We start from the raw sequence: 72,089 nt of genomic DNA on the forward strand, positions 1-72,089 counted from the left end.
TTATGACAAGAGCAGCCCCAAACTGCTGATCAGCTGAAAAACTATCACGCAAGAAGAGCAAAGCGTTTCACTTTGGAAAGTATAATGCTGCAGAGATTTGTCTCCTGCTAGGACTGTAAATCTATATACATGCATGTCAAATGATTAGATCTGATTCTTGAGGTCACGACTCAAGTCCAAGTACAAAGAAGGTGGAAGTAAACTTGAAAGCAGAGTAGTGTGTATATATAGTTCATCTTACGTACTTACGTTATATTTAAAAGGGCTGATGAAAAGGTGTATAAAAGAGGTCAAAATTTTGAATATATTACAATACATAAATGGGTGAAAGTGGGTTTAAGTTATTCATGTGTAGTTCTCCAATAAGAAAACATGTACAATTCAGAGTAAAATTACAGTAAAAGTGTGTTAATTTGAATATAAGTATACCTCTACTGCTTTAAGAAATAGTGCTAATATATTTATATCCCTATTATGACATGCACCAAAATATTGAACGTACATTTAATAAAACTACATTACTATAAAAGGTAGCTGAAATGTAAAACCAGTGTGCACATGTAGTTCAATTCAGTTCCATCCAATAATACTTTATTTATCTCTGAAGGAAAGGAAACGATGTGTTGCAGTAACAACAATAATCTAAACATCTTGTATGAAACAGGTCGTAAGTTCATTCACAATCTGCTGGCAGTCTAGTAGAGTGACGAACGGTCATCAGGTTCACATCTGTGCTCTTCAAGTTCTTTCAAGTCTGGCTGGTGGCAGCTGATATGGATCTTGACTGTAATTTATCACACCATAATAACCTCATATTAAATGATCATATATTCTTATTTGTTGAAACATAATTTATTCAAAAGTATGTCCAAATACTGTGTTTTACTGTTTGCCACCTTCAAGATCTCATATTGATTAGTGACTCTGACGTAAACACGATCTTATAAAGACGTTTTGACAAACACGTTTTTGAAGTGGTTTGGAGCTAACTTTAGTTGGAAGTAGCTTGCATAACAGTACTTCCTCAACAACATCCTCATCCAGCAAGTCAAATTTGGAAAATGATAAAAGCTTTTTAAACAAGCATTTTTTTTTTCAAACTTCCTTCTCCATCCTGAATCTTAGAACTGAATCTCCGGACTGTCACCCCGATCCTCTCACTCCTCACCTGGCCTTCAACAAGATAAGGCACTTACATACAGTATCAGCTCGTAGATGCAGTAATAGGTGTCCTAACTTTATTGAACTGGTGCTGCGATGAAATGAATATAAGAAGAAGCTGGCATCAAATTAATCACGATTATGTGTCCTTACTGAAAATTGTTCAGTTTTGTCGAACAATTTTATACAACGTCTAAGCTTTTATAGAAGCAAGGTTGAGAGTTAATGTTCGGTGCTTTTACAGTAAACAGTAGAAAAACTGCATGTGTTTCCATATGCCAGAAAGAAAGATTGCAGTACATGCAAATATGTGCCAGTAATATGACCTTTCCAACCTCTCTGCCTCTTCCCTGGGGTTTCCAATCCGTTTCCAAAGAGGCATGTAGGGAGTACGCATCATGGGGCATCCTTCAGGGTTACGAGGCCTCTGGCGTGGATGCTGGGCAGGGCGGGCTGCCACTGCGGCAGCGCTGGCACAGAGCTCTGGCAGGAAAGAGGATGCCAGAAGCCTGCCACATTCCTGCTGAGATTCTCCCAGTCAATTAGGCCGCTGCGGCAGTGAGCAGCAGCCTGGATGGAAAAGCAGAGGAAAGGTGGAAAGGACCAGTGATTAGCAATGTTCACCAGCTCATATTGACACTGTGCTGCTGACACACACAAGCAGCTGAGTGTAAACACACAAATTGCTTCTGGTTAGAGTGTGCATACTGTTAACGTGCACACCCAGCTCTACTTGTAAGCATTTTGTTCTCAAAGTGCACACAACACGATAAGTCCTTGGAAGAAGAGCCTTGATGTGATTTGTGCAAAGGGTGAAAAAAGTTGCCCTCCTTCTATCCATGTCCCTGTCACCCCAGCGGAAAAAGGAGTGGATCACTCTCACTTTCTCTATTCCTTTCGCTCCTCTCCATCTCTCTGTCTGATGAAAGAGGAGCTATGATCGCTTTGACAACAAAGGGGCCAGCCGCTTCTGTTTGGATGAGGCACTCCTTTCTTCTCTCCTTCCTCCTCCTTCTCTATCTATTTCTTCTAACCCCCTCTGATCTCACTTATTCTCTCCTTCCTCTGTGCCACCCCCCCCCCCCAAACCCCTTCCCCCCTCATCTGTTCCCCCCTTCCTGCTCTATCTCTCGCTGCCTGATGCCACTCTCCGGCGTTGCTCCTCCGTTCTTCGTTAGGGCCTCGGCGATACAATCAGGGTACGGAATTAAAAATCAGAAAGTGTCCTTGTCGGAGAGACACCCCGGATGGCGGACTTTGATGTCAACTCATAAATTTGAAATTCATATGTTGTCACACTTGATTTTACCCCTCCCCACCTCCCCGTTCCCCCACTCACTCGTCCTTTTTTCAGCTTTTTCCTTCTCTTCATCTTCCCTCCTCCTCTTCTCCATCAAGTGCCGTCATGTACTATTCATTTAGAAGGAGAGAAATGGGAGGAACGGAGAAGTACGTAAAAAGCATTGTGAAAGTGTTTCTTAAAGCCCTTTCTTGTCTTTTATTTTTCATGTTTTTAGTTAGTGAAGAAGGCATGGACGACATAATGAATCATTCAATTTCCTTTTGATTGTAGGTGCCGGGGTGCGTGGGTTTAGGGGTTGAACACGGGGAGAGAGGGACCACAGTATGGGGTTGTAGATGTGGTGGTGGGCCACTTTGATGCAGATCAGAACTCTGTACCAAGTCAAAGCTATCTGATAGAGTGAGAAAGTCTAGTTATTGCACAGTGTGCCACACACATACTCAGATACACACAGATAAAACACGTATTAATGCACATCCTGAACAAGGTTTTCTTGGCCCGCGCGGTCCTCAAACCTTCAAAATGACAGAAATGATTTTGAACATAATTCTGATTACGTCAACAAAAGACATATCAAAACAGACCTTTTTTAGAAAAAAAAACATTATTTGAATAGCATGTCACTTACTTTGTGCATGCATTTTAACAGACCGCTGAGGCCACGTTTACACGTAGCCGGGTATTTACAAAAACGGATATTTCCCCCTCTACGTTTTCAAAAATATCCTCGTTTACACGAACCCACATGAAAACGCTGTTAAGGTGCTATGAGCAGCCAAACCTGCAGGGTGCAGTACGGTGTGCGTCGCCGCGTACCCTACGCCGTAGGCTCTGCGTTGGTGTAACGCGGAACCATAAATCAGCCTTGACTGCCAGTTACTTCCAAGACTGAACGAGAGTCTTTCGTTTGGAGTGACAGAGAAGTGGAGTTACTTTTTAAGTGTGACTTTAGAATATAAAATACAAGAAAATATTGACGGTGGCCAAACAAATTGTAAACACAGGTCGCACAAATGATGCTGGTGACGTTTCTGTGACGTTGCGAGCCTAAATGTCCGTTTTCCTCCTTTTTCCTCTGTTAAGACGCAAACGTGAAAACAGAGTTTTTGAAAATCTCCACTTTGGCCGGAGTTTTCAGAAATGATCGTTTTTGGTGACTTTGACCTCCGTTTTCGTGTAAACGAACGGCCAAAACGCATGAAAACGCCTCCGTTTTTGCTCCGTGTAAACAGGGCCTGAGACTGGAAGGATTTCCAATTGTAAGAAGAGTGGAAGAAGCTACTATAATTAAGCCAATAAACTGTAACCCATCAAAGCAAATCTAAAGCATTGGATTTGCATGTGACACCTTACTGGATGTGGGGTATTCTTTCTCTCCTTTAAGAAAATGAGGAGGAGAATCAGCAGGCCCTACATGCCACCTCCTGAGACAGTTACAAATCGGTGTGAAGGTGTGTTGGTGAAGTATGAGGGAAATGGGTAGGACAAGGGGGAATGTGGATGAGCGGGATGGGAATGTAGATAGGGATGCTGACTCCTATTGGTCCTTTCTATGAAAGATCGTTCATTAATCACTCTTGCTGAGCCCCTTGGACCCTCCCACTCCTTCATTGTGCTCTTATATCCCAACTACAGTGTAAGACATACTGACCAAGGGGATGACAACCCATAACATCCTCCCAAAAACTTCTCTATCCTCAAAACTAAAAACAGGCACCCTAAAATCACCCCTCTTTGTGTTTTTCCTTTCTCGGTTTATATCTCTCCTCCCCCCCCCGATTTTCATTTTCCCTCTCACTTTCCATCTTTGTCTTCTCCCAACTACTTTATTTTATCTCTCCTTCTTGTTTTCTCCCTCTCTCGTTGTGACAAATGGGTTTTAATAAATGCTGACAGAGTGATGAAATTAAAGGACTGCATCCCATGGCCAGCCTTAGTGTGGCACTGACGTGTTTAAAACAGGCCTTTAATTCAGTAGCCCAAGAGTGTCTTACATCACCGGGACTCCTCAGTGTTTTCACAATCATTATTACTAGCTGACACTGTATTGTTGTAAAAATAATAACAATAAAAAATCACAGTTATAACTGGCATCAGAGGAGATGAGCGTTTAGCACCCCCCTTCGTCCTTGTGCCAACAGTGACCCCTATAAAACAGTTTATTTCATTGACCCTATTAGCAGATATTAGGCCCCATCTCCCATGTTGCCTCATTATAACCCCGGATCATAAAGAGAGGGGGTTGGGGCCGAGGAGGCGGTCGGAGACAGAAAGGGAGTGCGCGTCTTTTCCAAGGGAATCCTTCCATAAGGGATAACTGACATGGAGTACTTACCCACGCCTGGAGAGCTCTCACTCAACATTAAAACGCATTGTTTTGTTGGATTACAGGGCGAGGAGGGGAACCTAATTCCCTAATTTTTAATCTCTCCTGATTCCAGCAGAATGCATAGGAGACAGGGGTGTGCTTCCCTGACACAGCTTGGTGGGTTACAGACAAGAGGAGGGGAGGAGGGGTGAAAGAAAAAAAAAGCTCTCTTAACAAAGGACATATGATATTATTGGTGGGCCGTGAGTCTTTGTTTTTGAAAAACTGTGAGGTAAACGTAAAGACATTTCAGTCGGAGGACACTTGAGTTAGTTTACAACAATCCACAAATGATATGGTGCAATGAAGTTAAAAAAAAGTTTGTGAAGTGATCATATCAAAAAGCAAAATCAATTGTAAGAAGATAGCAGCTTGTGACTTCCTGGTAACAGGAATATATCTAATCCTTTTTTGCAGGCTGTGTACTGTGCAACATTAAAAATCCTTCTGTGGTAGTGATAGCATATCCTTCTCCTGAACATTTCCGCTTTGTCATTTCATACCCTTTCCACCATGAGTCTGGGTCTGTGGATAATTTCTCAGACAGCTTACGGTGACAGGCTTTTGGGACGGAGGGATAAGTTGTCTGGGAGCTCATCCCTATAATCTGTGAAGGATATACAGGGCCTCCCCAGGCAGAATACAAGGACTGTTCACCTGCAGTATTAGCTAAATAAGATAAGAAGATGGACTGAAACCAAACACTAGCAAACCAGCAAATATGTAAATATTATATATATATATATATATATATATATATATATATATATATATATATATATATATATATATATATGTATGTTGGGAAGTTGGGCATATCAATTCAATTCAATTCAATTCATATTTTATTTCGAGCAATGAACATAACATAAATGACCTGCGTGCAACATAAAATTAAACAAATACCTTTTATCAGGTTTATCAGGTGCAGGTTCAAAATACAAATTAATTTGTCAACACTCGAAAGGGAGTGGGAAGAAGAAAACTTATTTAATCCCACCCCTGTTTCTCATTAACAACTTGACAGATTTTTTTAGGCTTCCTCCTGTCTCAACATTTGAACCAAAAAAAATGAAAAAAGACCTATATGAAATTATAAACGAAATGCAGATGCATTTCTAGGCCACAATGCGTGCAAATCCAGGAACAATGTATATAGTAATATTTATAGTTAACCGTTAACTTATATTTATAATAAACCGTTAACTTATATTTATAATAAATACCAGCAATGGTAAGAGTAACAATACCAGAAGGTAATGGACATGGACATATAGTACATACATACACGTCAGTATATAGTATATATATATATATATATATATATATATATATATATATATATATATATATATATATATATATATATATATATATATATATATATATATATATATGTGAGTGTGTGTGTGTGTGTGTGATTGCTTGCTATATTTGAAATATTTGAAATCTAGCAGGGAAGAAAGACATCAAATGGGTTTTACTGAAAGACTCTTTCAAATGTAAAGTTGTCTATAGAAGTGGCAGAGGGTGGAACAGGAAGGACGAAAACCTGGGGAAAGAAAGAAGGATGGTCACAACAAACAGGGACTTTGAAATGATTGTGTCCAATCTTGAAGTAACCTTGGGCAGCTTCCAGTATTTCTGAGAGAGTGAGTGAGCGACAGAGTTTTGGAGCCCGTCCAACTCAAGCCTTTTGTGCCAGCAGCCGCCACATTCCAATCAGCCACGGATATTTATACTCAGGGCCTAATTGAAAGCTTGGCTTGTGAACCATCTGCATGCACCCACACTCCAACTCTCTCTAACGCACAGACACACATGCACCCACACCCACACACAGACAGACACACACACTCCTTAGTGCTTTACTATCCCAGACACAGCCAGCTTTGACCCACAGAGGAGAGGCCAGACTTTGACAGTTAACAACACAAGGGGCCAAAAACTGAGGGTGACTTATGGCAGAACCATGGCAGGCAAAGGGTGAATTAAGAATGTGTTTCTGTGTTTTGATATTTGCCTCCTATACTGAGAGGCAAAAGGACGATGTTCAGGAAGTTAGACGTTGCCCTGAGCCACTGGCCTACATAATCACTTAGAAACCCGACACTTGTTGCCTTTAAAATACGCCCAGAGTCAAATGTGGGTCTTTTATGTTTCTGGAAACCACAGATTCATGAAGCTCAACATTTTGAACCCAAAAGAGCTGCGTCACTTCCGCATCGTCAGAGGGACATTATGTTAAAAGATTGCATTTTAAGTCAAGTCAGGAGTTATTTTTTTTCTCTCCCTCGTGCCAAGACTTTTTTTTTCTTTTTTTTTAAGTCCAATGTCTGTCTATTACAGGATTTTTTTTGGCAATTGGACTCCCGTGAGCAACACTTTCATATGAGCAAAGAAGTTATGGAAGACAGAAGGTAGGAATAATTCCACCCCCCCCCCCAAAAAAAAAAAAAAATCCTTAAAGCCCTCAGTCTAGACACTCGTGGGTGCGAAGTTTGATTCCCTGGAGAATCCAGATCAGGAGGAGATGGGGAGGAGGAGGGTGGCACACAAGACAGTTTGAGAGGCAGAAGGCCAGAATTACAACGACTTGATTCGTTCAGTGAAATTGGGCAGAAAGATTATTAGATGAGGGCAGCGATGTGGAAATTGCAGATGGAATTCTTAGGAAAGAGGAAGTGATGGAATAAGAAGCGTAAGTTTTGTGCAATAAAATGTCCCGTGTAATTATTTATTCCACTAAAACTAAGCTAAAATGCAGCAGCAATGTGAAATATGGCTTCCAAAGAAGGTAAAATGATATGTACTATCACCACCAGATGATGCAAACCACACCCACTTCATTAAGTGATCATTAAATATGATCATCTCTATTAACGAAGACGTTTTGACATTTTGCCTATCTGAAGCCCCCGGGTGTGTGTTAACATAATGCCAAGGAAAAACGAGATCAGTAATGATCTCAGAGAAGCAGCTGCTTCTGATTATCAATCTATGAAAGTTTAGAAAGACATTTCCAAACAAATTGGAACACACCATTTGATTGTGAGAAATATTATTCACAAGTGGAAAACATTTGCGACATTTCTCAGGAGAGGAATTCTAAGGATCTTCATGACAAGGTCAGACTGCACAGTGCTCAGAGAGGTAGAAGAAAAACACCAAAACTAATATCAGACTCTTCAGGCCTCAGTTTAAGGTATACATGCTGAAATTCATGACATTATAATTTGTTAAAAATAGCATTTTGCTTTGTCATGCACGGTGATGTAGAGGCGATGATCTGCTCTTGTTTTGGAAGCACAAGATAATAATTCTTTATTAACATAATCAAATGAAGAAAAGTTGTAAGGAAGAGGTTACAGTCCTCCACACTATTGCAAGGGACTGACAAATCATGCAGAAAACAAGAATTTCAAGTTATTCCCACTGAAGGTGATTCCACAAGCTATTGCATCATGGGGTGTACTTCATTTCCCCCTCACTGCTTCTGTATATTAGCCTAGTTTTTGTTCAATGAATTATGACAGCAATCAAAAGTCATTTGTTGCTGTTCGTCTTAAGTTGTTTTTATGTAATTTTAAAATGGATTACATGTGATTTTTATCCTGTCTCGATACATAAAACCTCAGAAATGAAAGGGAGTGAACTTGCTTCTTCACTTTACTGTAGAGCAGTAAAGCATGGGAACTTGTGGTAATTTTGACAAAGTGAGCCAACAGACCTGTACTCAGAAATACTGCGCAGCTGAAAGGCTCTGGCACTTGATAAAAGGAGCTCAGCACTGGTGTGAGATAAATGACTTGATGATTGATTACCGCCTCCAGGAGAAAAATGAGCAAAGCACAAAACCAGTTGGTAATATTTGTGTCATGAGCATTTTCTCACAGTATGCTCTTTATTCTACACACCTCTGACTGGAGTTTCAGGGTCACCGCTGTGTTTCAGTTTGGAAAGTTTTAAGAAGTGTACTTTAACTAAGACTAAATATGGAGTAATGGTTTAATTCTAAATTAGGCTAAATTGCATGAGAAAATATTGATGACAGGGGTAAAGTATTAACTCATTACTGAGCAGCAGGGACATTACGTCGAAAAATAAATGTTGTTAGATGTAAATTGACTGGGGATCATAAGCATGTGAGTAACGACAGGCCAAACAACAAGACAATATATGGAGGGTTTGGATAGTATAACATGAATCTGGCCTCAGTTTCACAACCAATGCACCATTCTGTGACCCTGTACAGGATTAAACAGGTATATAAAATGGATGGATGCATGGATGAAATGCACCACAGACTCATGGGATGTGGTAACTAAACCCACTGATTAATGCGCAATTAGTACTGTGTTTTGTGAGTTAACAGGGCAGGCTGATAGAGTTTGCAGCAGTACTGAGGAGTGTGTTAAAGCTCTCGGCGGATATCCAGCTGGCCCTTCGCTCATCTCTGGGACGTGTTAGGCTTTTTCTGCCAGCTGGCACCGAAATACACCACCATGTTCATTCATGACAGGCATTTCCAAATACTCGTGAACAATCTGGTGATTCTGTATGCTTCTTTCAAAGGAGGTTATGAATGAGGCATAAAGGGAGAAAACAATCAAAAAAAAGAGAGAGAGAGAGAAGAAAGTACACGTTTTCATGCATTCGAAGCCAAGGACATATGGGACGACTGGGAAAAGTTTACTCCAAACGCTGCCCAAAACGTTATATTTGGGAGACGGTTCATATTTACATTGCTTCAAACATTCAGTCAGAAAAAGACAAAAACGATCAGTTTTTTACTGTTCCTGTCAGTTTCTGGTGTAAAACGCTGGCTGTACTCTGTTTGAAGAACACTGTATGTTAAAAAATGAAAATGACAAAATAAAAGTAAAGTTTTAAAGTATTTTAAAACACACTCTCAAATAGCTCAACCTGAGTGGAATATATGCTTGGCAGAGCTGCATAATATGCGTGTGTGATTTCAAAATATGGTTTCGAAAGGTTTCGGAAAAAAAATAAATTAAGTTAGTAAAGTAAAAGTACATTTTCTTTCAGTAACTTTAAGTATAAAGTGACATCACGTCCAAAATTAAGAGGTCAAAAGAAATGTCTTTTCTCCTTCTTCCCGCTCTTGTTAGATAAAAGCAAAACTGTTTGAAGTGAGTAATATTTTAAAGGGGAAATAAAAAAAAGAAATCCCTTTTTCCATGCTTGAGTTTACATTTGGGTGTCTGAAGTGACTACTAATTTAAAGAACTTTGAAATAAAACGACCCTGACAATTTCCTCACACCCAGCAAGGTCTGAAAATGTGTCAGTGAGTTGAATTCTGTTACGTCACAGCTGCAGAAAACGGACTAAAAACTGTCTTCACTCCACATTTACGTGCAACCTGTAAGAAAAACAACTTTTCTTTCCCCCTTAAGGCTCTATTACAGTCATACAGTATGTGTATTGATTCATGAAGAAGATGTTTATCTTTAAAGTAACTACCAGTACAGTCACTAAATACATGTGTTGACATACAGCAGAATATGTCCACCTGAACTGCAGTAGACTAAAAGTAAGATAAGATAAGAAATCCTTTAATAGTCCCACAGAGGGGAAATTTCCAAATTTCTAAAAGTACAAAACTGAAATATTGCCCTCGGACAAAATTTTTTTTTAAAGGCCAAAATATTACATAGTCAGCATGAGTAAGTACAGTGCATGCACTTACACAGAGGCCACAGAGTATTTGTATATGGAAGTAAAAAGAAAAGATACGGCATGTGGACGGAGTCTACAGCTCTATACAGAATCAGTGAAGTTGGGCATTTTACCAGAAAACAGAACCATTAGCAAGCTGATGGGGAACGGGGGTAGTCGGCCAAATGCAAAATCATCCTCTCTCTTCCGTGGCTCGTGCTGGTGATAAATCAAAACACCGAACAACAATTAGCACTCTGTTGACACTCTATTCACACTCAACTGTTTATACAGGAAGTCAGCCAAGTGATGCAAACCCACCGTATTGTCTTGCCAAGTGCATCTGCTAATACTAGCGGTGGAAATCCATCCTGTTATATAAGCCCCTGAAAAAAGGTCCCATCGAACGCAAATGTAAACTGTGTTGTCTAATAAATGACAGGCGTTGGAAATTTACACTACATACATGCTGCGAGAAAGCGCAAGAGATGATTAATCCCCAAATGATTGTATCACTACGAGAATATGAACGCTCTGCAAATGCCTTACAGGTCAAACATACAGCAGCGACCCCCCTCCCTTCTTTACGTTCACATGAAAATTGTTTGCTCAAAGCAATCAGATACTTCAATAACAACAGAGATAAACAACACTCATCCGGTCTAGTCTCTCCACGGACCACCCAGCTCAATCAATTAATTACCTAGGCTCTGCATTTTACTTCAGGGCATTAGTAATCATCTTTAAATATTAATTTGGCTTTGTCCAGGGACTTATACAAGGGCCTTGTTGTTGTCTTCTGGCTTACTCAGGAGTCAGATAGCGGTATTCTACGGGAGGCAAGAGGAATGGCAGAAGGAATGCTTTCTGGTTCACTTGTGCAAAGGAAAAAAATGCCAAAAGGCGTTAAATTAATTAAAAAAAGGAGAAGTTTGGACTACAGGGGATGTAAAAGAAAGGTTTCTTTTTGGGCGGCTCATGTTCTGGTGAGTAAGAAAAAAGAGTCCAGAGGTCTGACTCAAACACCAAACTGAGTAAAACTGAATTCTAATATGTTCTTTGATTTATTTCATGAGGTGAGCCATGTTGTTGAGATGTTGCTTCCGTGTGTACACTGTCCCATCTGTTAAATTAGTACTTCATACAGAACATACTTCAGTTGTTGGGGAGCACAGGCACACGTCAGGCCACAACGTCAAGGTAAATATACTAACTTGTCCAAAATGACAGAATAAATTGGGCAAAAAAAATAAAAGCGAAACAAAAACAGCAGCAAGAGCCTCTGAAATAAGATCAGGCTTGTCTTCGTTTATGCTGCTTTCAATAATTAACCCGCTACATTTATTTATGTCTCTCTGCCACAGAGATACCCAGGTGAGTTGGCTTCCTCTGGGGATGAAGGCTCGGGGGAGCTTAGGGAGATTCCCCTCCTTTTTTCGCTTCTCTCATATTTTACATCAGTGTTTATAGCCTACAGGGGAGAAAGCCAAAAAATAAAAATGAAAAATAAGAAAAACTCAGATTTGGCCCCTGTCCATCTTACCTGCAGAATCTTCTGGATCAGCACATTTCCCAGAGTTCCACAGGGCCAAAAGCAAAGAACGGGAGAACTGAAAACACGCAGGCTGAAAAGCTAATTGGCTCATGTATTTCAAGTAGTATGCTTTCTTTTTTATTTCAAATAGAACACAGTCATGATATGTCCATTCGGTATACTTTAATGGACTGAAATGGTTAATTTCAGCAGGTAGACAGTTACTTTGAGTGATGGCATTGTATATGATGTATTTGCTTTTCTTTCAGTATTTGTCTCCCAGCTACACGCTGTGATCAAAGACTTATTTCAGTTTCCACCTGTATTCAAGCCAACAACATGTGCAAACACATGCATATATGGGCTAATAATGTTTATTGGAAACTAGATGTATAAACATAACGAACACTGATGTTATGCTTCATCCACACATGTAATGTGAAAAACCATTTTGGACCAAATCAAAGGAAAATATATGTCATTTTCTGTAATCTTTGTATATCTGATTCTCATCTTGTGATCTGACCACAACTTCACTGCATGCCAAGTTGGGGGTGAAACTAGCGCAAACAGGGAACAGCTTAACAAATTGCCACTCTGCTGCCAAGTCCTGGGAGGGAGGAAGCGGCAGAGCGGCTTAAAGAGAGTGCTAACACCCCTGCTACAGAGACTGAGAAACCCCAGAGGGTAAAGGGTGAGGAGGAAAACAGAAAGAAAAAGCGAAGGTGGGTAAATGCATATCGAGAGAGGAAGCACAGGGAAAAGAACATGCAAGATAAAGAGGCAGAGGGAGATGGAAAGAGTGAGAGGCAGAGCAGAGAGAGTACAAAAATGAGGGAACAGAAGAGGCTTGATATGATTTCAATGGAATGTTTGTTGACAGTGCTCCGTGGCCCGGGGCCTTGGGATAAATGATTGAACACTGCGCCTGTCAAAGCCAGAGGATTTCTGTGGGCTTGTGTTTCTCTCCCCGCTCTTTTGCTGGAGGGAAGGTAGCAGTCAACTAATTGACACAGAATTAAGCATGAAATGCACTAAGCACAGCCCTCTCCTGCCATGGCTAGCCTCTCCGCCAAAGTGGAGGCTTCCAGCCAGTTAAAGGCTGCGGATAAAACAAACATACGCCTATATCAAGATTAAATCGGACACATGCAAATATACAAGTGTAAATACTATGGAGGGAAAAAAAAGAGAAGAAGATAAACATCTGAGCAGATAGTCCACTATTCACTTACACCCAAGCAGTAATTCAACATTTTAACACCCACACAGGCAAATGCACACATGCACATCAGCCGAGGCAAACAGGCACGGGGTAGAGGATATGCACAGAGTACATCAGTAAACAGTATAGACTTTCTCTGTGACAAATTGCTCCATAAGAAAGTAATCCTTCAAGATTAACAGTGTCATTCTCCGCCACACCTTGTATATTATGCTCAGGGGGGCTGCGATCTAAGCTGCAAGCTTCTTGCAAAAGGCTTACCAGGCGTGCACTAACTGCTTTTGCCATGCTTTGAACAACCAAAGCACACGAGAAAGAAAAAGACACTAAAAAGAGGGCAGAGCAAACCACCTGGAAGGACAGTTGGAGAAAGGTAATGAAATAATGAAAGAAGAGGTAATGCACAGGAGAACAGACAATAACATCAAAACCAATGCGTGCACTAATCAGAGCTGCTGTTCAAAGGTATATAGATAGGCCTTTGTTTTCGATAGCTTAGCCTGTGATGAAGCAATATATGAGCTGATTTAGCTTTAGATGTGCAGACTTTTAGCCGAAAATAAACAGTTCTGCCTTTTGAAGCCCAGCCAGTGGAGCACCGGTGTAAAGGGAGTCTCACCTCATTAAAACTTCAAGGTGCAACAACAAAAACAACATGACTATGCACCTGGCATGTGAGATGGAGCACTTTCAAAAAGAAAAGAAAAGAGAAACACACATGACTCCGTGCACCTTGAGCAGGAATCACAGTACCCATGTCTCCATGTGCAACCACTGACCACGCTTTAAAATCCCATGATCTTCGTTGAAGGAGGCGGAGGGGGAGAAAAGCAAAGGTGCTAAAGAAGAGAAATAAGAAGCCATGGGTCAAAAAGCCAACTCCGTCTTGCTGACTACTAGCCAATCACAATGTGTCCTGTCCTGTCTCGGACACAACAGAGGGGGGAGAGAAGAGGAAGAGGATGAAAGCAGGGGAAGTAGAGGGGTGGGTGGACTGCAAGGCAGATCCCCAGGGTCAATTATCCCCAAGAAGGAGGTACTGCAGCCAGCATTCTGCATATCATTTGCAATGCAGCAGTAAAGGTGCACCTGAGCTCAGCTAGTGAGTGTCCTGCCGTAGCACAAAGGCAATTAATGTCTCCTTTCAATGACACGTGCTTTTTCAGAGTGACAGTGGCTGGACAGCTGTGGGTTTGGTCGATGAACTGAGAGAGAGGGCCTTCGTCTCTCCAAAGAGATTTATTTCAGAAAGACACTCACCTGTGTGTCACTAATAGTCTCAGTTTGTTGATGTTAGACTCGAGCCTGAACACATATACACGGTAAAATCTTGAATGAATGAGCATAGGTCTACTCACGTGCACTGCAAAAAAAATGATAGCCATGGTTTCTCACCCAGTAAATGCTAAAATCACAAACACTGAAAAATATTCAGAGTTAATACTCTGGATTGAACTTCTAATTTCCTTTTCGTATGGCTTTACATCTCAAAATATAGAATATGTGATAGTGTGGTTGTCTTTGGGGCAGGTTCAATGAGAGCAGACACATCTTGTCCATGACACAGATTCATTTCTTCTCTTCAGCTGGAAATAACTTAACATCCAGTCATACATGTGCAAGCATAAAAGCAAAAGGCAAAAAAAATGTAAGTGGAGGTTGCTATGTAACACAAGCTTTTCATCATACTATCAACTGGTCTGTCTGCTCTTCAAGATGTGACAGGGCTTTTGTAAGTATTGTGCAAGCAAGTCCATCCATCTTCATAAGGAACTATGACACAAGTAGCAACTGGTGAATCAACCTGTTTCACTTGGTTGTTAAAGAGAACTGGCAGTTTTTCTCCAAAACCTCCCCGGCATTAATCTGCTATGACATTGCTTGTCATTGGGTAGTAGAGGCATTAGGCTGTCTTTGATGTTGAGATACATTTTGCTGAGTTTCCTGGGTACAAGGAGAGACAACTGTCTTTGACATGCTCTCCGCAATGCTCAATATCTTTTTGTGTGTTGTATTCCTCTTCCGTTTTTCGTCCTTTTTTCCAGTCTTATTACTTCTAGCTCCTTGCATCCCTCACTCATCAAGGCCTCCCCCAGCTGGCAGGATTCTGCAAGCCTCACAAAGCACCCTCATGCACAGACTGAAGAACACTGATTGAAAATTGTGCATTATTTCAGTTGTACTTATACGTGAAAGGCCTCTCGGAAAGCAAGTTCACACACGCAGCCCACAACTACACTTAATCGGACTGAATTGGACAGTCTGAATGAGCTGGATTGTATTTGCCCTCTTGTGACATTTGCTTTGAGTTGTCATGATACACATAAATATAATTTAAACGGCAGTTTTTCTAACATGTTGGTACATTTAAATGTACTGTAGAGACAAAAAACATGTTGAAAAACCTGCTAAATTGGCAACAAGTTGTAAATGAGTAATTCAAGTAAGGAGTGAGGCAGAGCTGTGCGCGGACTGAGTGGGAACAAACTCACTAACACGGCCTTAGAGGTGAAACACATAGCAGGAGTTTATATCTGCATACATCTTACTGTGACTATTGAGGATTAAAAATAAAAAGTTGGTTAGCCACGCAGCAGTTTTTGATTCAGTATCGCTACAGGTAGGTAGCTTATGAATCTGTCCCCTACTGGATGTCCACCTGCCTGTCCATGTCAAGTAGAGGGCAAAAACATATTTACCGAACAAAAAGGAAAAAATCTCAGTCACAAATATATCTGAGTCTGTGCTGTTAAGGTTTACACAGAAAGTCAGCGGTTTGCCAGCAGCAGCTGTCTTTTCCAGTGGCTAGATTCCTCCATAACCCCCAGATTTGCAACAAATTCACAAACTAACACACTGCTCCCTTCGTTCACTCCGTTTCCTGGCCAGACTCTCCAGAGGGAAGGTCATTACTGTCTTTCTGCCCTGACTCTCTTGGAGCAGAGGCCACAATTTGTCCCTCTCCTTCACACCGCTTCCCACCAGGAGACAGGATGAAGCCTGCTCAACTGCCTTCCCTAAGCTCTAATAGTGGCCTGCGTCTGCAGCTGCTTCTCTGTGTCAGTAAGCTACACACACAGCTTACAGGGGACCTCATAAGCTGCCCACATTTACAGAGAGGAAATTGTAAGAGGAAACAAATATTGTGTTAATTTTCCATTCTGCACTCATCAACTTTTCTTATCAACTCCATCTCAGGGGAGCATTTTTTTTCGAATTTGAATTTTGTCGAAGCTCATTTTTACATCAGTTTTATTAAACTAAAATAGAATTTATGAACTTTTCTTGTATTTTCAAATTATTTTATATAATATATTTTTTATTAGACTGCACTGGTGAGGACAGAGACAGAAAACTGGACCCGGCAGTTCAGACCTTTAAAAAAAGAGAGTGGTCCAACAATCAGTTTATTTTCTTTTGAGACAAAAAAGTAGTCATAGTAGTTGTTTGATCTGTTTGAGTTCACAGAAATACATGCTAAGACTACATCTGACTAAAGGTGAAAAAAATAAATAATGAAGAGCAAAAATGTATGAGAAAAATCATTTAATATGGCTGGTCATCTTTGCTCTGTTACGAGTACTATATGTGCATGGTTATTGTTGAGGGCCTGTGACTCATGCACCGATGTCAGCAAGTGTGTTACTTTGTAAGAAAGTCACAACCTTGTATGTGATCTCATCGCTGCAGGGCATTGCAGCTAGCAAGGCTAAAATGAGGCTAATGAATGTCATTCATTGCATTTGAGTGCAAAGGAACATGCAAGCACGGGTACAGGCACACACATATTTCAACAGATCCATCCTTCCGATCACTGCGCCCTATAGCCCCGGAGCTCACAATGAAACCTAGTGTATCCCTCAGTGGGAAGCCTGTGCTCTCCTCCCTGACCATCCCCACTCATCCGAGACTGAAATAGACATTGCTTTGCTTCCCTGCTCATTCTCATAGTCAACTTGTGGTTGGCACACACTGGATGAGTGACTACTTCCTCCTGCTCGCCTCAGTCAACAACTGAACTGCGGTTCTGTGTTGTCGAGCTTGCCAATGAGAGAGAGAAAAAAAAGAAGGAACACGGGGAGTTGGATTTGGCTGGCAATGCAGAGGTGGGGAGCATGGGTATGAGTTCCAGCACATGCACCATGCACACACACGAATGCACACACCCACTTACAGCCAAGCTAGCTGGCTTTTGACAGTGGCAGAATTATTACAGCGAGGTGAATATTACCCCTGTGGGAGTTCATTTACCTCCAGCATATTCACTGAGTTTCTCTGTGTTTTACTGCTCCTCATAATCTAAGCCAACCACACACATTCACACACAAACACCTACACACACACACACACACACACACACGCACACACACTGGCACTTCGATCACCATATCACGCGCTATTTTTATGTCTATGAGGGTTGTCAGGGTTATTATTGCGATCATTATGGGATGTGGATAGCAGTCAGATCCCCCCTTGCAATCCCATTCTTTTTGTTTCAGTTGTGAATTTGGGAGACCGCCCATTAAAGGTTCCCAAAGCTTTCTTTGTCCCGCTTCCATTTATCTGTAAAGCATACAGTCAAAACATGGTCATTTACATACACATTCACAAATTCAAAGCAGTGGGTTTATAGTTTGCAGCTTGTTGTAATTCTCCTCTTGGTATTTAGCCAGTAAAAGGTCACTGATGGACTTCCTCTGTTGTGCTGTTTGAGGTCTCTTTTGCTCATTGTATTAACAAGTCATTAAAAATTGAGGAGAGTAAGGCAGGCCAGGAGACATTGCATATGTTTGGAAGCATTATTATTATTAAATAATCATGTTTGTCTCCTAAATTGAGAGTGACTCATGCCACAATATCAGTAATTAGATAAATTATTGATGGGCTAGAGGGTGGGCGAGAGAAGAGTTAGTGGTAGAAATGGAATTGCCAAACCCAATTACTGTCTTTTTCTGATAGTGGGCCCATTAGGTTTGTCACTTCTACTACCAAATGGCAGCACTAATAAAGATAAAACCAGCACTTAAGCGCTTAATTAATAGTAACTTGATTAATATTTTAATTGTTGTAGATTAAATACAGCTTGAGCTGAGAGTGGGGCTGACTTTTACACTGCGATTCTAGCGGCAATGCATGTTGAACACAAAGATGTAAAGGTTAATAATAGAATATTCATCCGTAGTTTTATTATTGCAAGACATGTTAAAAAGTTTATGATTTAAATTGTGTCCCGTTAAGCCCAGTTAGATCCGGGGAGCCGAGGTAGTTCTGTTGGAGAAAATAAGAATGAGAATAAATAAGCTTTGTCCGTAAGGGTGGTGGGAAAATGGATCGATCACTAATGCCCCCCCCCAAATCACCAAACCAAATATACACCAAACTGTGTTCAGTATTATGTTTTATTCAACCACGGTGGATTTAAACACTGAAATTTATACTTTTTTTTTATTGAATCAAAAATAATTTCGAATCAAGCTCTTAATTGAAAATTGATCGTTAATTGTGATTGCAAAGATCATAACTGAGTTGTGTGACAGCATGTCAAAGCAATGGTTTGAAAGTAGCTTTATGGATGTTATTAACTAGTTGTTATATGTTCTTTTGTGTGTCGCATGTTTGAATAAATTAGAGACTGATGCAGCAGTCTGTTGCTCATTGGACATCAGAGTCAGACTTCCCTCAAGTAAACCTCCAAGCCCGGTATAAAGGGACTGTCCTCCTTCAACTAATACCCATAAACCCCTCTCTCAAGGGGACTTGGTGTCTCCCATCCCTGGCATGAATAAAACAAGTTGTTATTCTTTTCTAGACAAACATCCTCCTAGTGCTCGCAAACAAAAGGGGAAAATGATGCCGAGCTTTGGTTTTCCTCCAGCAGTGGCTCTGGAGATGGGCTCCCCAGACACTTGCTGGGCTCTGTGAGAGTGTAATACGCTGTACAACATGTCTGCTTTGCCAGAGGCACAGGATGGAGATTCTAAGCATAAACAAAATCAACTAAATATCTAGCAAGGTTTGTTCGCAGTCTGAAGAAAGCGTATTATTCAGACATGTCATCAATTCCTTACGTGCAGGGTATTATTAATCAAACTCCCCTGTGACGTTTGAGCTGTTGTTTTTCTTCATTTGGGTTTACAGAACAACTGTGCTCGTAAGCAAATCATCAGAAGCCCTCAGTTCGTCCCATATTTCACAAAAGAGGCTGGGAAGGTGCACGTTAGCCAACGGAAAAGGTTAAGCATGGTAAAATGAGAGCAGAAATGTGGCAGACAAATTGAGAAATTAGCAATGTGCTGATGGGGAAAGTCTCGCAGGACCCGGTGTAGAGGCGTAGAGACCTATTATGGAGTCTGGCACCAGGTTGCTGGGCGGTAATTATCATCCTGTGTATAGCAAGACAGGGCAGCATATACGACTACTGCCTTAAACTGTTCAGCAGTTGTGACACTGAAACGATGGGAAGTTTCAGCGGTATGTGACTTTTCCCCGGTGGAAGTGCTGGCAGGTCAGCCATGGTTGGCACCTTGGACTGTGATGCAGGTGTGTGACCCGCGGTGCGCTGCCAGGGTGGCAAAGGTTCCCCCAGAGTGTAACTTACCGTCCTTTGGGAAGGTGAAAGAATGACCCCATGAAGATCCAGCTGGGAGCCTGCTGAGCAGAGGCCCCAGATGTGTGTGTGTGTGTGTGTGTGTGTGTGTGTGTGTGTGTGTGTGTGTGTGTACACATGTGAGTCTTTTAGTGTCTCCATGTGTGCCCACTGCCAGCTTTGCACAAAACAGCTGGTTGCCACCATCTGCTACTCCTCTTCATCAACACCACCAGCATGTCTACTGACTGTGTGTGTGTGTGTGTGTGTGTGTGTGTGTTCATGGTCTTTTCCCTCCTCTGCTTTATCCACAATTAAAATACATAATATATAAATGTACTATCAAACTCATTTTAGAGGTGATATTTTACCGCAAAGTATGCCATGCTAAACTTTATTTATTTTCAAACAGAAGTTCAACTCTTGTCATTTATTTTTGATTTTAAAAAATCATTAGGAGTGAATTTCTTTTAAAGTTACTGTATCTCATGTATGTTAGCTTTTCTGTTTGGTTGTTAATCATTCGCTTCAAGCAAGTCTACTCTATCAAACACATCCAAGGGAAAAAAAAGAGAAATACTGGGAGGTTTGGGGGGGTTAATATGCTAAAATCCACCCAAAACAAGGCACATGAGACATGTGGTTCTAGTGTTAATTAAGGAACTGATACTACAAGATAAATCAGAGATGGAGGGAAGGTTTGAGGTAGAGAGAGATGAAGGAGGACGGATAGAGGAGGAGGAAAGGGAAAAAGGGAAAAGAGAGACTGAGAATCAGAGAGGAGAGGGAGGGCAGAGTGTTGATTTGAAAAGGGCCCGGGGGCAGCCCACAGGGCAGAAAGGGGAATGATAGACTGGCTAACCAGGCGCTGATCAGGCATGTGCAGCTCTGTTCCTTTCATCAATACTCAAAAAACTAAAGTGGCAAGAGAAAATCTGTTGGCTGCACTCGTATTTGCCTCAATGTCACCATAAAACATCATCAAATGTCATCTGATGTTCGGATAATCCATTATGTCTTCTGATCTATTGATAGCCAAAAACTTAAATTTTAAGTGTTTGTGGCTCAAAAGTGACAGTGAAAACTCATTTAATCTGCAGCACCATCTAAGCACAGACTCACTGCCCAGCAAGTAAGCTGCACAGAGAAGACAGTAATGAAAAATGATGTCCCTTTACCCCCCTCCCAAATTTGAAGAGGAGCAGTGGTGGCAAAAAGCGAGTAATCTGTAATCGGGGAGATGTGGAGGAGTGCAGCGCCGCTAATGCGACTACAACCCGCTGTTCTCCGAGGAAGACAGTGCTGGAGGGGAGGAAGAAGATGAGGAGAAGGAGAGGCCCAGGGATGAGCAGGAGGAAGAACCCACATGGAGGCAGTCGGGAGATCGCTTACTCCAAACATAGCAGAAGGTACAGAGCAAGGCGCACTGTGTGGGCCCCATTATTTTTATTCCCCATTCTCTTTTACGCCATCTCTCCTTTTAAAGACGGCGGGATTTTTCTCCTCCTCCCTGACATAAAAGTAAACAACGTTGCCTGCAGGCACAATTTTCCCGGCAACACAATAAAATGTGCAGTGAATTTATGATGGTCATCCATTAGCTCTTACCAAGGAAACATCACCCGTATCTGTCGTCCATCATTATAATAGAGGGTTAATGCACTGAATTTACATAAAAAAGTCATATTGTCTGCATGAATTATTTACACCCTCAGCTGTTTTTTCCAATTTCTCTCCTTTTTTTTCCTCTCTTCATCCTCTTGTTCGTGGTGAGGGGTATTTTGGTCCAGAGTCTTGTGGAGAAAATCTGACAGTAAATTCAGCTGTGAGGTGGTCCTATTGTTGCCACCTCACAGTCTCAATGTTTTTCTCCCTCCCAACCTCAATCTCATCCTTTCTTTCATCTTCTTATCCTTTGTCTGTGATACAGAGTTGCACTGAGGAGATAAAGTTTTTTATGACCCCCTAATTGTCACGTAGTCAATTAGGTGACTACGTTACACAGGTTATGGAGGTTTTCATTAACAGTATTTTGATCTACATCTGATCGGAGCTGGTACAATACATTATAAATGACACACTTCTAAAACAATGACTCATTGGTCCAGTCTATTGTTCACAAAACTATGGCTGCACCACGTAAATCAATATCATCAATCACATGGTGCGGCTAAAATGATTTCATAATTTGTGGCTCAAATCAGTAACACAAACAAAATGATCACAGTGCCAGTTGTCTTACAGTAAGTGAATTATCCTGATATCACAACCCTGTAATGAAGGCTTGTACAGTGCTAACAGTTGCCTCTCAGACCCCAGGGAAAGGCTCAGTGATTGAGCAATTATGACAAGCTCAATTACTGTCACCATATTATCATAGCTAATCCAAATCCACCATGCTGCGCCTTCCACCGCACTGATCACAGCACCTTTTTCACTGTCACTGAGGTGAGAAAGTGCTGCTACTGAAACCCCTTGAACACACTAAGGTGAATATGTGGCAGATGTCAGTGTGCTGCTTTCTGGGCCTATCTTTCTAGTGGGTGTCTTCGGGATGGATGTCTTAATTTTTTTCTAATTCTGCCTGACAGTGCCACAGGCACTCTTGCGTGCCGAGCTAAATTTGTGACACGCCTTGACAGACTGCAGGTTACATGACTTATCTGCTTCTCTGAAACTATCACAGTCGCAGGCGGGGTTTCGCTGCCGCTACGGCTCATCCAGCTGTGCAGTGAAGCAAGCAGAAGCTCAGTGGGTGCTGGGAGAAGTCGCGGAAGATAAAGGCCCTCCTATACCGTCTTACCAATAAGAATCAATGACCTCACAGCCATACCCATAGTTTTCATAAAGTATTGACAGTAGGAGTGATTAATGTCAGTCAAATATATGAAACTCGGACAGAGATGGGGGTAGACGCATTAAACTGTAAGTGGTTTCATGTGTAAAACAATTTACAAAGATGGAAATGTGCACATGCATTATTTTTACCCACATGCATGTGGCTCCAGATGTATAACTCTGAATAGATGTGTATCTCTTTTTATATAAGTCAGTTATTATAACATTTCACACATGCATGGGCATGATTTCCACTCCCTTCTTCAACTATGAATGCATGCGAGCAATCCCCTAATGAGTAATTTGCATATCAAGTCATTGTTTACAGCAAAACTAAATAAACTGTGATGATCAGGCAGAGTTGACTTTATTTTTTTTCCCTTTTCCCCTAAATACAAGACCTCAGAAGTCTAAATCAGCTGGCACATACCCCAGCTGTCCGGTGAGAAGTGCAATTCACACGGGACGGGTGGCTGGTCCATGACAACTCATCACTACGGTCAATTATGAATTATCAATTAATCTAGTGTGCACTTTTTTTTTAGACGGTTGGAGGAAACCAGTATCTACAGAAGAAAATAATTCATATATATCATGAAAATATATTGTAAAAATATAGTAAAGAAAGTGCTCCCAGGATACCTGTACTAATGGTCTGACGAGCACACGAGACTTGCACATTCTTCCTCTGTTTAAATCTTATGTGTAGGAAATGGGGCACATATGGTTCTATGCATAATTTATGCACATGGCCCCAGGTGTTTTGGGGAAACATAAAGAGTTATTCCACAGGTGTGAAGGAACATGAAAGGATCAATTGGAGATGAGTTTCAGGTACCACCCATGCACATACATCATCTGCTACCACCTCGTTCTTCCCTTCATACTCCCGATATTGTGTTTTCTTTTTTTCCCCCCCTCCTGTTTATTTCTCTCGCTGATATAGTTCTCCTGAGGGGCCTGATCTCTGTTCGCCTTCAGGCCCGGTTCTCAGCCCTATTAAGGAGGTAGGGACTTGAGGTCAGAAATACAGCCACCTCCTCCTCAGCCTACATCGATTGCTATCCACACATTTCAAGAAGTACTCAATGCAAGTAATGGCCTGTTGTGAATCTGGGCTACGTTTATGACCTAATCATTTCCCATGTTGTCTATCTTATCTGTCACATATCTGTCTAAAAGAATCTATTACCTTCATATTTTAAATTTTTGATGGCACCTTAAAATCCTTGATGCGAACCCAAAATAAGTGTACACTTTCTTATGAACTTGTGACTTTTTCCACATGCTTTTGACACATTTTTGTAGATTTTATTTCAGCAAATTCTACGTCAGCTTTAAGATACTAATATATAGTCTAAATTGTGTAACGTGTATTACACTTAAAGATATATTCTGAAGCAACAAATAAAGTGGAATGTGAAATCTCATGATCTTTTTTATTGAGTATTGTTAAATTAAATAAAAATAAATAAATAAAATATATAGCTGTCTGTCCATCGGCCATTCAGTTTTTGAAATGTGGGAGGAAGCCGGTGTACCTGGAAAAACCCTGTGTAAGCATAAGGAAACATGCACATAGAAAAGTCCAGCTGGGAATCAAACCAGGAGCCATCTTGATATATCAAATTTCCCCTTTGTGATCTATGTGGAAATTCATTTTTGATCTTGATTCCAATCCCGGCAGGCTTTTCAAGGTGTACATGGCCTTCATGCCTTTTCTCCAGGTACTCCGGCTTCCTCCTACAGTCCAAAAAACATGTACGTTAAGTTAGCTGGTGACTCTAAATTGTCAGGAGAAGTGTGTGTGTGTGTGTGTGCGTGTGTCTCTGTGTGTGTGTGTGGTTGTTTGTTTATATGGCCACATTCACACAGCAGGCACAGTATAATGCTCAGCTCGGAAGTTTGTTCTGTTTGTTTGCTTTGTAATTGTTCACATTAGCATTTTAAATGCTTCTTATATCAGACTTCATTGTGATCAGGCTTCTGCTTTGAAGTGACCTCGCATGCACACTAACCTGAAGTGAGGTCAAAGACGGTACGTCAGTTATACAGAAGTAAACAAAGATGCAGCAGCAGGGAGCATGAATCATTTCTTTTTTGTGCAGTGGAAGCCAACAGATTCATAAGCTAATTATAATGAGACAAAGCCTGAGGAGAAGGACAGCGACATTTTAAACATTAACCATGTGTGGAGTGATGGCTTCAACATCCATACAAAGATGTGAGGATGAGGGATCGGAGTGGTGGACCATGACATGACCGGCTTCACTGAAGCAGATTTTATCCACAAAAAAATTCTGCCAGCACAGAATTGTGACATTAATCAGGTAACAGTGAGCTCAAAGCTGGATGAAATGTGGCACATTGGCAAAGATCAGGGGCCTCATTTATAAAAGAGTGCGTAGGATTCATACTAAAAGTGTACGTGCGCTCAAAAGCCGAAAATCGCGTGCGCACAAAAAAATCCTAATTTATAAAACCGTGTGCACGCACATCTGCACGTAATGTTCGCTTTATAAATCACAGTCCAGCTGGAAGGTTGCGCACGAGAATTCGCCTCATACCCCGCCATCTACACGCCCACTTCATACCATGAATGGTCAATGCAAATTACTTAATGACTGTATTTGCATATAAATGAGCCTGCTGAGCATGTGCAGCGGCTTCCTGCAGCCTGTTTCTGCTGTGCGTCAGGATGAATGAGACAAGCAAGGCAACTGTGCCACTAAATTTCACGGAGACCGAGATCGAGATGTTGTGGAGGTGGAGGCCAGGAAAACCACATTATTTGGTGGTCACAGTAGTGGCATCACTAACAAAAATAAAGCGAGTGAGTGGCAGCACGTGGTTGCTGCGCTAAACGCCGTTGTCGTGCCAAAAAGTGATTCCCTGCCAGAATCTGATTTCTGGCCGCGGGAACGCGCACAGTAGCCCGTTGAGCGATAGCGCTAAAACGTCAGATTTTCAGATTATGAAGCTGAAGAATGAGTTCATATTTAGGCAGAAATAACTTTTCATTAACTGTATTTGGCCTTCAATCACTTTTTGGCACTACACCGGCACGGCGTGTCCTGCACCGCGGCTGCAGCACCAGCATCACCAGAGCGATCCAAGCGCATGGTGCACCTGGAAGTGGCCATGTCCTGACTGACGCTATGCTTCAAACACAAAGGGACACGATCAGCGCTATTATATTATAAGTCTGATATGTGATGACATTAAAAGTATGACATGTCATGGCTTCATTTCACCACCTCACCGTCTGCGTCGCCAGATCCCCATATCTACAAAATGTTCGTGCGCTAGGATCAAAGTTTGCGTAAAGATACAAACATTTTTTCCGTTTGTTTTTTTTTTTTTAAATCCCAACCTTTGCGTAGAAGGTGGCGTGCACATCTTTCAAGCCCTGTTTTGTGCACACGCAAGCTTCATAAATGAGACCCCAGATACGTATCCGATTTAGGACCACAGATAATAGTAACCCAGGTCTGATGTGGAAGAAACTGGAATTTGTGTCATTTGAGCCATTTTAGACAGCCAAAAACAAACAGGCAAAAAAATACATATATGGGGGGGAAAAAAAGAGTGATTATTTGCACCAGGGTTCAAATAGCAAGCCCCCACTAGCTGAGCTATTCACACCCTGTTGACATATGAAAACAAATGCGTTGCCCATGCGCATGTGCACCAACGTGTCTGCAACAGTAGGCTTTTTTTTCACTTGCCCATGCGCATGTGCACCACTAAAACTGGAACCATGTCAAACAATAGAGCCAGGCAAACGTCTGCTCTCACACTTTTGTTGAACAATTTTTGCTCTTATGTCATGTAAGATATTTTGAAGAGATTAAATGAAGTTTATCAAAAATGGTGTGAATACCTGTCAATCACTGTTGAGCTGATGGATTTTTTTTTTTATAAATAATTTTTTTACATTTTTTTTTTTCTAATAATACATGGGTGCAAATAGCATACATTGATATTGGTAGCAGGGTGTAAATAGCCTATGCATCAGTACTTGCACCCAGGTGTAAATAGCCTAAGCCAAAGAAAAAATAAATCAAATTAAAATCGCTTTCAGCCTGCAGTATGAACTGCTATGTGGCTCTGCAATAGACTGGTGACCTTTCCAGGGTGTACCCCTGCCTTTTGCCCAGAGAGCTGGTATATAGGCTTCAGCAAATTCTTGTGACCCTAAACATAAATATGTAGAATCCACCATTTGGATTTGCTTTAACCCTTAAAACCCTGACGAATAAAATAACACACACAGAAAAATAATCAAAAATGTCTTTTTATTTGAAGTGTTAATTATAAATTGTAATCAAAAACATTTCAAAGGACTACATTAGGTACATTTACATATTTTTTATTTAGTTTCTTTTTTTTAATAATTTCTTTGGTTTGTATGAAACTTTTTGTATTCCTTTTTTGGTTTAGAGGATGCTACAAATGTCTCAGAAATTCATGTATCAAAAATGGTACATCTGGCATTATAGGGTTAATGTAAACAATTGAGAAGGATACTTTTGAACCTAGATGCTCTACTGTACATATTGAGATCTGCCACTAGACTGTGATATACAATTAAAACCAAAATCATGCTTAGAACCTCTTTTAGAAGCTTGAAAAAGAAAAACACTTCTCAACTTTCCAACAAAGTCAACCAATCACACACTTTGGTGCACAGTATCCCATGACGCTGAGAGTGCTGAGAAGAACACAAGCATGTCCGCTTACTGTACAAATAGGGTGGCAAACAAATTTGCATGTCAAAATAAAAAATCAATGCATTCCACCTCACCTAATGACCAATCTCCCTTCTCGAGCTCTGGGGCTCTGATTAACATTCTGGGGGGTTCAGGAGAAAATGTTAGAGCAAAGCATTAATCTCTCTCAGCAAAAAAGCTTGTATCCTCTGACAGGTGGGTCAAAGTTGCCGTTTAATCTAGCCCATAATTTCTGAAATGTGCTGACAGAGTGTATTTTGATATATTAAAATACAGCTGTGTGTGAGAAAGCTCAAAGCGCGACACCTCAGCAGGAAGTCTGTGTCCCCAGCTCTGAGTTATAGCATGCTGGGTAAATGGGAGGAATTCAGCAGAATCTGGAGGAAAAGCAAGATGCCTGTGTCTGAGAGGCACCACAGTGTATATATATATATATATATATATATATATATATATATATATATATATATATATATATATATATATATATATATATATATATATATATATATATATATATATATATATATTCAAATAATGCTGAGGTCTTTATAAAGAGATGTGATATCAGAATCGTATATGCAAAAAAAACTATTTTATTATTCAAAACCTCTTACTAGTGACTAGTGACCAACATAGCAGCTCTTAATTGCACGGCTGATTCCAGCAGTTAGACTGCGTGATAATGAAAAATGTCAACTTAAATATGCATTTATCACCAATAATAAAATACTTTACATTAAGACCTTAAATACCCTGAACCTGCCAAGAGTCTATTTGCTCGTTGGCCTACACTTGACTTGCGTGGCCACTGGCAAAGAGGTGGCTTCAGAGGTGTCCTGCTTGTCTGTGGAAAAATGTGTGCTCTTACCTCCGGCCCAACCTAGTGGAAATAATATCACTCACACTGAGAGATCATGGTGTCAGGGTCAATTGTCCTGCAAAAGATGGGGGAGATGGGAGACATGTATTGATTTTTCATTTTGTTGGGGTAAGCAAGCATGTTGCGGCCGGGTGCGTGTGCAATGAGGCAGAGTGAATGTGCCAGACTGCTTTTTGAGCTTGTCACCCGTGAGCTGTGACTGGTGAGAGACACCTTGAAAACAAAAACTTAACTATAAAAACCCAATAATGAAAAAAAAAAAAAAAACATCTTTTGAATTAAAGAAAGAAATGTTCACGAGAAGACTGGAGGAATACACCATCCAATTACATTTTTCAAAGCGAAAAGGAGCTCACGGGGAAAATTTGGCAGCAGATCCACAGAGGAAACTCAGCCAGCATCACCCCCGATAGGGATGAGCCAGAGCTAGCCAGAGCTGGCAGTCGTAAACCTTGTTGGGTCTTGCAAGGCGGAAACGCTTTTCAAACATATTACATTATGCCACAGGTCATAAACGCAACCCAGCTATCTTGCTCTTGCCTAACAGCAACAGGCAGTGAATGAATGCCAAAATCCAGCAACCTCTGTGAACCTTGTGTGATGTGTTCATCTCAAAACATCTGGAGTAGTTCATCACCACACAGAAGACTTGGCTCAGTAAAGAGCCCAAGTGATTCCTATCAGTTCCTCTATTTACTGGCTCTCTTTGAGTCTGCAACTGAGGACACTGATCCCAGTTTGGGCCATAACCTACAACATATTCTTATAAATGTGCTTCTTTCAGTGTAACACAACAAAATGCCCACTTCTCATTCTTGAACATGACAGGGTTTAGAAGCCCTTTCAGTGAGGTCACCTCCTGAATATACATAACCTGCTTGGAGCTTGTTGTGTGCACCTCCATCTCCACACTCCTCCGCCTCTTGCGCACCGTCCCACCACAGCTCATGCATTTTCTTCATTGCTTCTGTGCTCCTCATTTGCAAAGGCTACAGTCATGACGGTGGTCCGACAAGCAGGTTGGAGATCACAGCGGTCAGCCACCACCCTCTCTGCACTTCAGTCACACCAGTGATGGACACACATATGATTACACCGCTCTACACTGCCACACCGTTTCAAGCGCGTGTTGTGAGGGTCAGAGTTGAATGCTCCCAGTATGAGCCCATCAGTATCCACCACCTCTTTCCGTTAGGGAAGGGAAAACGTGCAGAGCATGTCCTAAATATTAATACAAATCCACTTCTTTTACAATGCCATATAACAAAACTTTTGGAGGAGAGGAGACAGGGACAAAAGCTGAAAGTAGGTACTTCTGCAGTCAGATATGGCAGTAAAATATCTGGAAAATAACCACACACTTAAAAAATACATTTCTTTTCATTTATTTTCTACTTAATTACAACTGTGTATGCTGTATCAAATTTCACATTTAACCATCACCTCTCAAATAACACATGAACAGCAGAAAATGAAATAAAATCCATGTCATAACATTAATTCAGATGTTAGGGACAAAAAAAAAAACCTGTTAAATATATTCCTGTATACATTTCACTACTCAATTGTGGCTATCATCTACAGAAGACAAATACTGCCATTTTCCTCTGCCAATTTTCAAATGTTTTGGTCAAAATCCGACAGGAATAACATTTTCTTAACAGCTGGTTTTAGAGGGGGGACATGGCATCTCAACTCTATGTGCTACCCACTTCAGAGGTACAGCAAATGCAGTAAAATGTGAAATTAGACGGAGATGAAGATGGGTAAACTGGATCATTATTTTCTAATCAAGGTCTGGGATATCATTATACCCTGCAAATGTGGTTTCACGTTTAGATTTGGAGGGAAACACTTTCCTTGAGTGAGGGGCGACTCAAATATTCCCAGCAGCAACAGGAAGTCTTCTGGGAAATAAATCTCCATCAATAAGCACATGAAACTTAAATCCGACTAAAGTCAACACTACAAAGGACATAAGGGAGAGGGCGAGATGGCCAATGTAATTGAAACTGCAAATTACGTTGGTGTCATCTGCAGAAAAGTCATGAGCCACATCAAGCTCTAATTACAGTGCAGTGCAAACCCATAGTTGATTGTAACCAGACAGCTTGACAGTTTTAAAGTTAGCCAATGACTAATGTATGAATTGCACACTAATTGTTGAATGCAAACCAAAACCAATGTGGTTAAAATCAATATTTTTTCATGTGTAAATGCACAGCTACGTCAGGTAAAACTAAAAATAGAATTTCCAGTTTCACCTTTCATAGCATTTAGAGGGGCCAGCTAGGTTTATAATTTAAGTGTTTCCTCTGGCTCTCAAAGTGAGTCTAACCACTCATGTCCCTTTTCTTACTGGATTAAATTAATTAAAAACTAATAAGAGCGATGTAAAATTACAAAACGATGCGGGCAGTAAGAAGGGGAATTTTCATTCCGTGATTTCTATTTCAAAGCGCTTGTCAGCTGCTCTGGGTGAGTCCTTTTGGGGCTCAGATAGGTGTAAAACAGTCTTCCTTCCAGCTGATATAAAACCAACCGATCTCGTGATAAATCAAATTCCAATCACAGCTTATCACACTTTGAAAGGTCTCCAAGATCACAAGAGTCTCTTAACACACCTGCTAGGCATGTCAATTTTTGGGTGAGGCTGGGTATGTTATCATGACACACACACACACACACACACACACACACACACACACTAACACACACACACACACACACACACACACACACACACACACACACACACACACACACACACACACACACACACACACACACCTGTGGTACTTCCTGCCACTAATGCTGTAAGTGTTCCAGTTTCTTTGAGACAGAGAGGGTAAAGAAGGTGAGGGAGGACGACCCGGCAGCTGCTTACCTTGGATGACTCCCACACCTGTTAAAAGAAAGAGGCACATATCTCACTTTATCTCAGCATTAACGGGCCGTAATAAATGGCTGATGCAAGCAGCAGTAATGTCCTGGACAGCCTCACTTTACCTTGTGGTTATTCTCTCAAAAGGAAATTCATCCAAAAATCGTACCAAATGGAAATATCCTGGTGCTGGGTCTCGGGAACAAAAGATTTCCCGATTTTATCTGTTAGCAGAAAATAGGTTCTCTTTGAAAGCTATTTAGATCTAAAGCTCAGTGCAGCAGGCATTTGAAGCTCAATTTGTCAAATTCATTTTCTTCAGAGTGACAGGATTTATCACCCCGGTGAGCAGCCAGGCTCAGCACAGAGGCCCAAAGTGTGTGTGAACATGTTTATCTGGTCTCTTGCTTTTATTTCACATCTGCAATGTTTTGTGACATAAAGAATCCATGTTCTTTTATGTAAAAAGTTGTTAGTGTCATGTTTTATTGCAGGCTTTATTTACAGCAACAACAGTGGGTGTCAGAACTGTGCTGAATTTCAACTTTTTTCACAGATATTTTTATATTTGAAAAACCCAATGATATTTACTGGTTAGTTCATGTCTTCAAATTTAGCTGATGGCCACATTTTGAATGCAAAGAAATTCAAAATACAAAATATGATTTTATTTTTTAAAGACATGCATCCTGAAGCATCTTTTTAGTTTTAAATGGTAATATGAATCAGATTAATGAAATGTTTTTCTAATTATCTCATCAGCTGCTCTTCATTGGGTTTAAAAGACACTCCAGCCAAAAGGCAGTCTTTATATGACGGGAATAATATGCGTGTCTTTATTATCCTTAATTAAAACTGATTACAATAATCGGTGGGAACCCTCTTTAACCTAAGGCTGGTAAAGCTGGTTAAGATGACACAAAGAAATATATAATTGTTTTACATTCTGCTCAATAGATTAATTTAACAAGAATGGTCATTTTTTTTTCAGTGAAAACAGAATGGAGTGATTTTAAAATCTCATAAAAACACAATAAATAATAGAAAACGTATGAAATGTTTATAATAAGATGCTGTTCCATTTCATGAGAATACTGGAGCATTTTTAACTTGACGTTGAGAATTATATTTACCAGTGTAAAGATATTTTGAATATCTTACCAACTACAATGCATAACAATCAGAAGATTTGGGGAATCTGGTGAAATCATGAAATGAGGGGGTAATTTAATACTCTAGGAAATCATCTATAGACCTCAGGGAGCTCGGCATTAAAAATATGTGCGGATCTGTAAGGGAAGTCAAAGTATGGGCTCAGGAGTACTCAGGAGTACTATGAGTGTGTGAAGACAGTTTGCCAAATAATGCACAAATGCAAGGTAATCTTATGTCATGCTAAGAATACGCCACATCAGTGCATGGTCCAAAAATGTCATCACTGGCCCAAGATTAATTTAAAATGGACTGAGGTGAAAAACTGCCCGGTTTTGAGTCTGATGAATCAAAATCTGAACATTCAGGGACATTACGTTTGTCAACAGGGCCTGGTCCAAAAACTTGCAGCTGTGATAGTATAGGAATGCATCAGATATGTATATTTGGAAAGAAAACATTGTGCTCAAGGTATATACATGTTTCAGAGAAAGATCATCTTTAATTCAGTTACAGTCTTTTTCAAGGAAAGCCTTTCCGTTTCAGCAAGACAATGCATACAGAACATACTGAATTCACTACACAAGGATACCTTTGTAGCAGAAAGTGTTCGGGTACTGAACTGGATGGCAGTTCAAATCTTTAACCGGTTGAAAAGATTCAGGTGAATGGAGAAATTGTACAGGACGTGGAATGTACAGAAAAAAGGAACCAAGACTGTTGAGCAGCTCAATTGTGACGCAAATGTGGTTCTTTTCCTCTCCCATAATGCCAGCAAATGGTTATAAGTTACCAGATGTGTATGGACTGTTGTGAAAAGAAGAGAGAATTGTACAGGATACTAACCGTCACTCTGTCCCAATTTTTCTTCAAATTTGTTGTTGCCATTTGTTGTTGTTGTTTGATGTTGCCAAATTTAATATTAGCTATTTTTTTCTTAAGATTATATATTTTCTCAGTTTAAACATTTCACATGCACCTTGCAAATATTTGTCAGGTTTTTACTTTTTTGTTTTCTTTAGGAGTGTTAATCAATTTAATATTTATTCATAATTAACCAAAATATTTTCAAAGTTAACTCATGATCAGTTATGATCATTTTTTTAATGTTTAGTTTACCTAAAAAATAAACACATCTTTTTTAAGTTGCAATAATACAGGAGCAGACACCTATCCTTGCCTTAAGTAAATCGTTACTGTTGGATTATTATGTCCAAAACATGTCTTGAAAGTCGAGAGAGGACAAATAAAATATTGAATCCCAAAACTTTGCTAAGACGTGTAATATGGAGAACCTCACTTATTTGCAGGACCGTATAACCACAGCGGTCATGCTGAGCTATGACTTCAGTTATTTATTTATTTATTAGATTACTTTATGAAGAAACCCCAGCTATGACAAGAAGTGATTGTTGCAAACCCAGTGTTTACATTGGACTTATTTTTGTGTCTAACTGAATGTCTGAATAAGCTCCAGTGGTGTCTGCTCCCGAGCACCAGGTCGGTAGTGCAATACTGCATAGTGTGGATATGTGTGTGTACCTGTCCGGCCCAGGCCTGCTACAAGCCATAGTTAGTGTGTGTATGTGTGTTGAGGCTTGTGTTTAATAATGCATGGCCCTGAGCCCAGGACGGGCCCTTTGATAAAGTACAGTTCCGTGGCACATGCATAAGCAGCTTCAGCCATATGCAGAAAGCGGAAATTGATGGTGGAGATAAAGTCTATGCTGCTGCTGCTCAGTGTGTATGTGTGTGATTGTGTAACAAAGAAAGAGAATGAGGCACAGAAAGATTTATGGATTGTATCAATGTCCATATGCAAGTGTTTGATCAGGTGGCAATTCAAGGCTTTTGGGATGAGTCTGTGCAGAGTGAACATGTTTGAAGATTGGTACTTTTGGCAAGGTCTCATTAGCTGATACCGTGCAAGCAAGCAGATGTGGAAATATATCTTAAGAACTGAAGCTGCACTATGTGTGAGACATGAAACTGTATGAGTGAAAGGAAGAGAAGATATGTTTGGGGTTTGTACATATCAGAAAAAAAATGTCATGACTGGTCTTGAATATTTTCCGAGTGTTTGAATCTTGTACTTCTACATAGGTTAAATGCAATCTTTTTTCTATTTGCTGTGAAAGTCTGATTGCCTCCAGTCGAGGGGATCAGGAACCAGTGTGAGGGTCCACAATCTGCACCACCCCTTTTACTCATTTCATCATGAGTCTTTATTATGAGCAGGCCACAAAGAGTAGACATTGGTGGGCTCTGTACGGCTGCTGCGCTGCCTCCGGGTGTCAGCTGTCCCTCCCCTTATGCCACCGCTGCCGGGATGCGTTCAGGTGGTCTATATTATGAATATGTCATTTTTATGTAATTGATATGTATCAATCCTGCAACCCCCCCCACACACCCCCACACACCACCCCCCAGCTTTGGCACAGTCACTTAAATATACTCATGGGCCTACACACATCACACACACACACACACACACACACAGACACACACACACACATGAAAATTAAACAACCCTTTTCTCTATCCTCTTCTGTTTGTCAGTACCTGGTTGTCCTGTATTTAAATGTCTCCTTTTATTCCAAAAACACTCAAGTCACCTACACCATATTACATCACACAGTCACCGAACTGCACCCATCACTGTCTGTTCTGTCGTGTGCCACCATTAATAATCTTAGTCCTCTCTACTATATAAAGAAAAAAAAAAGAAAAAGAAAATCTGCCAGAGTGACAAGAGAGCTGGTGAATGTACTTCCAAAATATCACTGCTCTAACTTTTACCTGAGTTCTTGCCAATAATCTTTTTTCCTTGTTTTTCTTTTTTAGTTCTTAAAGCAATTTTCATTGATTTACTGCCCTTTTCAAGTGCCTTAATTTTCCACTCTGACTTAAGAAGTCATCCTGCTTATCAACATAATGTGAGGTTGTGACAGAACAACCCTCCTTATGCTGTTTGACATTAAACATACTTCCTTTGTGCGCCTTCTACCTTCCACACATGCTCCCCTGCACTATTTATCCCCCCCACCCCCCATACCAACTGTCACCCTCCTCACCCAGTCATAAAAACAGGCACTCAGATATACAGGAAGAGGAAAGAGAAGACCCTATCTCTTTTTGTTGCAGCTTTAATTTACTTTGTACATTAATATTTCAGGGCCCTCTGCAGGCTTAGTGCGCGAGTCAGTGGGAGCTGCTGTGTGTGTTGATGCAAATGTGTGCGTGTGTGTGTCTTGTTCCAGCTGTAGGAGGGGGAAAAGATTAATATTTCAGTGGACCTTATTGGAGACCCCTATGCCAGCTTCACACCACCATGGCATGAATCCATGGTGGTACTCCAGCTCACCTGGCTACTCCAACCTTTCTGTCTTGCTTTTACTCCTCTAAAAAGCATTTCACTCAATTTACATCCTTTAATTTCTTAACGTCAGTCTTTGCTCAGTTCAACGTTTTGTGTCTAAATACATTCACTTTTGCAAAAAGATTTCCACTAATGATTCAAATGTAATCATACAGATTTGTATGTACTAAACAGAGAAAATCCTCAGATAATTAGGCAAATGGGTTAATTTTGTAAAATAAAAAAGATTGTACTACAATATCTTCAGTCTCAAAATAACAAGAGCAAAATAAAGAAAAAGGTTTTCTAATAGCAAAATAATAAAGAAAAGCATCAACGATACCTGGAGCACTTTATGAACATCTTTGAGAAAAGTCTTAATCTTATCTTATTTGAATTTTCAGTGTTCATAGTGAATGATAATTATATAAAAAAATGGAAGATTGACTGTGTCCTGTATTTTACAAACAGCAAAGACACAATACACCCAACTTATTGTTGAACATGGTGGAGGTTTTGTCATGTTGCAGACTTAAAATTATCCCAGGTGTCCCAGGTGAGAGGTGAGGAACATCTTGGACAAGTCGCCTCTCCATACAACGCTCAGGTTTGTGTTTAATATTTTGTGTTTCTTGTTTTTAACTTGTACATTTCATAAAACTGTACATTTGTGAAACATATAGATATTTCGGTCAATGTATTGGTAGGGAGTTCAAGTGCTATTTTCTCAGACACAGGTGATGTGTGCTGATACAGCAGGGGGGCCTTAGTTGCTGCTGATTCTTGACATCATCATTTTGATGCATGAGAAGTCAGTCCAAGCAGGAGCTGACAGAGGCTGATGTGAAAGCCAAGTAGAGCTTTACCAGAACTGACATAAACCATTGACTGTGATGCAAACTGGTTGCTTAATATCAGGGATTGTAAGACATACCCTGCTGGAGAAAAAAAAAGGGTCCAAAACTACTTTTGAAGGTCTACATATAGGGCACGTTTCCACTAGCAGGAGTTCAGGGTAAAGCCGCCAGACAGGAACCTCTAACTGGGATGACCATCTCCTCGCCCCCCTCAGCCGACGTGTCTCCATTACACTGTAACGCCGCACACGAACCATTGACTGAAACTAAAAAGCACTGCCGACAACGGGATGGCGCTAATGCGCTTTTTTTTTTTTTTTTTGCTGTTTGCCAAGGGGCTAGCAACATACAAGGAGACATAAAGAAGAATGCAGCAAAATAAAGAGAAGAAGACACACGTACAAAATGGATGGTACTCACGTTTTATGTCCACAAGTAAGTACCTCTTCTGTTACAGGGCCATTCCTGGTAATGGAGACACGAGCAAGCGGCCCGTCCTGAAAAATCTACCTGGAACTCACTCTTTTTCTTCACTGATGGAAACAAAAACTGAGACATTGAGCCTTTATTCAATAAACAATCTTATTACTTTTAATCCTTGCAAAAATAAGTCAAGAACCAATTTTTTTTATTACAATTGTGTAAAGCATCAGAGAGATGGAGAAGGTAATGTTAGAATATTTGCAAGAATTTGATGTGAATTCCAGAATCAGAATCAGAATCAGAATCAGCTTTATTGGCCAAGTTTGAACATTGTCCGACAAGGAATTTGGCTCTGGTTATTTTGCTCACTGTACCCAGATTTAAAAATAGCAAACAGTAAATAAACAAATGTCGCACTTAACATATATACAATTAAAAAACTGAAAGGTGCAGCAGTATGAGGTAGACATGTAATGACGGCTCTAAATTTGAATGTACACATACAAAACGCTCAGTGTCTTCCTTCAAACCACATCAAAGACCATGCCTCCAGAATCCTCCAAAAGACACGATCACAAAAAGCCTTTACTATCTCAGTGATGAAGATGAGCATCTCAAGGTGCTATTTATAGCATGTTCCTGAAAGAAAGAAAAATATGAAATGTACAAATGTACCAATTTTAGTGTGTAATGTAGATAGATTCAACAGAAGTATATGGAGCTAGAACAGTCGTTTCACAAATGCACAGGACAAAATTCACAAATGCACACACCGATTCGCAAATGCACAGGACAAGTTTCACAAATGCACAGAACAATTCACACGTGTGTAGGACAAGATATACAAATGTATTTTTGATGCGCACACAAAAATAACCTGATTTACAAACGTTTTTTTGTCTGTGAGCTGTGCTGGATTTGCGTGTGACTTTTGAGACTCCCCTGACGTGACTCGATCCACAAATACGTTTTTTTTTAACACGTATTCGCACAACCAATCAGATATCTTCCTTTGTTTCAGTCAATCATAAGAGCCCACTCCATGTGGGGGACGATTTACTCGTAAACCAATCAGATTAAAGGGGCGGATACACCTGCTGTTTGAACTGCATTAGCGCCGTTCGCTTAGAAAAGTGATTAATATTTTGAGTTGGTGGAATAAAGATAAATAAACAAGACAGCAACACAGGATGTAGAGGAGATCACCGCATTTGTGACTTTTGTCCTGTGCATTTGCAAATTATGAGACTGTTCTAGCTCCATAGAAGTATGGCCACCATGATATCACTCTTCAGTCCCTAATGTAAATGTCACCACAGAAGGAACAAGTCACAGCAATATTTAGTCTTTTAACCCTCAGTGTATTTTGACTATACCCATCGGGAAGATACACTCTTTTTCAGCTCATACCAGTTTTTTGGCATGTTCATATATATATATATATATATATATATATATATATATATATATATATATATATAGTGCAATATATGTAATGAGTAATGAGCATTAAATTAATTATTTCTCCTCAAAAGACAATTGCTTAAACGTTACAAATTAAACCCTGTGTATTCAAAAATAAAATGAAAGATATTGAAACAAATTTTAGAAAAATATTCTGCAGTAATACATGGAGATGCTGCGTACTGTGTACACCGGGAGGAAAAAAAAATACCAATAAGCAATTTTGTGTAGTTGAAATAGGTTTTTAAATTTGGAAGAGGATGATGAGGATGCAGAAGCACCTTTTATCACAGATCAGTGGGTCTCCGAGCGAGGGCCTCCCAGTCGCTGCATTAGGGAAACCTGGCAGGAGACCATATTAAAATGAGGTGCCTTCCCCCAGGCTCTTAGCCACCCATGACATTTGGGCGTACATGTGTGTGATTGTGTATGGAGTGTTTAGGCTGAGGGGTGGGGGCTTGTGTTTCCGCCCAAAGACCCAATTGCCTCCGCTCCCCCGCTACTTGTTTCCCACTATTGCACCCCTACCTACCCTCTTTCGATTGGACCCTGTTTCTCATTTGCCTATTCATTTAAAAGCAAAAAATACCTACTGAGATCCAATATGGAGCTGAAGCAGGGGAGCGTGAGTGGGCCCTCAGCAGGGGTGGAAAACGCAACAACAACATCATGATGAAAAGGAGGAAGCGGAGTGAGAAGGAGGTGATAGATGCTCAGACTCTGGACAGGAGATGGCTTCAAACGGGTTTCCGGCTCCCTCTCGTCTATCCATTCCTCTGTCTCCTTCTGCATGTTTTTCCCTCTTTCTGTAAATGTTTCTTCTGTTTTTCCTCTCTGATGGTCTGCTCATTGGGGCAGTGTTGAGATTGGGAAGTGCAGCCCGCTTGACCCGGCTGCTGCAACAAGGCAGGGGTCCGAACCAGAGTGTGTATGTGTGTATTCAAAGAAGTATGTGGGGGTTTGCTTTTAAAGAAACCCCCCTCTGTCAATATTTCACCTTTTTTCCTCATTTCTCAAGCTTACCCAAAAGACTGAAATCGGAAGCAGAGCCCAACTTCTGAAAGTTGATTGTTTGCTTTTGAAAAGTCAAGGAGATTCCACTTTGTATAAATGCTAAAAGAAAACATGGTTATCCCTGAGAAGAAGCCTGAGTACTGTATGACATGTTTTATGCATGGCCACTAGGTCTCTCAGGTCGGGGAGTTTCAAGTCAGCAAAGTAAGGAAGTTGGCAAAAAGTGAGAGGCATACTGGCAGAGGAGTTAGTGTAGAGAGGAAGGAAAGTTAATACATTCCAGCTTCAGAAAGCTCATACATACACACATCAAATTTGAAAGACAAAACTGACCTTTACACAGTATATGACATAGATTTTGGGATTCTTTTCATGGATCCAACTAATATTAGCTTTACTTGGATACTTCAGAATCAGAAGGGTGTAAATATTAACGGGGATGGAGCTTAAACCAAACACAGAGGTGTCATACAACAGTCTAACATGACTGCTGTTAACCTTCTAATTTAGGTAATGTTCTGGTGACAGAGGTGAAAAATGCAATGTTTTGCGTTTCCATTAGCTCTACGGTTGTGCAAAACCTAAATATCTCAAAGAGAAACCTGCAATGGAAACACCAAGAATTTGAAAAAAAACCTGTCAAATGTCTCAAAAACCTTGTTAAGCTTTCATGAGGTATTTTTTCTGATGTCTCATTAATCCAGTTTAGCGCAAAAGTGTAATGGAAACACTTCTATCAATACAAAGCCATCAAAATCTAGTGGTTCAAAAAATAAATATCTTTCAATCCATCTTCTTCGAAATCGAGATCTGCTTCTTCTGTGTTTTGACGAGATTCTAGGAGGGTTACGCTCATTATAGGAAAAACCGGGTCTCAGCAGCGGTACTATTGTCGCAATTTACGATTAATTAGGGCCCGAGCACTTACAGTGTGAAGGCCCTATTGTATCTGTAGGAATTTTTTTTCTCTCGGTTTTTTTAACCTCGTTTTTATTTTTCCGAAGAAATGAGGGCCTTTTTGCCCCCCTAAACGTGCCCCAAAAGTCACCAAATTTTGCACGCAAGCCAGGCCTAGAAAAAAATTTGATATTTAATGGTTTGCATTAATGGGCGTGGCCTAATGGCTCAACAGCGCCCCCTAGAAAACTTTGTGCCTCAAGCCCCACAATACGGTTTGGGTACACACCTGTATCATGTCGCAACTTAAAGAAAAGTCTCTTGGCGCCATGGCCGAAACCGAACAGGAAGTCAGCCATTTTGAATTAATCGTGTAATTTTGCCGCAATTTATGCTATTTCTTTGGCCGCTTCCTCGCCTGAACCGTAACGTGCACCCAGGTGTGTTATACATCAAAATGTGCGTCTTGATCCTGCGACGAAGCGCACTACTTTTCTCAGTCAAAAATGTTACCGTGGCGATGATAGACGCCAAAAAGTGCGCCCCCCCTTCTTCTTATTGGTCGATATTTGATAGTCCCTATTTTCTGCCATAACTTTTTAATGGTTTGACATAAAGACTTGTGGGTGGTGTCATCGAACTCGGTTTTGAGTCCTTGACCATAATTGGTGCAAATTAGCCCCGCCCCTTTTCTGATTGGTCGATATTTGATAGTTCCTATTTTCTGCCATAACTCTTGATTGGTTTGATATAGAGAGTCGTGGGTGGTGTCATCCGCTAAATGTCCAGGCCTGAAGAATCTACATACAAGTCATACAAGCGCTTCCACTGCAGCACGGCTGAACGTGCAAAAGGGTGCGAGGGCCCGTTCATCGCTGCTTGCAGCTTTAATTGCTTTTGTTTTGCAAAAAAGGGTAATGGAAATCCACCTCACAAAACAACATGTAACAGGTAGTATCAGCCTGATAGCAGCTTAGTTAGGCAATAATCTCATACACTGTCTTCTCTGATCTCTGGCCTTCTTTTATCCGTTTTAGCACACACATAAATACAGACTCCCACCATGCCCATGCTAATTACAAAGGTGGTGCAATTTTCAGAACATAAACAAAATCAAAGGAAGCAGCACTTTCTACCTTCCCCATGGCCCCTTTAATGTTATTCAGTCAATGAATGTGGGTCCTTCTCACAGAAACACCTCTTCTTGTTGTTCAAAACCACATTGTTCTCCTTTTCCAGAAGAAACCATAATGGAAGCTGTTAACAACCCACATTAACATTAACCCACTTTCTTTTAAACTGCAGCTCGTCCCGAAGAGCACCATCAAACCTAAAAGCTTTAAATTGCTTACTAATTATATTCATTTCAAAAATAAAAGTTTACCAGAATATTCATTTTTTATTTTATTCCTCCCATACAGAATGTGGCTGCCAATTTCAAAGCTGTCATTGACAGCATGTCTGGTGTTTATATCTTATGTGAATATTCAAAAATAGCAAAAATGCTGCATTTAGAACTTAATTGTTCTAAATGTTGCAATCAAGAGATGACCCCACAAATGCCAAATACCCCAAAAAATGTAAGTGGACCCCCATGTTTTCACATTTTACAGAGTACTTTGATTTCTGTTGAATACATTACAGTTCTCCGAATGAGAGCATATGAATGCCTTCTCACTTCCCCAGCACCCTGGCATCGCAGCAGCCAGCAGCGAAAACAGCAATTCACTCCCAAAACATTTTTCATTATACGTACGTGAGCAGACCTCCCTGCCCACCGTAAGTGAATGCATCACCACCCTAAAGTACACTTACCTACAACATAAATCCATATATTATGCACCTACACCTTGACCTTTGCAGAGTATCTCTATGACAATCCCGAATCCCTCGAAAAAAAAAAAAAAAAAAATCAATCAATATTTGGTGGAGGGTGAGGTGGAGTGGGGGGGAGAATGAGGGTGAGAGTAGGGAGGCAGGGGACCAAGAGGAACATATATCCCTGTTTAAGCCCACCTTATTGGCGAGTATTGACCCTGGATGTGGGGGTATTGTCTAGACTCCTTATCATAATGTAGGCTGTGTTGTCTTCTCCATTACACCTTGGCCATTCAATTAGCCTCCATTACCATAGTAATAGAGCGCTGCGTCACCGCGGTCAGGAGTGACAAGGGGAGGAGGAGAATGGTGAGAGGACAGAAAAAGAGCTGTCTTTGCACCTGAAAGTAGACCAGTATCCATCTCTACTATAGCCATAAAAAGGGAAAGACCAAAGGTACTGATGGGAGATGTTTCACTGGAACAAAGAATTTTTAAGAAGGAAAAGATGCTCAATGTTGGCCAAATGTGGCCAGAATGCTCTTCAAAGTCACCTTGTCTTGTTTCAAATAAAGCATTTTGGAACAAGCAGTGAATTATTGTGCAGCTCAAAAGGAGAAAGCTGAAGACAAATAGTCAATTTGATGTGGTCATTTTTCAAAATATCAATAATGACTTACAACTACTAGCACTAAGTGGTAGTGATTACCAATAATAAGTGTTGTTAGGGGAGCTGCTACACATGGACACTGCTGTTGGTTTATTTTTCAAAGAATGGGGTGGAGAAAAAGAGGAAATGTATACATATATTCACTGGTTATTTCCTGTCTTTAAGAAAATATCATGTATATGTTGAAACATACAGAATAAAAAAAGGCAGGGATAATAAATGAAAACAACTTTCAGTAGAAAAGGACCAATGTTGGCTTGGATTTTTTTTAAATTTAAGTTGTTGTTTTTTTTAAGTTGACATATCAATGCTTTTCTTTCTCTCTTTCTTTTTTATATTTTCAGTTCATAAAACACATTGTGCTTTTTTTATTCTATGAAAACGTGCTGTATAAATAAAGTCTAACTGATTGATCTTCCCATGAAAGAACCTTCAGAGACTGACATGCTTCAAGGTCAAATGCATCTCCCTTTTGCAATGGACTTCTCCTCTACTTCACGGGTTACCATGGAGATACCGCGTGTCACAAACTAGTGACATCTCACAACTATCACACAAATATTGACTTCTGTCTTACAGCAGTTACATACATTTTGAGTTGTATTTCATGTTTGTGCATGACATCACTGTTAATTCTGCACACTCTGGGCCCGATTTACTAAGATCCTAAATAAAGAGTACTAAATTGCGTGTGCACTGAAAAAGTTTGCGCGTGCTGTTTGCGTGTGGTTTGCAGGTGATCAACTAAGATTGCGTGTGCAATTGATAACAGGTGCAAACAGCAGTATTTAAATGAGGTGTTGCGTGTCTTAAGGTTTGCGAGCGCAAAATCTGCGCCATGGAGAGTGAATGGAATGCACAGTCACAAGTCACAAGCGCAAAATGAAATTGAACGAGTTGGAGTTAGAGATATTAGTGGAAGAGGCAAATAAACACATTAATGAACTACAGCAAATAAATTTAAACATTACCAAAAGAAACGCAATATCGGAGAAAACCTGCGATAGAATAAATGCAGTTGGTAACACAAAAAACGGAAAAACGTCTGGTTTTTCATATTTCAATTTTAGGCACAGATCAAAAATACGAAATAGAAAAACGGGCCACAGGACTGAATTTGATTTTAATATTTAATTGGTCGGGTTTACGTGACCCGGCGGTGCTCGGCATGATTGGAGGAGAAAAAGACAATCAGACACAGAGCTGGAGAGCGCTTTGATTCATCTATTAATGAGTTAAGTTTTTATTCAGATGTCCACAGTATATTGCAAATATTATATACTATATAGCAAAAACTGACAGTAAATGTGTGACAGACGGGACCATCATATGACCGAAAGAAGAGAAGTGTTCAGAAAAGCACAGAGCGCACACTAAAGGCTGATTTATGGTTCCGCGTCACACCAACGCAGAACCGACGGCGTAGGCTACGCGGCGACGCACACCCCACCGCGACCCTATACGCCGTCGATTTAACGCAGAAGCATAATTCAGGCGAAGCTGCAGTCTGTCTGCGCTGATACTGACACAGCGGGTCGGAGCGGATTTGGTCATGATGTTTAACCTGTGTTTTGTGATTAATAAGCACGGGTTTTAATTAAATGTAATTTACGAAGGATGATTTCACGTTCAATAAGATAAGTAATCAATAAAATACAAAGTTTTGGCACAAAAGCTTGGCCTGCTTGTGGGCGAGTGGAGGGGGGCACATTAAGAGAAGGTGGCAAGATATAAGGCGAAGAACTAAAGAAAAAGTGGCCTTTAATAAAACTTGTGCAACCGTTTTTAAAATAGCATGCAGCAGAATAAAGACTCTCTCTCTGCGTATTCTTTGATTTTGGATGTCGCCTCCTTGCCACAATAACGGCAGCAGCAGATTAGCACCTTCCTTTCGAACGTATTAAATACAGACGCAATCAAAATACGCGCAATTACTTTCAGGCTTGGTAAATCTCATTGCGCGTGGTAAATGGAGCAATTTGCATCTTCCCCTCCCAGTATTTAGGATTTCTGCGTGGGTACGCCCCATATTGATTATTCATCAGGGCAAAAGTACTAAATGGATTGCGTGTGCAATTTTGCGCATTTCAGAGACGCAGTCGTCTTTGCACGCTGTTAGTAGATCAGCTGGCACTTTGGTTTGCGGGTGCTGTCAAGTTTGCACAGGTTTTAACACACGCAAACCTTTAGTAAATCGGGCCCTCTGTGGTTTAAACTACACCATCATTCTATTATATAGTTGAACATTTTCCACGATTTAGGTCACAGCTCGACATTAAGGGGTGATGGCGGGTCACGAATCGGGACCATTTGAGAACCATCGTGTTACAGCAACTCTTTAATTTATGGGGGTATTCTCTTGACGTCTTCTAGATTGCCTTGAACGTAGTAACATGACCATAAAGGGATTTAAAAGCAGCACCAAGAGATTCTCAACAAGTATTGCTCTCATTACACTTAGTAGTGCAGCTCAAAAACTTGTCAAGACTAGTTTCATTGTTTTCTCTGGAGCTTTTTCGTCATCCCTGAACTTGCAAACATTTTTATAAACATGCCTGTCTTTCCTCTATGGATAATTTTCTGCTCGTCTGTGTTCCTGCCAGGGCACGTGCCAGGAGACCAGCGCCTGCATCTTGTCCCTGTCTGCGTACGACTGTTGCTGCTGCCACTCGCTGGCACTGGACCCATGTGACGGAGACAGAGGAAGCAAAAGAGAGATGGTGGGAGACGGAAAGAAAGGCGAGGGGCAAAAGAAGACAGACAAGGAAACAAGGGAACGCAGGCAGATGTATAGCCCATCTCGTTTACAAATATGCAAATGCTGTTGCCTTTGTGATATGCAAATGAGAGATTACAGTGCACTAATTAGGGTCAAAAGACCTGTTCCCGTCAATTAGGGGAAAATGAAAAAAACATCCCCAATTTTGCTGGCCCCAAGCCCCAAACCCCTACCATGGATATCCAAAGCTTTTGTTGTACAATGGAGACATGAAAAGCAGAAATAAAGAAAGACATATGTACAAGAAGCTGGGCACCAGCATTTTACCACACCATTTTACCCAGCATGCTTCCTAAAAAGGGCAGAGGTCCAGGTTTTTTTCAGGGTAAGCGCATGAATGGCTTTTTGACGTGAGCATAATAAGCACAATTGGGATAGTTATGTTTTTCTTATCCCTTAAACATTGTTCTAATGATGTTCCAATGTACATCTTTATCAGCATTTTAGTCTGTTATCCAAACAATGACCAATTTGAGTTTATGAATTGTTATGATTAACGCAGCAAGTATTATTAGTACTTTTATCATTGCATCTCATCATGACATTTTTAAAGTAGTTATTTCAAATGGTGGTTGAAATTCAGAAATACAGAATACACTATATAGTATGTGCAAAAATGTATTTGTCCAAGTCAAAATCTTCACTTGTCCATCCATTACCATGTTTCATCATGTTCAGGATCGCTGTCATTGGGAGGGAGGCAGGTACCCTGGACTAAATGTTAGCTGTTTATGCTCCAAGCTCATCATCGTTCACAGATAAAATCTACACTTAGATATTGAGAGGGCAACAACTCAACTGGCCTGACTCGGTCCTTCGACTTAGAGCCTACAGATGTGAGCTGGAATGGTGGAAGGATTTTTTTGGAGCAGCAGTTGCGGATGCTGAGCATCTGTTTGCAAAGAGATGAGAATCATTTTGATATGTCCCTTAGATGCATGAAATAAATAAGTCTGAGTGGAAAGAAAACCTATAGGTCCAACAGGTTAATCTGAAAAAAGTTGTTTGAACAAACAACTGAAAAATATATATTTTTGAATATCGTTGTATATATATATATATATATATATATATATATATATATATATATATATATATATATATATATATATATATATATATATATATGTAAACCTCAGAGTGTGCAGAATTAACATGATATGATATTCAAAAAATAAATAAGAGTCATAACCATTCAGTATCATGATGATCTTTTTCACTAGTAATTCCGGGTCTACATTTTTTATTTTTATTACTTAATTGTAATAAAATGTAGTCTATAGTCCTAGTTTAATGTGAGCAAGATTGATTAAATGAGAAGAAGCAAAAGTAGAAAGAAAACATCATGTTGCTTAGCAAGTGATATTTAACAGTGTGGATGAAAAACATCAGAGCCTGAACGGCAGAAAGAGCAAACCGTTCCTCTGCTCGCCCCATCTGTCTTCTCACTATCACTCCTTACTTTGTCAGTGTCTCTGTCTAGTGTGTGCCTGAGGAGCACTGTTATATTTGCATCCTAATGACCCCTCCAGTGGCCCCTGAGGCTGGGCCCTCTGCATTACCTTGAGATCAATTAGGGCCAGAGCTTGGCATCCTCTGCACCCCATTATACACCCCCAGCAACTTTCTCTCGTTGTCGCGTCCTCCATTCTCCCATGTCCTTTACCTGCACATCTGCGTTTTCACAACTCTACCATCTATTGCACACACGCGCGCACACACGCGCGCGGCGCGCACACACACACATAGTGTACCTTTAAAAATGAAAAAACATGCATATAACTCCTGCTATTCACTCTGAGGCTCACTGTAGAAGTGAAAGAGGAGTATGACCTGTCCACATTTTTTATTCTATTTTTTGTAAACCTTGTTGCAGGGCAAAGCCATACAAATACCATGATATAGAGTGTACATCCCTTTAGCACGGATGCTGTTGGTAAAGTTCTTTTGGCTCCCAATCATCCTGAGAAAATATTCAAGTGATTAAACAAGGGGGTGAAGAAATGGACTAGGTTAATGCAGAACTGCCAGGAACCTTGATTCTCTTTTTCCATCCACTTGTTGCATGTAAGCATCAGCTGAGACAAAGCCACAGCGTTCCTTCCAGGAACTGTGGCTTCATGCTGCTTCAACGTACATATCAATCAAAACATATAAAAAGCATTACACAAGTGTGTACCTGCACGCAGCTTGCTCTTACCCAGTGCTGTACATGACCGTGAAAATTATATATTGAAGACCGAAACCATTGTACAAGGCATAAGAGGCAAAACTGAGATCTCCAGGAACTCCAAAGCTGCATTTCAAGGCGAAGGAGAGGAACTTTTTTTTTTTTAAAATAACAAAATGATTTAGATTGTTGTCCAATTGCACAAGTGAAGATGCTGATGTGTGAGATTCTTTTGTTTTTTATTTATTATTTCTGTGCAAAGGATCATAACAAATAGACGGAGCCGCTGAAGACACAGCAATGACACCCTGTTGAGCTACAGGCAGGTGACACTGGAGAACCGTAATCATGAAAAGGATGTAAATTATCTTACTTTGACTATATGTTTTAACTATGTGAGTGAGAAGTGAAGTGCCATTAAGAATTAAACTGCAAGGGTGATTTGTGGCAAATCAAAACGGGGGACAAAACTACTATCCTATATTTGTTGATCGACAACAAAATACTCTTAATGCACTTCAAATCAGTATAATACAATTATTTGCTAGATTTATTTATTTTCTAATGAATTCCTGGAGTGGTTAGATGAGCTGGTATTAATAAACAGTCAGATCCCTTCAGTCAGGCAATCCTTGCAATGAAGACTTCTAAGATTTTCTTCAAAGGCGCCTAAGCAGTCTACTAAATCTTCCGTTTTAAGGAACGCAGAAAGATGTTGGGACAAAATTAACCTACTGTAAGCCAAGCCTCCTTCTGCTGGAATGGAGATGGAGTAACTGGAATGAACCATGTAGAGGGGTACCGGTAGGTAAGAGAGGAAAAAACAGCTTGCCTTGTCTGCCTGAAATAGCTCCTAGAAGTTGCCTCATTTGCATCTATTCTCAGTCTCATGAATATGGTTTGCTCTGTATTTGATCAACAAAGTATCATGACTTTGCATCAGAATACCATGTTGCTCGTTAAACTATAATTTATTTAATGTAGATTAAAGAGACGCTAGCCAGATCCAAACATTTATCCTAAGCCTAATGCAATTCATTTTATGCAGTAAACTTACATCCCAAAAATGTTAAACATGTAAACATGATATGTCAAATGTGCTTATACTGGTTATTTCCAATGTCATTGGTGTGCAGTGTTTGAGTCTTGATCTGACTTTGAATGTCAAATACGCGCTAATGCATGAGTTTATGTGTGCACCATGCCAAAAGACATCTGCGAGTGTGTGCTTGTCACTCACACTTTCCACAACATGTCACAACACTATTTGACTTTTGGCACCAACATGCGAGGGCCTCGCACACAATGCGATGCAGGTTTCTGATCAGTAGCTACTGGCCCCCACATGGGCCAATTGGGTTGGAATAGAGTTGGTGGAGGAGGCGAGCCCCCGGGGCCCAGGGACCTGACCCCTGCCGCCTGCCCTCTCATCTCTGCAATGGGAGTCCCTTCCCACCTTTCAGCAGCTGTCAATCAATAGCCACAGATGGAGAGTGTGGAGAAAGACGTGAGAGGAGCAGGACACACTGTGTGAGTGTTGCGTTTTCTGTGGAAGTGAGGTATGTTATTTACCTGCTGGTTTGTGAAAAATAACCTTTAAATAAAACAGATAAATGAGGCATTTCTGTGTTGATTAAAGATATAACAATACTGTATTACACCAGTTTATATTAGCCATCTCAAGTTTGTGTCAAGAGTGTTCAGATACAGTATGCCAGATTCCTGGTTTTAGTTATCTAGATTTTCATGACATTTGCTTCACTGATTTAGGACTTGTCTAAATGCATGTGTGGAGGCTGAGCCTTTGTGTTCTGCAGTGCCTTTTTGTTCCCACGGTATCAGGGCAATTGAATAAAAACAAATAAGGGCCAGAGCAAGTAAAACAATGCTGCAACCTTGAATGATAACTGAGATCACTCTAATCAACAGCTGTGCTGACAAAGCACAAGATTACATGAGTGAATTACATGAATATAGTCCCTCTAGATAAGTAAATTAACTAGTTCTGAATGTAGCAATTTCCAGCTGTGCAGATTTAACTAAACAAAATGTAAGTACTCAGCTAAAATTTGCACGACCTGCCGTCTTGCTTGAATTAAGATTCTGCATCGAAATTACGGTAAAAACCAAGGTACCTGCCTTTTTTCTGCTTATAAACATGTAAAAAGAAAAAGATTTATATATTTAAGTAATTACATGTTACTTTAGTTCACATTTCACCTTAGTGGCATAATATATGATTAAAATAATCCCATGAAAAAAGATGGATAATACAGAATTCAACTACAAATAGTCCCAAAGAGCTCGGTTACACTTACAAAGACCAACATCTGGCTAGCTGGAGAAGTGAAGCCCCTTTGCAAATTATTGGACTTCAGGGGGCTGCTGATCATGCCCATTGATTCTTGCATCCTCAGTCAATTAGATCAATGAAGGATCTTTAGGTCTGCTTAACTGCATGTCAACTGTCACACTCCACCGTCCCCTTAATTTGTACTCAACCACATGCTGCCAGAGTACAGATGGTAAGCTATACAGTTCATGACAGCCTACAGAACGGCGATCTGAAGCTGTGGAACACAACAGGCGTTGAGAACTGAATAAAACGATTCAAAACAGGACCTTTCTGCTAAGCATAAATCCTTGAATGCAAGGAAGATCTCTCAGTTCTCCCAAACTTTGAGAGAAAACTATTATCTGCAGACAATTAATTTTCAAGTGTGAAATCAAGCAAACAACCAGTGAAACGTTACAAATAATTTGTCATGCAACACCAGGTTTTGAATATTTTACCAGGGTTTTTTTTGGGTGATGAAACTGAAACTGAGGGTGAAACACAAACATCTCTAATGTTGTGTTGCAGTCCCCACCTCCCACTTCCCATGGCACTGAAAAGGTATAGGACGAACTGGAAATACATTATAATAACTGTTTATTTTTCAATCTACAAACAAACGATTGTTCTATAGGAATAACCATCCTCACCCAGAAAAAAGGAAAAAATTAAAGTATGGACTCAAACATCTGAAGTCCAAAAGTATGAAATATTGGATTTTCATGAATTGCCGTAATCTATAAAAGAGATCCAGGCATACCAATACAGATTACAGATACATTCTATTCTGATTATTAGATAACTTCCATGAGTATATTGAAGGACCACAACTGTATGAGCTTTAGCGAACTAATTAAAAAAAAGAATTACTTCAATAGTCGCAATATGTATAATAATTGTCTTAAAATTAGTAAGCTTTTCAGTGTAAAACGGCATCCAGTGACAATATGAGATTTAGCGATAAACACAGAAGGGAAGAAGAAGATGCAGTAATGTGGCTGCTGGGTACATCTGTTAAGAGTTTGCTTATATTTGAACATATACTGTACATTTTGAAACGTAAGCTTAGGTGATATTTATCAGCAGCTGGTTTCAAGTTAACCAGTCTTAGAAAAGTGGAGGAAAGTGCATCCGATGGTATTAAAAGATGGAATTTCAAACAGTTGAATTGTTAAATCTGTTGTAAAAGATCAATCTTTTCTGCTTGATTTTTCTTAAAATATTTTAGTTGTCAGTAGTCCGTGCTCATTGTGTTTTTGTAACGAGAATGTGACATGCTGCTTTAGAAGTGGAGCAGTAATGAGTTTTCAAACACCGACTTGCAAACACAGATCGCATGCCAAGCCTGCAGTGCCTCTACCTTGCAACCTCTATACCCCAGTGAGCTTGCATGCACGAACACTCATAAATACACACTTTTCTATCCCCTTCCAACAGTGGCCTGTGTCAAGACCCTGGGAGACTGAACAACAGCCCCCCCCCCCACCCTCCGCAAACCCTTTTCCCCTCTCCCCTCCCACTGACCCCCTGAGCGACGGACCATTGTTTACTTTCACTCTCCTCCGTGGCCCTGCTGGTCCGAGGGGGACAGCCGAATCGTTACATTATTGTCTGGTCCTCCCTAGCATCCCCCTCCTCAACCGACCCGGCCTGACCCCATTCACGATGCTCAAAAGCACCATCTGTATCACCCAACAGTCAGGGAGTGAGAGACAGGGAGAGATGGGGCAAGAAGAGGAAAGAAAAATAGGCAAGGAGAAATGAGATGGAGGGACGGAAGGAAAGGGAGAGAACGAGAGGCATCTGCCTGGGTGTTGAGCTGTCTGTCGGAAAGTATCTGTCAAATAGTTTTCACAGTGTGAAGGCTTCCCTGCTGCTTTCCTTTCTTCAAGCATTGTGCTTATTGATTTTTTTTTACTGCCTTCTTTTACAGCTTCCTTCAATTTCTACCATCCACACTCTTCTAATCCTCTATGCTTCTTTCCCACTCTATGTATTTCCTCCCTTCAAGTTTTCTCAGACAGTCCTAAATCACTGTTCTCTTGACCCGCTTCTGTTCAGCTCCCAACACCCCCAAGCCTCCCCCTCCCCGACAATGAGCATATCCTTCATCTTGCTGTGGTGTTGCACGAGCATTCCAGGGTCTCTTGTATGGCTGCATGTGTGAAGAAGGCGTTTTTTTCCCATGGGGCTGCAGGTGAAAACTGGGACTCACTCTGTCCGCTGAGGGACGCCATCTGTCCCTGTCGGTGCACTTGCTGGAGGGGAGCCCTATCACCCCTCCTCCTGTCCCCTCAATCCAGGCATCCCACTCTCAGTCCATCCGCTCGCCATCCCTCCCTCACATTGGTCTGCTGCGCTGAATCACCAGGAATGTCCCCCACACTCCACCCCTCACTAACCCCCCGCCACCTTCCCTCCTTTCTTCTCACCCATTCTTCCTTCGTCCCGTCACTAATTTATCCCTGACTCCCCCTTCATTTCCCTCCTACCTTCCCTCCCACTCTGCGTCCTTTTGCTTCGCCTCCACCCATCTTTCTCCCCTTTCTTTCCATCTCTAATCAATCACCCGTTTACAACACCAGTGTAAAAATTATTAAATTATCATACATTTGTGATGAGCCCAGTGAGAACAAGGGATACTGTTTTAATTGTCAGCCTATGACCCCTAATTATGCGTATCAGTGTATCGGTTTGATATTCTGAGAGAATGAAGTCAACTGAGTTTGACATTTTCCTGTACATTAAGCAATATATGCACACAAAGACTGTTCATTTTAACAAATTGCCAGACATTATTACAATGATTGCTTGGAAATATGCAAACTTTGACGGTATCTGGGGAAAAAAACAAACAAAACAACAGATTTTTCTGTCAGCGTATTTCTTCCCATGTTGAAATAAACTCAATGAAGAACGAAGAAAACAGTTTTTGTCCAGTTGTCAAAAAAAGGACATGCGGTATAATCAGACAGAAGTAAACAAAACTTATGGGGGTCACCAAGCAGGCCGGCAGCATGGGAACCAGAGAGAGCCCCTCCAAGGTGCTGCATGGCCTGTGCCGCCAGACTTGGGCCCAGCTGTCTGTCTATGTATTTGTCCATCTCAGCTCTGGTTCTGACTGCTGGGTTGCCCAACGGTCGGAGGAGTGCATGAGGACAGTGACGGCCCACTTTCACGTGGGAACCTGGTCAAGGAGCGCAGACAAACAAACACAGGGGCAGCTAAGTGTAAAACCTCCAAACTGTCATGGAAAGGGTGAGAGAACGAGTGGATGGACAGCCCCCCCACCCTTTCCCTTCGCCCTCACACTTGGTCCCCTCGACTCTCCCATCCTGCCATCAGCCCTCCTCCCTCACGCACCACTTCAGTCTCAACCCACACACACCTCCCAAAAATGTCCAGACAGACACGCACAAAGACACAGTCACTTTGCGTGCACCCCCCCCCCCCCCCCCGACACACACACACAGACATACACCTCCACACCTCCTGTCAATCATCAACCAAAAGTGTCACGCAGTCACAGACACAGTCGGAAAGAAAGGAAGAAGTAGATGGGAGGAAAAGTCAGACACTTCTTTGCTTGCTTTCCCCTCTGTTCTCTACGATGGAGTATTAGGGCCAAACAAAAAAAGGAAATTACGAGAATAAAGTAATAATGTAACGAGAATAAAGTCGTAAAATTACGAGAATAAAGTCGTAATATATTATAAATATATAAATATAACTTCACAAGATGCTCAATATTCCTCATTTTAACACAGGGAGAAGAAGCTCTTCCTGTTAGAGTTCTCATAAATTATATTCTCATAATATTACGACTTTATTCTCGTAATGTTACGACTTTATTCTCGTAATTTTACGACTTTATTCTCGTAATATTACGACTTTATTCTCGTAATGTTACGACTTTATTCTCGTAATTTTACAACTTTATTCTCGTAATATTACGACATTATTCTCGCAACATTACGACTTTATTCTCGTAATTTTACGACTTTATTCTCATTATATTATGACTTTATTCTCGTAATTTCCATTTTTATTTTTTGTCTTAGTTTGGCCCTAATACTCCGTTGTAGTTCTCCATCTCTAAGTGATAACACAAACAGGATTTAAAAAAAAGAGATTAGTAAATAAGACCGTTCGGGATAAGGCAAGCAGAAGAAGTGGTTGTTGAGTAAAAACGAATAGAGCACAAGTGTCCCCATTTACTCACTGGACAACTGCAACAAAGAGCCTGGTAGGACACAGGACTGGGGTGGCGGGGTTTTTTTTTGCCTCGGACTCCCTTCTATCCCTATCCCCCAACCCTCTTAGGTCACCCCTCCACTGACCCCGCCTCAATTGTTTCCCGTCACTCTGTCAGCTCTGATTGCTGCCGACTGGTTAAATGGCTGAAAACCAAAGTAAAGGGGCCAGAGTGGAAAAAAATGGAAAAGCAAGAGGAGTGTGAGGATTTGGGAAAAGAGCTAGAAGACACCCTACTTGTCCACCCCCCCCCCCCCTTCGAGATAACTGGCTATTTGACCCAAATAAACAATGTGTCTACCAAAAAAAAAAAAAAAAGAGTGGCAAGAAGAGGAGGAGGTACGAGGGTTCAGGGGGTTTGGAGGCATTGGTTGGGGTTGGTGAGACAGGGCCATATTGGTAGCCATAATTCTAGTGGGACACAGGACCATCATCGGGATAAAAGAAAAAGAGTTTAGGAAACTGGAAGGAAATTTTCTGGCAAAATTCCATGTGAACCTCAGAAATGCAAGTAACCCAAATCCCTTTATGTGATTTTTATTCAAGTTCATGCAGCAACTCCAGAACCCAAAGTGCTCCTTAAACTAGACCAAAGATACATAATTTCATAAATAAATACTTTGAAATTCAAAATTATACAAAGTTAAAGCAACACAAAAATCGTCTTTTTTGTTAAACTATCAGTTTCATTTTCATTTGAAGGAATTTTTGCTACTCTTAAGAATTGTCACCGAGCTGTCACGGTCTTTTGTCCCTGCTATCAGCAAAAAACAGTCAAGTTAGTTCTGGATGCCCGTCCTGGTTGTCCTTTGAAACAACTGCATAGAACTCAAGCCACTATGTGTCACATCAACAACAATGAATTTAGCTCACAGAATTACAGTTGACTCATGGAAGAGGTGATTTAGAGACTCACGAAAGAGGAGATGGAAGAGGAATAGAGAGAGTGACCGAGTAGGAGATAAACAAAAGTAATCCCTGGAGAGTAAGAGTACCTTTACCCCAATGCTCATGAGAAGGCACATTGGGGTAAAAAGTTCCTTTGTACGGTTTTAAACGTCTTAAAGGGAAAGTTTGTTTTTTTACAACCTGGACCTTATTTCTGGCATTTTTTATGGTTGTATACTCACCCAGGCAAGTTTGGTGTCATTTGGAGTCCTTCGGAAGATATTAGGGGGTTTGTTGCGAGCCGCTTCTCCATATAATGGTAGTGAACGGGGCACCGCGAGACACAGACGATGCAGCGTCAAAATAACACATGATTGCCGCGAAACTCTTCATTTCTTTAATGAATCACTAGATCTGCTTCCAGGACCTGTTGTCTACATCCGGGGCTGTGTGTGTAACAAGGAAATCAGTTTGTAAACAAGACCTCTGACCTGCATGACGTCATCTCTGTGCGCGCACTCTGTCCTCCGTTCAGTGAGCTCTTCAGCCGTATACTCTGGCTCAAAACGGCAAGGACGTCCATCATATTCAAAGTCGTCGTCCACAACCTCAGAATTTGATAAATATTCAGACATGTTTCAAATAACTAACAGTAAACTAACAGTAGCGAACTCCAGCTGTACACGGAGCTGTGACTGCGATGCGCGCACAGAGATGACGTCACCAAACTTGCCTGGGTGAGTATATGACCATAAAAAATGCCAGAAATAAGGTCCAGGTTGTAAAAAAACGAACTTTCCCTTTAAGCATAATAATGATAAAATAACAAAACAAAGGTGTTATATATTTGTACCTGCCATCACATAATGCACATATAAAGAATTTTAATTTTAATTTTAATTTTAATTATTCAATTATATAGCATCTATCACACTACACACTGCCTCTAGGTGCTTTCCAGAGACCCAGAACATGACCCCCTAGCAATTATTACATGAACATTGGCAGGTAAAAACTCCCCTAGTGGGAGAAAAGCCTGAAGCCAAACAGTGTCAAGGAAAACTGCCCTTAAGGAGGGAAGAAACCTTGAGCAGGACCTGGATCATAGGGGGGGACCCTCCAGTCGAAAACCAGCCGGGTAGAGCAGAAAAAAGGGAAATCAGAAAGGGAGAATGAAGAACAGAGAGAGGAGAGACACCAACCCAGTTACAGTATATTAGTATTGATTATCTGTGAGCAGGATAACTAAGAGTTCTATGTACATATTACTGAGTCATGGTTAGTTGGTGTACTACAGGGACGACTATACAAACAGATTTAGACAGCAGACACTGACGTGGTCAGAGGGCGGGACTGCAGGTCAGGATGCAGCTCTGGAAGCTCTGGCCTGCAAACATGCACAGAAGAGAAAAAGAAGAACCAGACCAGCACAACAAACTACAAGAACAATTGAGAACAGTTATGGTTATGAGATACTTATAATTAATAACGGAGGTTGATCTGAAGAAAGGTGAAACAAAGAAAGGAAAGTGAAGGAGAGGAGAGCAAAAGGGGTGATGGGTACCGTTCAGTGGATCATGTTGGTGTCCCCCTGCAGCGTAGGCCTATAACAGCATATCTAGGATGAAGCTATGTTTAAGACGAGCTGCTCTAGTCTTGGCTGTAGCTGCAGCTATGACTACTGGCCCAACACAATAGATTTTACACTAACTAGAGGCTTTGTTAAACAGAGACGTTTTAAGTTTGGTTTTAAAGGTGGAGTTGGTGTCAAGCTTGAGTTATGGTTCTGCGTCAAAACGACGGCGTGCCTACGGCGTGTGCTACGTGTCGACGCAGACCACACGCCGTCACTGACGTGTACCTCCCGAAAATTGTAACTATGCGTCGAGGCGACGCAGACCACACGCAGACGGAGAGGGCTGTGATTGGTTCGCTTGGTAGCAACGCATTTCCGGTTTCCGGTTTAAAGCAGTCGTGAACTTTCAGCTCTCTTTTCTTCGTGTATGTGATTTTTTTTGTTTTGTTTTTTTGCACAATAGTTTTCCTTATCTCTTTGATTCACTGTGACCGAAAAAAGTGGGATAAACCATTCAGGAAAAGATTGCGAATGCACCGCGGGGGTACTGCACCGCGGTGAAATGGAGTGACGGAGAAGTCCGAAGGGTTCACGACGGCGTCACGGTGACGGCGTGTGCTCTGCGTTGGTTTGACGCAGAACCATAACTCAAGCTTCAGCCTCATTAACCCAAACTGGAAGTTGGTTCCATAGTAATGGTGCCTGATAGCATAAGGCCCGTCCTCCAAATCTACATTTAGAAACCTGCATTCTGAGAGCGGAGAGCTCTATTAGGAACATAAGGTGCCGTTTTCATATGTCTTCATATGCAAGTAACACAATTTTGAATTGGATCCTGAATTTTTGTTTTTCAGCATCACTCTGGGAGAGGATGCTCCTAATCTTTGTGATGATGGAAAAATGCTGTCATACAAACCTGATTAATATGCTGATTAAACGACAAATCCTGATCGAAGATAACATCAAGGTTTCACACAGTAGTACTGAAGGCCATCACATTTAATCCCTTCCTAAGGTGTTTAGGATCAACCTCTGAAAGACTTAGGGAAGAGTCTCAAAGGTGCTCTGGTAAACACTGTGGCCTAAAATCTACACTGGAAAAACCTGTTTCTAAAATTGAAAACTAAAAGAATCCTTGTTTTAAGAAAATTAGAAAATTATTTTAGACCATTTTGCTAAGAATTCTAGTCAAGAAAAAATGTCTTACTCCATTGGCAATGATATTTGTACAATTTTGCTTAGATTTATGGAATATAAGGCTTATAGAGGGTTTTGCAGTGTAGACGGTCTTTCAGGGTCCCTCAGTGAGAAGTTGGTATGTTTTTTCCAGGTACCCGGGCTGTTTCTGGCTCCTACAGTCCTAAAATACACATATTCGTTGCATGGTGATTCTAAATTGTCCACAGGATGAGCTTGTGTCATTTGCCTATCTGTGGCATTGTAGATGGAGAGTGTTGACCTGTCGAGCATGTAGCTCGCCTCTTGCCTGGTGACCGCAGGGAGAGACACCGGTCTTCCAATAACTCTGACTGGAACGGAAGAAATGAATGAATGGATTACCTTCTCAATCATCTCATCCTGTCATGGAAAGAGACTGTCAGGCAGAGGTTTGGAATAAAAAACCGTGGCAAAGATGAGGTAAGATCATACATTTTAACAGCCAAAAGAGAAAATAAAAACACAAGTTTTAAGCTCACATATTCATATGCAACTGGCACCTCTGTTTGGTTCTTAGTGAGAGGAGCTTGAGGCCAGCCTCAAGGAGATGAAGCAGAAACCATCAGCAAAGCAAATTAGTACACGCCCCGAATATCGGCAAATACAGAAATCTGTCCTGCAGGTTTCTTCATTTCTGTGGCTGTGTAACAAGCAGATCAGATCAGGCAACACTCCAACTGTCCACTGTGCCTGGCTTTCTGGCATTTTAATGTTAATTTCATGGTTTATTGTAAGACTTAGGGCATCAACAGGTGAAAAGTTCACTAGAGATGGACACAGAAAGATCAGGCATTTTGGTGGAATAAGTTTTCAGCAAACAAAGGAAATGCTTACTAATGCTTCACTGATAGATCATCTTTTATACATTTTACAGCCCGTTTTCTGGGTTGCCGTCATACGCCATTGAAAAGTTTCTTCATCAGTTCATTAAATCTACGCAGACATCCGAAGACAGCAGGGCACATTTTGATAAAGACAGTAGGCAGCCTCTGATTGGAGATGCTCTGTGCCACAGAATAGTGCCATTAGGCTCAAACATCCACTCTGTTTAAACCGCTTTAAATCACATGCAAGTGGCCTTTGGCTGCAACCTCATTTAAAATTACTCATATGTATGATCTGCTGTGCTTTGGCACTGGTTCTCTTTGTGGAATACAACAGACTACAGTAACTCAGCAGGGGGCTCTTTTCTTTTTAAACAGTGTTTTCTTTTTTTTTAAGTGACTTTCTATGTTTTGTTCGGTAAATGCATGATAGCGCAAAATCTGTTGTGTGGCAGATCAGAACATGAAATATCCCACAGGTTTTGCACCATCAACCATTTACATGTTGAAATATACATAATAAAGTTTTGGGGCTAATGCCTCTTGTGTTTATTTCTACATGTAAATGGTCGATGGTGCAAAATCTGTTGTTTGATATTTCATTGTCTGATTGAACATTCATGACAAGAGCAGAAAATAAATTCAAATGGCTTGGCTTTTCTACTGCCATATCAATGTTTTTATAAACTGTTTTTGTTTCATTCCAAAGCAATAGCATAACTTAAACCAGATCGACGGCAGCTTGAGGGTGCTTTGTGCTCAGGTTCTGTCATTCTGTGACGTCCTTTCAACAATCCTAGAGAGATCTTTGACAGATCTTTAGTTTTTTACTTTGATTAGCGGAGCTGTTTCAAACTGATTAGAATAGCATGTTACTGGCTAAAAGTGAATTTACTGATCACCCATGGCAACCCCTTAGACACCCAGACAGTCCATGTACCATTTGCCTGATGATTTGCACAGTGTGTACAAGGCCCTTGGTGCCAAGCACAATGATTTACACAAACTCCCATAAAAACACATTTGATTTCTGAGCAGTCAGTTACAGGAAACAGATTTCCTTCACAGTAACCTTTATGGCCTCACTATCTGACTTAGATAAGTGTTTAAAGAACTGATCCTGATCAATTATGCAAGCATATCCATTCCCTCTGCTTCTTTCCAATCAAACAGCTAAATAAGCCATGGTCCTGATGGACCCTTTGCTCTAATTGGGTAAATGGCTTGCTTAATTGATCATTGATTGATGATCAATAGGGAACATGTGTTCTTGGTCTTTACAAGGCAAGCGATTGAAAGCCAGCAATAAAAATCAGCCAGATAGTTTGACATATGCCAATGGGCTCTCAACACTTCACTGTGAAACAGAAAAAAAGGAAAAAGCTGGAGTGGAGTGGAGCACGGACAGTGCAGGAAAGACAGTGGAAGCCACTTCCCTTTTCCTTTTTCTTCTGCTGCCTCCTGCAAAAGAAACTGGCCTGAGCAAAAACTGAATTTAATTTGACGGAGGGTCTGCAATGACTTTTTGTCTTGCATTTTTGGAACTGGATGTGTATCACTTATGAGTCAGGACACCTGTTTAAAAGCAGGCTAGTGTGTCTACTAATACGGAGAAGGAGACGTCTCAATGGCCATCCCTTCCCAACGGAAGAGGTGGACGTCATTGTGGCTCCCTTTGATCTGCTGCTCATATATTCTCTTGAAAGGACAGAGGGAGGGAGAGAGAGACAGGGCTAGAGGAGACACTTCACCCAGGCATCAGTGGGCCTTCACCCTCAGCCTCAGGTACCTATTCTTGCTCTGTTTCTGAGCCAGCTCTATTAAATATGAAACACTAAGACAAAAGGAGGGAGCGTGAAAAGGGTGGGAGTGGGGCCCACAAAGGATACCACTCAATACCTTTGAAGAGGAACTGAGGCGAGGGGTGTCGTGAGCGCAAATGTATGCACCTTGCACAAACACATACACACCAACCCCCCCCCCTAAAATGAAGTGGGCAGATAAGATGGCAAATATCCACATTTGCATCTTGTGTTTTTAGATCACTTCTAACGGCTATACCACAAAAGGGCCTTGGTCAATGTAATTAGACCTAAAAGCCTTCGTTAGCAGATGATAATACATGTGCTTGGAGTAGTGTATGTGTTTTAATGGACATTAAGACAGTTGAGATCAAAGTGCCTTTAAAGGTTGAAAGAGGATATGAGAAGTGGAAGTAAAGACAGCTCCATGGCAACAAATGAAGAGATTAACAGAATCCAATTGCTCAACTTAATTTATATGGTTGCTCTAGAACAGTGGTCGGCAACCCACAATGTTGAAAGAGCCATATTGGACCAAAAACACAAAATACAAATATGTCTGGAGCCGCAAAAAAGAAAAGTCTTGTATAAGCCTTAGAATGAAGAAACACATGCTGCATATTTCTATATAGGGTATAACTGGGGGGAGATTTTGGGGGAAGAAATGTCGAGAAAAAAGTCGAAATGTCGGGAAAGAAGTCAAAATTTCAAGAAAAAAGTCAGAATGTTGAGAAAAAAGTCGAAATGTTGAGAAAAAAGTCGAAATGTCGAGAAAAAAGTCAAATGTTGAGAAAAAATTCGAAATGTCGAGAAAAAAGTCGAAATGACGAGAAAAAAGTAAAAATTTCAAGAAAAAAATCAAAATGTTGAGAAAAGGAAAAAAAGAAGATAAAAGAAAAAAAGGAAAAAAGAAGAAAAAAAGAGAAAAAAGGAAAAAAAGGACAAAAAAAAAAGGGAAAAAAAAGGTAAAACCTTTTTGAAAAAGCTCCAGGAGCCACTAGGGTGGCGCTAAAGAGCCGCATGCGGCTCTGGAGCCGCGGGTTGCCGACCCCTGCTCTAGAAAGATAGATAAAAAGCTATCTATCTATCTATCTATCTATCTATCTATCTATCTATCTATCTATCTATCTGGATGGATGTTTACACCTTAATTTATTCATTCTACTGAAAAAGTGAAAAGTTTCAACCAAATTATTTACTTCTTCTGCTCTATAGGCCATGACTTATTTGCCAAAAGGAAAACTAAATCATTTCTTTGATCAACACACTTATAACAAATGTATACCCCCCAGGGTGTTTCAAAAACGATTTACCGTGGCAGATCTATTTTACTGATGCAGCTGATAAAATATTTTTTTAAAGTATGCAAGACATTCTGTGTATTGTGTAATGACAGGTGAAAGACAATGCTATCTAATAATTTTAAATCATTAAGTCAACACAAACCGATTAAATTATTTCAAATTTTGGTAGATGCTCTGACAAAACTCTCCCATTTTCACCCGAACAGCTTCAAAATAATTTTTTAGGGGGCACGGTGGCGCAGCAGGTAGTGCGGCCGTCTCACAGCAAGAAGGTCCTGGGTTCGATTCCCGCCGGGGACGCTGTGGGCGCTGAAGTGCGTGTTAGTTCTCCCATGACTTCAGTGCCCACACCATGGGTGGGGTTGGCGAAAGGATCTTTCTGTGTGGAGTTTGCATGTTCTCCCCGTGTTCCCTTGGGTAGCAATGGGAGCTACCCTCACAAAAACATGCAACAGTCCTGGGCTATACATGCCCCCTCTGGCCAACCGGGGCGCCAGATGGGGTGGGGAGGATCTGGCCGGAATAACGTGATCCTTCCACGCGCTACGTTCGGCCGGAGAATCCTCATCCTATCTGGTGAAAAGAAGCGGTCCATCACTCCTCAGGATAAGAAGGAGACCTGAGCTCAGTGTAGGGCCCTCCTTGGGTTGGCAGAGGGGAACAATGCCAAGGACTGTCTAGGTATGAGCACTGGGTGATGAAATGGGTAAAAAATCGGGGATAAAAAAAATATTTTAAAATAATTTTTTATTGGAGGGACTGGTGTCGCAAAGTGATAAGTTAGCTTCTAAGTGTGTGTTAAACTAAATGAGCCATATCAGATAAACTTCAATGGGCTGTCTTTGGAAAACAATCAGCAATGTGCTCCTCTCTGACCTTTAGCAACTCAGCAGGCTCGGTCCAATCACAGAGTATTGACATTATTCACCACACGCCATTTATAACGTTGGCTGCTGCTCACCTCAAATGTCCAGATGAAATACCAGCACAGTCATGTGGGGTTTTGCTTGTGTTGAGTTTGAAGGGGAAGAGTTTGCTGTGAAGGTGATTCGGATCATTTTATGAGACCAAGCTGGGTGATTAGACCGAGGCCGTCTAGAATATGACTTGAACTGTTCCCGGAGCAAGTCAGCTTAACTCTTTATTTTGTGTTATTCATTATCTATTTAACAGACATATAGGTGCATATATGGGTATCTAAAACCAAAATTGGATGCAGAGTCATGTCACACACCCCGAACCCATCTCTCATTAATTCAAACCCTGACACAAATGTCATTGTTAAGATTAGTGTTCTTGCCTTGCCTGAACATAGTCTTTAAATTACACCAGATAAGGACGGTGGAGGTTTGGGTGTTTAACTTCGGTCACTGGGACTTTTAAAAACATCTATAGCCCTTGTCAGTTCTGCCAGATCGCCTATTTCATCTCCATCTGGGGTGATCCATCTTGGTAGGCCCAGCTAGGCCCCATTACACACAGACGAGCTGTGAAATGGCCATTATGTGTTTGCGGGCATATATGCGGGGGAATGGGCCTCCGTGCGCGGGAATGGCTCTCCGATTTTACCTACAATAGTTTTCTGCTGCATATGCTGATCATGACATTAAACACAAATGCGCTGAAATTGAATCCCGAGTTTAGGAAAAAAAGGAACGAGGCATGACAACAGCTGTCTGAGCTGTCTGATGTTTGAATCCTGCTCGATGCAGGGATCATAGCTCCAGTTTGTGGAGCAGTAGTTTTTGCCTTTCCTCTATAACCGAACATTCCACCAAGACTGCAGCACAAATATACTCTCTTTCTCTGATAACTCATCAATACCACATAATAGTTTCAAGAATGAATCAAATGATCAAGAGAGAAAAGGGAAACAAGATAAGAAGAAGAAAGTCACTTCCCTTGAGAGGTCTCTCGTTAGCTCTGGAACAATGTAGGTGTAATTTCAAGACCCAAGGCTTTCTTTTCACACCTAAAGTGCTTTCCGTTAATTACACTTAATTCAAACTCTGGTAATAAGACTGCCATAAGGCCCCAGCACGTGGTCAATGAGTGTGCGTGCAGTATTTTATATTTTCCCCTTTTTAATCAGACAAAGAAAGCAGATGCCATCTCTACTCACTGTATCATTAGAAGGAAAAGAAAGTAGTGCACCATTAAACGTTATATTTCTACTTCTCATACTGAGTTAAGTTTTCTGAGCACGTGACACGAAGAAGGTGCAAACGTGTTTTAAAAAAACTGAAGTATCAGAATTGATCAGACTAATAAAATAGAAATTGATTAAAAAAAAAAAAAACTTGTTTCCCAAGGTAAGAAAAAAAAATTCTATGAAAGAAAATGTGTCCAGTATAAATTTAATTAATGCTAAATTAATGAATTAACCAGTAATGTCTAGTCAGCTAATGAAATAAATACAATAAAGCCAATAAAAGGCTTAATTAAGGACAGGACATGATTCCACAGCATCTCTGCTAATTGATGAAACATCCAAGATTTCATTTGATATACAATCAGTTACTCACTCACCTTTTTTCTCAGGTAATCAACTAATTATGTATAAGTGTTTTAAAACTTTAGATCAATGTGATCCAGTTACTTGTCTCATAAAAAATCTAAATCCTATAAATGGTTGCCCTGACATTAATTCAAGACAAACAAAAATCTTCACAAAAGTGATGCTGGAACAAGAAAAGGCTTCAGATGAAGAATTACTTTATACGCTAATTTAGTTGTAGTTTAGTACTGGTGTCTTAGGCTCTGCAGGTATTTTTAAAAACATCAAATCAAACTTTAACAAGTTACACTTCCAAATGCCACAATTTGCTGCTTCTAAATCTAATTAGGGCCCGAGCACTTGCAGTGCGAAGGCCCTATTGTAATTGCAGGAATTATTAGGGCCCGAGCACCTTCAGTGCGAAGGCCCTATTGTATCTGTAGGAATTATTTGTATTTTTAGGGCCCGAGCACCTTCAGTGCGAAGGCCCTATTGTATCTGTAGGAATTCTTCGCGTTATTAGGGCCCGAGCACCTTCAGTGCGAAGGCCCTATTGTATTTGCAGGAATTTTTATTATTAGGGCCCGAGCACCTTCAGTGCGAAGGCCCTATTGTATCTGTAGGAATTTTTATTAGGGCCCGAGCACCTTCAGTGCGAAGGCCCTATTGTATTTGCAGGAATTTTTATTATTAGGGCCCGAGCACCTTCAGAGCGAAGGCCCTATTGTATTTGCAGGAATTTTTATTATTATTATTATGGGCATGCCAAGTAGTGGCATGACCATATTGCAATCGTCCAGAATGGCCCAAAGGGCAATGCTGCTAGCATGCTAAAGTCGCAAAAGTCCCACTGCACACCAGCGGGTGTACAGCATGACCCTGCACTGATGTGGAAAAAAAAAATCCCCAAAAAGTAAAACACGGCCGAAAAAATGAGGAAAAACATGAAAATGAAGGCGTAAATTAGTACCCAGAAAAGGTTTCCCTTTTCTTATTTTTATTATTATTATTATTATTATTCTTATTCCGCACTTTTTTTCGTCCGTTAATACGGCCCGAACCGCAACGTGCACCGATGCATGGCATACATCGTTGGATGCGTCTCCATCGTGATTCGATGGGCATTACTTTTCTCCGTAATAGGGGTTACCGTGGCAACGCTAGTTGCCAAAAAGCAAAAAAAAAGGCGAAAATTCCCACGCTTATTGCTCGGCCGAACTTTATCGTAGAGACATCGTTCAAACTTTCAAACACTCGGCCCGATAGTCACTAAAGGACCATAAAACTTCATCATGCTACTTATTACGTTTTTTGCGATATTTAACTTTCAATTTAAAAAAAAAATCTATTTTATTTTGGACGCTTGTTGCTAGGCAACGGTTTATCGTACAGACATCATTACAACATTGACAAACCCGGGACGCTTTGTACTGCAACATATTTTAGTCTCGTCATGCTTGCTATTACGGTTTTTGAGATATTCCACATTGTTCATTTTGATGCTAACGGAACTTCGGATGCTTGTTGCGCGGCAACGCGGTATCGCAGAGACTTTGTTCCAACGTTAAAAGACTCAGGTTGATGTGGACTACAACATACTGAGGTCTCATTACGCTGTCGTTTACAGCTTTTGAGATATTAAAGCCAAATTGTCCCATTCTATCCTATGGGGCTTGTTACCATGGCAACAAAAACCTATGCATTTGTATGGGAGAGCATGTGAATAAACAATCTGTTAATACTGCTCGGACCGCAATGTGCACCCATGCATGGCATATATCGTTGGATGCGTCTCCATCGTGCCTCGATGGGCATTACTTTTTTCAGTCAAAAGTGCTACCGTGGCAACGCTAGATGCCAAAAAGCCAAAAAAAAAGGCGAAAATTCAGACGCTTATTGCTCGGCCGAACTTTATCGTAGAGACATAGTTCAAACTTTCAAACACTCGGCCCGATTGGCACTAACGGAGCCTAGAACCTCATTATGCCATTTTTTTAAGTTTTTGTGATATTGACCTTTCATTTTTTTTTTAATTTCCGTTTGACTTTGGACGCTTGTTGCTAGGCAACAGATTATCGTAGAGACATCATACAAATGTTCCCTGACTCGGCACGCTGTGACCTTCAACGTATTAAAATTTCATGAAGCTGTGATTTAAGGAAAGTTTAATGTAAAATCCATGCCAAATGGCCCCATTCATTCGGATGGGTTTTTTAAAACCATGGTGGAAAAAAAAACTATCCGTTAACGTAGCCTGAACCGGAACGTGCACCCATGCATGGCATACATCGTTGGATGCGTCTCCATCGTGCCTCGATGGCCATTGCTTTTCTCAGTCAAAAGCGTTACCGTGGGGACGCTAGACGGCAAAAAGCGCGCCCCATTAATAGCTATTGGGAGCACAGGAATGAATGAAATACAACCGTAAACACCTCAAACTGACATAAAACCGCCCCGAACACAAACACTGCAGCCCCAAACCAAAGCAGCGAGAGGGCTCGAATGGGCGGTAGGGCATGCCCATATCAAAATTTCCAGAAATTTTCTAGTTATTATTAGGGCCCGAGCACTTGCAGTGCGAAGGCCCTATTGTATTTGCAGGAATTTTTATTATTATTATTTTTCTTCTGACAAAGTGATGGCCTTTTTGGCCCCCTTAACATGCCCAAAAAGTCACCAAATTTTGCACCCAAGTCAGGCCTGGCGAAAAATTTGATATTTCATGGTTTGCATTAATGGGCGTGGCAAAATGGCTCAACAGCGCCCCCTTGAAAACTTTGTGCCTCAAGCCCCACAATACGGTTTGACGTACATGCACGAAAATCGGTACACACCTGTATCATGGGACAACTTAAAGAAAAGTCTCTTGCCGTCATGCCCGAAACCGAACAGGAAGTCGGCCATTTTGAATTAATCGTGTCATTTTGGCGAAATTTATGCCATTCCTTCGGCAGTTAATTCAGCCCGAACCGTAACGTGCACCCAGGTGTATTATACATCAAAATGTGCGTCTCCCTCCTGCGACCACACGCATTACTTTTCTCTTTCAAAAGCGTTACCGTGGCGACGCAAGACGCCAAAAAGCGCGCCCACCCTTCATCTGATTGGTTCAGACAGAAAAAACTTTGCGCCTCAAGCCCCATAATACGGTTTGATGTACATGAACGAAAATTGGTACACTCCTGTATCATGTCACAACTAAAAGAAAAGTCTCTTGGCGCCATGGCCGAAACCGAACAGGAAGTCGGCCATTTTGAACATTCTGAATTAATTGCGTAATTTTGGAGCAATATATGCCATTCCTTCGAGAGTTAATTCAGCCCGAACCGTATTGTGAACCCAGATGTGTTATACATCAAAATGTGCGTCTCCATCCTGCGACTACACGCATTACTTTTCTCTTTCAAAAGTGTTACCGTGGCGACGCTAGAAGCCAACAAGCGCACCCCCCCCCTTCATCTGATTGGTCCATATTTGATAGTTCCCCAAAAGGCACCAAATTTGGCACGCAAGCCAGGCCTGGCGATAAATTTGATATTTCATGGTTTGCATTAATGGGCAAGGCAAAATGGCTCAACAGCGCCCACCGGAAAACTTTGTGCCTCAAGCCCCACAATACGGTTTGACGTACATGCACGAAAATCGCTACACACCTGTATCATGGCACAACTTAAAGAAAAGTCTCTTGGAGCCATGGCCGAAACCGAACAGGATGTCGGCCATTTTGAATAAATTGTGTCATTTTGGCGAAATTTATGCCATTCCTTCGGCAGTTAATTCAGCCCGAACCGTAACGTGCACCCAGGTGTGTTATACATCAAAATGTGCGTCTACATCCTGCGACTACACGCATTACTTTTCTCTTTCAAAAGTGTTACCGTGGCGACGCTAGACGCCAAAAGGCGCGCCCCCCCTTCATGTGATTGGTCCATATTTGATAGTTCTCCAGAAGTCACAAAATTTTGCATGCAAGCCAGACTTGGCGATAAATTTGATATTTCATGGTTTGCATTAATGGGCGTGGCCTAACGGCTCAACAGCGCCCCCTAGAATACTTTTATCTGCCATAACTTTTGAATGGTTTGACATAGGAAGTTGTGGGTGGTGTCATGGGACTCTGTAATGAGTCCTTAAGCTTCGTTGGCCTTAATTAGCCCCACCCCTTCTTCTGATTGGTTGTCGCGATTTTCTGCTATAACATTGGAATGGTTTGACATAGAGAGTCCTGGGTGGTGTCATCAGATTCTTTATGGAGTCCTTGACCTTCATTGGCCAGAATTAGCCCTGCCCCTTCTTCTGATTGGTTGTCCCTTTTTTCTGCTATAACTTTTTAATGGTTTGACATAGGGAGTCGTGGGTGGTATCATGGGACTCTGTAATGAGTTCTTAAGCTTCGTTGGCCTTAATTAGCCCCGCCCCTTCTTCTGATTGGTTGTCCCGATTTTCTGCTATAACTTTGGAATGGTTTGACATAGAGAGTCGTGGGTGGTGTCATTGGACTCTGTATTGAGTCCTTGACCTTCATTGGCCTGAATGAGCCCCGCCCCTTCTTCTCATTGGTTGTCCCTTTTTTCTGCTATAACTTTTGAATGGTTTGACATAGGAAGTCGTGGGTGGTGTCTTTTCTGATATGCTTAAGGGGGCGGTGGCCGTGAGTGCGAGGGCCCGTTCATCGCTGCTTGCAGCTTTAATTATTATTATTATTTTCCTGACAAAGTGAAGGCCTTTTTGCCCCCCTTAACATGCCCAAAAAGTCACCAAATTTTGCACCCTAGTCAGGCCTGGCGAAAAATTTGATATTTAATGGTTTCCATTAATGGGCGTGGCAAAATGGCTCAACAGCGCCCCCTTGAAAACTTTGTGCCTCAAGCCCCACGATACGGTTTGACGTACATGCACGAAAATCGGTACACACCTGTATCATGGCGCAACTGAAAGAAAAGTCTCTTGGCGTCATGCCCGAAACCGAACAGGAAGTAGGCCATTTTGAATTAGTCGTGTCATTTTGGCGAAATTTATGCCATTCCTTCGAAAGTTAATTCAGCCCGAACCGTAACGTGCCCCCAAGTGTGTTATACATCAAAATGTGCGTCTCCATCCTGCGACAACACGCATTACTTTTCTCTTTCAAAAGCGTTACCGTGGCGACGCTAGACGCCAAAAAGCGCGCCCACCCTTCATCTGATTGGTTCGACAGAAAAAACTTTGTGCCTCAAGCCCCATAATACGGTTTGACGTACATGAACGAAAATCGGTACACTCCTGTATTATGTCGCAACTAAAAGAAAAGTCTCTTGGCGCCATGGCCGAAACCGAACAGGAAGTCGGCCATTTTGAACATTCTGAATTAATTGCGTAATTTTGGAGCAATATATGCCATTCTTCGAGAGTTAATTCAGCCCGAACCGTATCGTGAACCCAGATGTGTTATACATCAAAATGTGCGTCTCCATCCTGCGACTACACGCATTACTTTTCTCTTTCGAAAGTGTTACCGTGGCGACGCTAGACGCCAACAAGCGCACCCCCCCTTCATCTGATTGGTCCATATTTGATAGTTCCCCAAAAGGCACCAAATTTGGCACGCAAGCCAGGCCTGGAGATAAATTTGATATTTCATGGTTTGCATTAATGGGCGTGGCAAAATGTCTCAACAGCGCCCCCCGGAAAACTTTGTGCCTCAAGCCCCACAATACGGTTTGACGTACATGCACGAAAATCACTACACACCTGTATCATGGCACAACTTAAAGAAAAGTCTCTTGGAGCCATGGCCAAAACCGAACAGGATGTCGGCCATTTTGAATAAATTGTGTCATTTTGGCGAAATTTATGCCATTCCTTCGAGAGTTAATTCAGCCCGAACCGTATCGTGCACCCAGGTGTGTTATACATCAAAATGTGCGTCTACATCCTGCGACACCACGCATTACTTTTCTCTTTCAAAAGTGTTACCGTGGCGACGCTAGACGCCAAAAGGCGCGCCCCCCCTTCATGTGATTGGTCCATATTTGATAGTTCTCCAAAAGTCACCAAATTTTGCATGCAAGCCAGGCCTGGTGATAAATTTTATATTTCATGGTTTGCATTAATGGGCGTGGCCTAACGGCTCAACAGCGCCACCTTGAATACTTTTCTCTGCCATAACTTTTGAATGGTTTGACATAGAGAGTCGTGGGTGGTGTCATCAGATTCTGTATGGAGTCCTTGACCTTCATTGGCCTGAATTAGCCCCGCCCCTTCTTCTGATTGGTTGTCCCTTTTTTCTGCTATCAACTTTGAATGGTTTGACATAGGAAGTCGTAGGTGGTGTCAAGGGACTCTGCAATGAGTCCTTGAGCTTCTTTGGCCTGAATTAGGCCCGCCCCTTCTTCTGATTGGTTGTCCCTTTTTTATAATAAAATCGCCACGAGCCGCCAGTCGCTCTCGCGCTGACTCCCGCTTCCTGATTCAAACGTCTGCCGGCCCCGCCCCCCGACCAATCGATGGCGAGTAGGGTGATGACGGCCCCGCCTCCCGACCAATCAGTGGCGCGGAGGGTGATGGCGGCCCCGCCCCCCGACCAATCGGTGGCGAGTAGGGTGATGACGGCCCCGCCCCCCGACCAATCAGTGGCGAGTAGGGTGATGACGGCCCCGCCCCCCGACCAATCAGCTCCCTGTAATGTGGTGACGTCAGAAATATTCCCAGCTCAGCCCGGTTACAACCTTGGCAGAATGGTTACAGAAAAAGTAATAATTAAAATAGTAGGGTTTTACTAATATTTATAACTTACAAATATTTAAAAAAATTAGAAAAAACAGCTCCAGACTTACATTACTAAATATCGATATGTTGGTCTCTGCTAAGTCAGTAGGTCAAATAGAAATGAGAAGCTGAGTCTTAGCTCAGCCAGAGCGTTCCCGTCTTTGGAGTCAGAGATCAGAGTTCGATTCCCGCAGTATCCAGACTTTTTTGTCAGCAATTTTTTTTTTTCTACATCAATATGTGCGTCCCTGTCCTGCAACGACGCACATTACTTTTCTCATTTAAAAGCGTTACCGCGGCAACGCTAGACACCAAAAAGTGCGCCCACCCTTCATCTGATTGGTTCAGAGGGAAAAAACATTGAGCCTCAAGCCCCATAATACGGTTTGACGTACATGAACGAAAATCGGTACACACCTGTATCATGTCGCAACTTAAAGAAAAGTCTCTTGGCGCCATGGCCGAAATTGAACAGGAAGTCGGCCATTTTGAATTAATTGTGTAATTTTGGCGCAATTAATGCCATTCCTTCGGCAATTAATATGGCCCGAACCGTAAGGTGCATCCAGGTGACTTATACCTCAAAATGTGCGTCTCCATCTTGCGACTACGCGCATTACTTTTCTCTTTCAAAAGTGTTATTGTGGCGATGCTAGACGCCAAAAAGCGTGCCCCCTTAATCTGATTGGTCCATATTTGATAGTTCTCCAAAAGTCACCAAATTTTGCATGCAAGCCAGGCCTGGTGATAAATTTGATATTTCATGGTTTGCATTAATGGGCGTGGCAAAATGGCTCAACAGCACCCCCCGGAAAACTTTTCTCTGCCATAACTTTTGAATGGTTT

The sequence above is a fragment of the Cololabis saira genome, chromosome 3 (assembly GCF_033807715.1).
Source record: "Cololabis saira isolate AMF1-May2022 chromosome 3, fColSai1.1, whole genome shotgun sequence".
NCBI lineage: Eukaryota > Metazoa > Chordata > Actinopteri > Beloniformes > Belonidae > Cololabis > Cololabis saira.